General features: G+C 44.0%; 2 protein-coding genes across 3 annotated transcripts in view; both read left to right on the top strand.

The window, feature by feature from the left end:
• The first annotated feature begins 6,398 nt into the window (after positions 1-6,398).
• LOC138758564 (TLC domain-containing protein 4-B-like) lies at positions 6,399-40,700 on the top strand. 2 transcript variants are annotated; one of them, XM_069927662.1, is made up of 7 exons: positions 6,399-6,470; positions 21,998-22,155; positions 23,253-23,342; positions 25,793-25,851; positions 30,614-30,708; positions 30,828-30,901; positions 32,097-40,700. In XM_069927662.1, the coding sequence occupies exons 2-7, from the start codon at positions 22,013-22,015 to the stop codon at positions 32,437-32,439; spliced, it is 804 nt and encodes a 267-aa protein (XP_069783763.1). In that variant the 5' UTR covers positions 6,399-6,470; positions 21,998-22,012; the 3' UTR covers positions 32,440-40,700. The 2 variants fall into 2 exon arrangements, with proteins under 2 accessions (XP_069783763.1, XP_069783764.1); XM_069927663.1 differs by lacking the exon at positions 6,399-6,470 and adding an exon at positions 21,565-21,658.
• A 10,306-nt stretch (positions 40,701-51,006) lies between these two features.
• cnn1b (calponin 1, basic, smooth muscle, b) overlaps positions 51,007-67,047 on the top strand; it is a 19,941-nt gene continuing 3,900 nt past the window's right edge. The window contains exons 1-5 of the mRNA XM_069922947.1: positions 51,007-51,170; positions 56,141-56,262; positions 57,855-57,921; positions 66,019-66,156; positions 66,260-66,376. Coding sequence (XP_069779048.1) covers positions 51,111-51,170; positions 56,141-56,262; positions 57,855-57,921; positions 66,019-66,156; positions 66,260-66,376 — 504 coding nt within the window. The 5' untranslated portion in view covers positions 51,007-51,110. The remainder of the gene's footprint in view (positions 51,171-56,140; positions 56,263-57,854; positions 57,922-66,018; positions 66,157-66,259; positions 66,377-67,047) is intronic.

Below are 67,047 nucleotides of genomic sequence, written 5' to 3'. Positions count from 1 at the left end.
CTGGTGTCTTCCATGTTCCATCAGGCAGCTGGCTTGCGCCCAGCTGAGCCATGTCCTTTTCTTCCTTAGCAGTGAAAATGGGAGCCTTCTTTATGCCTTGTCTTATTGGGATTAAGGTCAGCAAACGGACTTCTTGTTGCATGGCTGCCCTTTTAGCTTCTTCATCAGCCAGTCTGTTTCCAATTGCTGTCGGGGTATCTCCCCTCTGATGGCCTGGTATGTAGACCACTGCTATTTCCTGGGGTAATGTCAAGGCTTCTAAAGTCAGAGTAATCATCTGTTCGTGTGCCAATTCCTTTCCTCTTGATGTAATTAGACCACGCTCCTTCCAGATCTTACCAAAGGTATGCACTACCCCGTATGCGTATTTGGAATCAGTGTAAATCGTTCCAGTTTTCTCTGCCAGTATTCTGAGGGCTCTCTGCAAGGCATATAGTTCACAGGACTGTGCTGACCAGCTTCCGGGTAGTCTCGTGGATTCTACTACTTTCCAAGTATTTCCTTCTATTATAGCATACCCACTTCTTCTCATTCCGTCAACACATCTGGCGGAGCCGTCAATGTAGAATTCATATCCTTCTCCCAGAGGAGTATCGCAAAGGTCTTCTCGGGTCTTGGTCTGAAGATCCGTCAACTCGACATAGTCGTGCTCCACCTCTCTCTCTGTTTCACTGCCGTATAAAAACTGAGCTGGGTTGCAGCTATTAATCTTTGCAAACTGTAGATCTTCTCCGACCATTAAAATGGTTTCATATTTTAATATGCGAGAATCAGTCAGCCATCGATGGGCAGTTTGTGTTAATAAAACACTCACAGAATGGGAGGTGTACACAGTCATCTTTCCTCCAAAAGTAAGTTTACGTGCTTCCTCTACCAACAGAGCAGCAGCCGCTACTCCCTGGATACACGTCGGCCATCCGCGAGACACTGGGTCCATCATTTTGGAAAGGAAAGCCACTGGGTGTCGCTGACCACCTTTTTCCTGTGTTAAAACTCCCACAGCTGTTCCTTGGTTATGAGTGACAAATAGCTGGAAGGGCTGTTTTAAAGAGGGCAGAGTGAGTACTGGGGCTCGTGTCAGGCGATGCTTCAAGTCCTCGAACCATCCCTCCTCCTCCTGGGTCCATTTCAATGGATATTCATTTTCATTTGTCAGTTTTTCATACATAAACTTCACCAAAGCTGAGTAGTCCTCTATCCATAACCTACAGTAACCTAAGAGTCCCAGGAATTGTCTTATTTCCTTCTTATTACGGGGTAACGCCATTCTAGTGATTCCCGCAATCCGTTCAGGGGTAATCCGTTTCTGTCCTTTACTTATCTGGTGTCCCAGATATACCACAGTTCTCTCAACGAACTGTAACTTGTTCCTGGACACCCGTAGACCCTTTTTCCCCAGATAATTCAAGAGTCTAATTGTATCTCCCCTCATTTCTTGTTCCTTGGGTCCTGATAATAGTAAATCGTCCACATACTGCATTAGTTGGGAATCATCAGATTGTGGATAGTCCGCCAGGATTTGTTCTAGTATTTGTCCAAACAGGTTCGGAGATTCAGTGAACCCTTGGGGCAATACAGTCCACCGAAGCTGTCTCCGTCTACCTGTCCATGGATTTTCCCATTCAAATGCGAACATATCTCTACTTTCCTCTTCTAATGGACACGTCCAGAAGGGATCCTTCAAGTCGATAACACTAAACCACTCATGGTCTGGGGGAATCCGACTCATAATAGTTTCGGGATTAGGCACCACTGGGTGGCGGGTCTGAACAATAGCATTCAAACTTCTTAGATCCTGAACTAGGCGATAGGATCCATCTGACTTTTTCACTGGGAGTATAGGGGTGTTATAAGGTGACATGCATTCTTCTAATAGTCCGTCTCGTATTAGAGTCTCAATTACCGGCTGTAGCCCATTTCTCCCTTCCAAAGAAATAGGATACTGACGTTTCCTTACCGGCTGATGACCTGGTATTAATGTGACATGTAAAGGTGGGATGTCCAGACCTCCTCGATTTCCCTCCTTATACCAGACTCTCTCGTCAATCTGCCATTCATCCTCTTCCTTTAGAGCACAGAGGTGGACTCGCACTTCTCCGTCCACAGGGAGAGCACCCAAACCTAGGAGAGCCTGTAAGTCCCTTCCTAGGAGGTTAAATCCAGCCGACGGTAACAACAAGAGGTCTTGTACCCCTTCTCTTTCTTCCAGTTTCACTGTTACTTGGGGAATTATTGATACCATTCTGGGAGCCCCTTCTATCCCAGAAATTTTCAAATTACTTTTTACAGGTTCAGTCCCGATTGGCACAGTTATTACACTACTTCGTTCCGCTCCTGTGTCCACCATAAACACCACCTCTTCTCCCTTGGGACCAATTTTTAGTTTTACCAGGGGTTCCCTCTTATACTTGGTCCCCAACATTTGGAACCCCTGACCCCCCTAATCTTCTTCCATAAGTTCGAGGGCACGCAATTCCCTCTTGTATCGGGGGCATTCCCTCTTAAAGTGTCCTTCCTCATTGCAGTAATAGCACTTAACGAACCTCCGGGGTCTTCCCTCTCTTGGATATCTTGGATTGTTTAGAGGAAGGTTTTGTTTTCTTTCCCCTCTGGATTCAGCATTCATCTGTCGGATAGTCTGTACCATAACCTTTGTCGCCCTCTTTTGATCTTCTTCTTCTCTCTGCACATATACTTTTTGCGCCTTTTTTAACAGGTCGCTTAGGGGTTTTTCGCTCCAGTCCTCCTCCTTTTCTAGTTTCTTTCTAATGTCCTGCCATGATTTGGAAACAAATTCAATTCGAATAAGCTGTTCACCCATTGGTGTACTAGGGTCCACGCCCGCATACTGTTGGACATTCTTTCTCACCCTCTCCAAGAAATCAGTAGGGGACTCGTCTTTCCCCTGGTGGTTCCCAAATGCCTTGGTGAAATTGTGACCCTTTGGCACAGCCTCCCGTATCCCTTTAATTGTCCACTCTCTATATTGTCTCATACTTGCCAATCCCTCGGGTGTTCGTTTGTCCCACCTGGGTTCATTTAAGGGATATTTTTGTTCATGGGGTCTGGGGTCCCCAGGTAGTTCATATTCCCACATGAGGAGGGCAGCCCGTCGAATCATCTGCCTCTCCTGGGGTGAGAATAATGTTCCCATTATTGCCTGCATCTCTTCCCACGTATATGTGTTTGGTCCCAGGAATTGGTCGAGCTGTTCGGCCAGTCCTATAGGATCTTCCAATAACTTTTTCATTTCTTTCTTAAATCCCCGCACCTCTGTACTAGTTAGGGGAACATTCACATATCCCGTTCCCCCTCCCGGTCCTCCCATAGGAACTTCCCTCAGGGGATTTAGGCTTATTGAAAACTTTGATGGTCCTGGACCAGTCTGGGATCTTGTCCAGGGTCGGTTTACCGGTGGAAGTTTAGGGTCCGACTCCCTTAATTCATCCTTTTTTTCCCGGCCCCTTTCGGGGCAATCAGATTCATCACCTTTCCCCTCCGGTAATGAGCTTTCCTCGGGCGCAGTAGGCACCGGGGGAATATAAGGAGGGGGAAGGTTGTCCAGAGGTTCCCATTTCTTTTCTCCCGCTACCCTCAATTTAAAACATTTTGTTAAGGATCCTGGCCAGGGAACCCAACAAAATCATATGCTGACTCTTCTTGATTCACCTTTGGTCTCGAATTTACATATATGTTTAATGCTTGTCTAACCCAATCCTCATCAGATCCAAATTTCGGCCACCAGACCGAGGAACCTTTAATAGGTTGTTTCGACCAAAGGAGACAATATTGAACCATCTTTTTCTTGTTTTTGTCTCGATATCTTTTACTATCCCAATTTTCAAACATTCTCCCCAAAGGGCTGTCAAGGGGAACTCCCAGGAATTGTCCTGAATTTTCAGACGAGCCCTTAGATTTTGATCCTCCCATTTTCCCACCTAGATCCGTTTATCGTTGCTGAGGACCCTTTCGTTCTGGACCCTACTCCCTTCTTCTCAGACGCCTCGTCGGAGGTACTGTCCCTCCTTCGGTTACCGCTGAGGTTTCCCTGGGGTCTATCCTAGAGTCCCACGACAGGGTCCTCACGCCACGACAAAAGCTCTATACCTGATCTATTACGTTAGGTTTTTTTTTATCCAAACAGGTGTATCCCGTTACACCTGTTACCCAATCCCCACACCACAATCGTAAGTCGTCACTTACCGGTGTCTTCTCGGGGATTGAACCGTCACCCTTCTCCTCTCCGTCTTGTCGTGTCACCTTGTCCGGATACCACTCGCTCAAGCCGCCCGAAGCGACGAGCAAGGGACTAGGAGCCGCTGAACTCAGCGGGGTGCACCACCTCCGATGTCCCTCTTCTCGCCTCCCCTCACGGCCGGAGTGTAGATCCCGGACGAGTCCCCATTTGTCAGAAATAAAACTTCTCACACATGAGTCTCTTTAAAACTGATGACACGACAAGCTTTATTTACAAGTCTGCAGAGTTGGACTCAACTGGCTTCTCACCAGTTAAGCCCCGATACATACAGTGCATTGATTTTTATACCCTTGTTGTTTGCCCTTCCCCTTCTTATTAATATTGTTTTAATTGGTTAGTATTGCAAAAGCATTCTAAGTACAACTGCATTTTTAATTATCACGTTCGTTACGTACGCTGCGAACTCTACATACACTAAATTCTGTTTCTCACCCTTCTTATCAATCTTTTGTCTCCTGCATGTCTCTCACTATGACCATGAAAAGATATGTTTAAAAAAACATATCCAGCTGAACTTTTTGTCCTTGGCTGCTAGTAAGCTCCCTGTCCGTTCTGGCTTCCCTTTTTATGATTAATCATCACATTTTAACTTAAGCCATTTTAACCTAAGTTCTCTATCTATAACACAGATGTTAACCTCTTTCTTTCAGGTCACCACAGAGTTCCATTCTGTTCTTTTATTCCAAGAGAAACATCAGACAGAGACCATTTCCAGCTATCCATTGCTCTAGAACTTTCTTTCCAACCAGCTCTTCCTGGCTTGCACTATTCAGCTGCTTTAGTGTCACACACACTAGCTGACTGAGAGACCTTCTCTTCTCTCTCTCTCTCTCCAACTGAAACTTCCAGCAAACCCATGTGACTCATTCACTTGCCCCCACCTTCCTCAGCAAACAACAGGTGTTCTTTTTGTTGTTAGATAAACAAAACCCAGTGGTGACCTTCCTGTAAGCACCCTGCAGAAAGTTACTTGTAGCCATCCTGGCTCCAGTTCCAAACAATGGTCATTCATTTTATGACGTCGGTTGAATTAACACCTACTTGTGAATGTGCATAACATTCTCCAGAGATCTTCAATATTTCTTCAGTCTTTCAAATAAGATCTATTTTAAAATGTGTGTATGTAAGTAATCTATTCTAACTCTTACCAAATTCTCCCAAAATATTTATCCATTACAATACCTGAACTAACCTCCCACATGGGAGCTTGTTGAAGGCCTTACTAAAGTCCATGTAGACAACATCCACAGCCTTTCCTTCATCTACTTTCTTGGCAATCTCCTCAAAAATCTCTACAAAATTCATTAAACATGAGCTACAATTAAAAACCAGTTGCAAAACATTTTTTTACATCAGTTTGAACTAATGCAATGCATCAATTAAAACATGCTAAATTCAATAAAAGTTAATGTAATGTTTCTCCAACTTCCTACGTGATACATCGAATCTCAAATTATCATTGCATTCATCTTAAAGTTGTCTATCGTAATCCTCAATTTGTTTTGAGAAAGCAACCGATTTGTAAAAATTGTGTCTTGTGTTGCCAACCTGTGCTCTATATGTCCCAATGCCCTTCCCTTTACAGGAACTCATGAACTATGGCTCCACCGTGCCCTGTTGGTGACTAGGAGTTACTGCACCACTCAGGCGACTCACCCGGCTTTTCCCTCCGCTGCACCCCCTGCTGGTGCTCTGAGGTGCCCTTATCTTATTGAGGACCTGAATTTGCTCCACTGTTACTGCTGGTGACTAGAGGGTACTGCATCTCCTTGGTGACTCGCATGGCGCAGCGTCCCTCCCATTCTCCCCCTGCTGGTTACGCGCGGTTACTACTGCCTTTCGCTCGCTGATGACGTGGCTTTGCTCTAACACGCTACTGCTGGTGACTAGCGGTTACTGCATCTCTCGGGTGACTCGCATGGCGCAGCATCTCTCCGCTTCTCCCCCTACTGGTTACGCGCGGTTACTACTGCCCTTCACTCGCTGCTGACGTGGCTTTGCACTCCCGCGCCGCCGCTGCCGACTAGGCATTACTGCACCTCTCCGGAGAACTCCGAGCCCGGGGCCGCTGCTCCCTTGCTGGTGGCGCGGGGGTACTGCAGCGCCTGGTGAGCAGCGCGGGGAGTCCGGAAACGCATGTCACGGCTTCCGGGTGACTGTCAGTTTGATGATGAGGCGGCGCTGAGTGTGTGGGAATCTGTCACATCTGAGTGTAAGTGGAAGGTGGAGCCGGTATGTGGAGGAGAGGAGTTGGGGAGGCAGGAGACAGCAGCTTCTGGCTGCGGACAAGGAGATTCTATGGGGAAAAGGCAGGGAAATTAATCAGTTCAGGACTGCAGGAAACAAGGGCTGAAATAGGGTCAACAGTAAATAAGGCGAACACATACGTTATGTATAGGTGTGTATATATATGTGTGTATATATGTGAGTTTATACATATGTGTGTGTATGTGTGTATACATAAGTGTGTGTGTGTATACATGTATGTGTGTATATGTGTGTATACATATGTGTGTATACATGTGTATATATATATATATGTGTATAGACATGTGTGTATATACATGTGTATAGACATGTGTGTACATGTGTGTATGTATACGTGTGTGTATATATATATATGTGTGTGTGTGTATGCATAGATTTATACATAAAAAAATTTTCTGGCTATCCATCCTATAGGATGATGATGGTTCCTTTCAGTCAATTTGTGGGGTTTGAGATGAGGATACCCCACTCCACAGAAAGGAACAGTGTGCACGTGAATGGGGCTGCACAGTTCTAGACCCACCCTCTTAACATCCCCTCCCAGATCCAGTGGCATGGTGAGGCCCAAGAAGGCCGGGTGACGTTCTGTTGTACTGGATGGCCAGACTCTGCTTCGATGCAAGGGATGACATTTCCACACTTGATGGCACATGTTTGCTAGATGGCCATTGACCCTACGAGAGGGTTCTTCTGCCCTTTGATAGATAGATAGATTTAAATAGATCACGTCAAGTCACCTTTATTTATCGTTCATATCGTGCTCGCACAGTTAAGACAAGATAGCATTTCTCCAGGACCACGGAGCTTATTTACATAATACAAGTTAGAATAGAAGTTTAAACACATTAAGATATTAAGATGTAAACTGTAAAATCCGTGGTACCCTATCCCCAAATGTCCTGGGAATTCAAAAGCCTGATGATGTGAGAGGGGAAAAATGCTGTTGCCCAATCTGGATGTTAGGGCCTGAGTGCTACGGTACCTCTATCAGATGACAAAAGGGAGAACAGTTTACATAAGGGATGTGTGGAGTCCTTCACAATGTTTGTTGCCTTTTGCCTGCATGAAGTGTTGTAATGTCCGTCGTGGTTTGAAGAAAGCCCCCAATAATCTTTTCTGCTGATTTCACTATCCTCTGCTGGGTCTTTCAGTCCAAGGAGGTATAGATAGATAGAGATATAGATAGATATATATACACACATTGTGTACATGTGTGTGATTGTAAAGAGCTTTTGGCATATTTCATAAATAGATGTATTGGGTAATGAGTTGAATTGTCATGGTGAAGCTGCATCAGTCATTGGTAAGGCTAAATTTGGAGAATTTAGTATCATTTTGGTCACCTACCTGCAGGAAATATATCAATATGATTGAAAGACTGCACAGATAATTTACAAGGATGTCTCCTGCTAGAACTTGAGCTGAGTTATAGGGAAAGGTCGAATGGGTTAGTGCTTTATTCTCTGGAGTATCAGTGATTTGTCCAATATTCTGAGGGTTACAGATAGGATCAATGCAAGCAGGGTTTTTCCACTAAGGTTGTTGGAGACAAGAACGTGGGTTGAGGGTGAATGGTGAAAAAATGAATCTTGTCAAGGGCTGTGAGAACAAGAGGCAAAGCGAGCAGTTTCCAAGCAATTAATTAGTGGTAAGTGCTCCTGAATCTCTCCATTGGCCAATGAGCTCTAGCCAAAAAGAAGCCCAAGCCAGTGAGTGAGTAGCCCTGTAAGAAGTTCGTCCTCAGCCTCTCAAGCCAAAGGATCAAGAGGCTGAGGACCAGCTTCTTGCAGGTAAGCTAAGATCAGGTAAGATCCTTGCATTTAAACAAAGAATAGTTAATGGAGACAGCAGATCGGGCAGTGGAATCCTCTGAATGTCGGATGTGAGAAATTTGGGACAGCACAATTGTCCCTGATGATTACATCTGCAAGAGGTACATCCAGCTCCTGGGAAACCCAGTTAGGGAACTGGAGACAGTGATAGACAGAAGCTTCAGGGAGACATTCGTCCCCAAAGGTCAGGAGGCAAGTAACTGGGTGACTGTAAGGAGAAGGATGGGGAATAGGCAGGCAGTGCAGAGCACCCCTGTGGCCGATTCCCTCAACAATAAGTATACCATTTTGGAAACTGTTGGGGGAGATGATCTACCAGGTAAAGTTGTGGTGGTCTCATCTCTGGCGCAGAGTCTGGCCATTCAGCTGAGAACGGAAGGGCTGGGGGAGGGGAGAGTGGTGGTGATTGGGAATTTGTTGGTTAGGCAAACAGGAAGTTCTGTGAATGAAATCGAGGCACCCGGTTGGTATGTTGCCTCTCAGGTGCCAGGGTCAGGGACGTCTCTGATCGAGTCCACTGCATTCTCAAGCGGGAGGGGGAGCAGCTGGATATCGTGATCCATGTGAGGGCCAATGACATAGATCAAAGAAGGAAGTATAGGGCATTAGGAAAGAAACTGAAAAGCAGGACCTCAAGGCTAGTAATCTCGGGATTGCTGCCTATGCCACGTGCCAGTGAGGGTAGGAACAGGGAATTGTGCCGATGAATGCATGACTGAAGAATTGGTGCAGGGGGGCAGTGGTTTGTATTTGTGGGTCATTGCTGGGGAAGGTCTAACCTGTACAACAAGGATGGGCTGGACCTGAACTGGAAAGGGACCAATATCCTGGCATACAGGTTTGCTAGAGCTGTTGGGGAGAGTTTAAACTAATTTGGCAGGGGGTTGGGAGCCAGAATGTGAGTGCAGAGATTAGGATAGATGGTCCAAAGCATGATCTGAGTTTGTGAATAAGAACAGACAGGGGAAGGAGCATAAATGTCATCAGAAGGTTTGAAATGTGTTCTATTTCAAAGCAAGGAGTAATAGGAATAATACTTAGAACGTGGATCAGTACGTGGAACTACGATGTTGTGGCCATAACAGAGACTTGGCTGGCAGAAGGGCAGGATAAGTGTTTTAAAAGGAATAGGATGGGAGGTAAAGGTGGGGGGGTTCATGGATAGTATCACGACTATAGAAAGGGAGGACACTGCAAAGAGTCTAATGGGTTGGCGTGGCTGGAAGTCAGAAATAGGAAGAGAGAAATCATTTTACTGGGAGTAGTATATAGGCCCCCAAATAGCCCTTGGGACACTGAGGAAAATAAAAACCGGCAGATTTTGGAATGGTGCAGAAATTACAGGTTGTTGTTATGGGAGATTTCAGCTTCCCTAATGTTGACTGGCACTTCCTGACTGCAAGAGAAATAGATGGTGTTAGGTGTCTCCTGACACAGTGTACGGACCAACCGACGAGAGGAGAGGCCTTACTGGATCTAATACTGGGTAATAAATCTGGTTAGGTGGCAGATCTATCGGTGAGGGGGGGGGGGCGGAATTTTGGTGAAGAGTGACCATAACTCCCTGAGCTCTAGCATAGCTATGGACAAGGACAAACGCATACAAAATGGGAAAGTGTTTAATTGGTGGAGGGCTAATTATGATGGGATGAGGCAGGATCGTGCAAGATAAAATTGGAAACCTCTTCACAGGAGAAAGCACAGGTTAAAGTGGAGGAGGTTTAGGGACTATTTATGCTGTGTTCGGTATAGGTTTGTCCCACTGGGACAGGGAAAAGGTAAGAAAAGGTAACTGTGGTTAAGAAAACAAATAGAGCAGCTACTTAAGAGGAAGAAGGAAGCATTCGTTAGATATAGGAAGCAGGAAAGAGGAAGGGCTCATGAGAAGTATATGGTAGCCAGGAAGGAGCTTAAGAAAGGACTTGGGAGACCTCAAAGGGGTCATGAGAAAGCCTTGGCAAGTAGGATTAAGGAGAACCCCAAGGCGTTCTATGTGCACGTGAAGAACAGAAGGATGATGAGGATGAAGGTGGGGCCGCTAAAGGATAAGGGAGGCAACATGTGCATGGAAGCAGAGGTTGAGGGGGGTCCTAAATTAATACTTTGCTTCAGTGTTCACCAGAAAAAAGGACCTTCATCATGGTTAAGTCAGAATAGAACAAGTTTGTGCGTTGGACCTCATTGAGATTGGGAAAGAGGAAATGCTGTATCTTCTTAGAAAAAAAATAGGATTGATAAACCCCATGCTGCTGCGGGAAGGGAGGAAAGAGATAGCTGGGGCTCAGCTATTAATCTTTGTGTCCTCCTTGGGCACAGGGGAGGTGCCGGAGGATTGAAGAATGGTCCTTGTTTATAAAAAGGTAATAGTGAGAATCCTGGGAATTATAGACCAGTGAGTTTTATGTTAGTGGTGTGCAAACTAGTGGAGAGGATTCTTAAAGGCAGAATTTATAAGCATTTGGAGAAGTACAGTCTACACCGGGATAGTCAGCATCGGTCATGCCTCATGAGCCTAATTGACGTTTTTGAGGAGGTAACAAAGAAAATTGATGAGGGTAAGGTGGTAGATGTGGTCTATGTGGATTTTGGTAAGGCATTTGACAAGGTCCGCCTTCAGAAAGTCATGAGCCATAGGATTACTTAAAGTGATATGTGAGTGGAAAGAAAAATGTTGAGAACCTCTGACCTAGATGAAGAGGCAGAAGGATGGGTTAGTGTTTGTGGATTATATGAAGGTTGGCGGAGTTGTGTATCATGTTGAAGGTTGTCGTAGATTACAAAAGGATATGGACAGGATGCAGAGTTGGGCAGAAATGAGGAAGGTGGAGTTCAATCCGGATAAATGTGAGGTGATGTATTTTGGAAGATGAAGTCTAAAGGCTGAGTACAGGGTTAATGGTTGGACACTCAACAGTGTGGATGGACAGAGGGATCTTGGGTCCAAATCCATATATCTCTCAAGGTTGCTGTACAAATTAATAGGATAGTTGAGAAGGCCTATGGGATGCTGGGCTTCATTCATATAAATCTTTGATGAGACCATACTTAGAGTATTGTGCTCATTTCTAGTCACCTCATTATAGGAAGCTGTGGAGGAGATTTACCAGGATGTTGCCTGGATTGGAAAATAAGACTTATGAGGCAAAGCTGGCAGAGCTAGGACTTTTCTCTTTGGCGCAAAGAAGAATAAGAGGTGACTTAATAGAGGTCTACAAGGTTCTGAGAGGCATAGATGAGGTAGACAGCCAGCATCTTTTTCTCAAATACCAGGGGACATCTGAACAAAGTGAGTGGAGGAAAATTTAGGGGAGACATCAGGGGCGGTTTTTTTTTAAGCACAGAGTTGCGGGGGCCTGGAAAGCCTTTTGTGGTGGAGGACGCGAATCATTAGGGGTATTTAATATATAGGTCCATGCAACATTGAGGGCTGAAGGGCCCATTTGTACTATTATGTTATATGTTTAAATGGAACATTAAGGGGGAACTTCTTCACTCAGCGGCGGTGGTGGATCCGGGTTGTACTTAATCATTTAAGAGAAACTGGGATAGGTGCATGGATGGAATGGGAGGGAACATAGAACAATACTGCACAGTACAGGCCCTTTGGCCCTCGATCTTGTGCCAACCTGTATATTACTTCATCAAAAGTATTAAACCCTCCCTATCCCATTAACCTCAATTTTTATTTCATTCGTGTGTCTAAGAGTCTCTTAAATGCCCCCAGTGTTTCAGCCCCCACCACCACTCCTGGCAAGGCATTCCAGACACCCACATCTCTGATCAACCTTTAGAGGCATCCTTGTTTTAATCCTTCTGATGAGTAGCCCTGTTAGGGGCCATTGTAGCCATTGCGAATAAGGGACTTGGGATGCATTTCCAAGTCAGGAGGGTGTGCAGTTTGGAGTAGAGCCTGTAGGTAGAATCCTGTGTTCATCTTGGTATGATGTCAGAGTAGCTCTTTTTTTTGTACATGTTGCACACTCCAGCTACTGTGCACTGTTGGCTGAGGGGAGTGTTTGTTCACTGAGGTGTTTTGCATTGAATGATGTCAGGCTTCTTGAGAGATATTGCCTGGGTACTCATCCAGGCAAGTTGAAAGCATTCCATCAAGCACCTTAATATGTGCCTAATGGATGGTGGAGAAGCCTTAGTGTTAGGAGATGAGTCACTTGCCATAGGATGCCTAACCTCTGAGCTACTCTTGTCACTGTGGTATATACTGTATGTATCAAGCTCTTGAACCTTCCCCTACTAGCCTTACCAGAAGCTTCTGACACCTCAAAAGGACATATCTGCACTATTGAAACACCACTTTTTTTCCTGACTCGACTGTAACTGTGAATACCTATTATCTATCTTTTATTGTTCTCCACAGTAATTAGTGTAATGCTTTTTTTTAACTGAGAATTTTGGGGCATCTGTACATTGTACTTCTGTGGATGACAATAAACTTATTCTCGTTAGGTGCCAGTTTTCTAACTATACAGGAAATTCTCAGGGGAAGGCACAGTTCATTCTGGATCTTCAGTTCCATTGTGAGGATCTTGTCTGATTCCCTGATTCGTGACAGCAAGCTATTGAGGGCTTTTGTGGCTGTAGGAACCACACGTGTGGCTGTTGGTGACTCGAGGCGAGGAACACACACGGACTGCAGACTGCTGGAGACTGGCTGAAGGAGTACCAGGTATCAGGTCCGAGATGCGAGAGGGTGTCGAGGGCGCTGAAGGGTTCTTAATTGTATTGGAAGTTCAGATTGTGACCTTGGGTTGCGGATGGTTTGATCTAGACTCTGTGTTGCTGTGGAGGCTGTGGGGTGCTGAAAGTGAATTGGTGGGGGGGGGGGATTTCTCTTTTTGACTGTAAGAGGCACTTCAGGCAATTTCTGCTGATGGCAAATCTGCCTGCCTTACCGCAGACTAAAGCAATTTCATGTAATATTGTAGCTCACTGCTACAAGCTATGTCTCTGCAAAGCCTATAGTGCAGGAGAAGTTATATCTGCAGGCAGGTTAGCTCCAGAAAGAACACACTGTTCCCAAAAAGAACAACACGAACCCAGTTGAGTGGAGTTAACACACTGCGCTTTATTGGGCTCACAGCCTTGCTTTTATTCTCAAGCTGAGGGGCGTGGTCAAAACCCTCTCAGCACTGATTAGTGTGTTTGTGATCCGCTTTCCCTGATAGGCCAGTTAAGCTCTTTTGGTTATGGCCAATTGGAGGGCAGCGCTGCTGGATCGTGGCGTTTGTCCTTCATTTTGGAAGGTCCCGTGGGGGAGCTGCGAATGGCTGTTACAATGTGATGCTTTTTAATTACATGACAATAAATTGAATCTTGGATTGAGTTCAGGAGTTGAGAGTTCATGTTGAAACTCCACAAATCTCTGGTGAGACCACACCAGCAGTATTCTGTTCAGTTCTGATTGGGAAACGCTCATCCTGAAGTACAGAGAGCTCTCATAGGAAAAGATGCTTGAAACTAGCAGATGCCGTAGATGCAGCTGGGGCCTTTGAGGTCATTAGGAGGCAAATGCAATCCCTCTCCATGCAGGCCAACATGTAGCACAATGATAAAAGGGTCAATGACACAGAGAAAGCTGCAGACATCTGAGAACTCTTAGTGGTGCGGCAGGCTACACCCCTTCAATGACCACAGGAAATGCCTTGCGTGTGGTTCGAAGTGCAGGACCTGTGGGAAGGCAAATCACTGGGAAAAGAAGATCTGTAGGTCTGACACTAAAAGAGAGAGAAAACAAGAATACAGAAGGAAAGTACACCACGTCGAGGGATGTGACAGCAGTGACTCCGACACACTGATACTCGATATCAAAACAATACTCCTCCATGAGACATCCAAGAAAGGGAAGGGAGAAAAAAGTGAATTGCACACCACGATCCAAGTGAAAAGAAAGATTGTAAACAAGCCAACAATATTTAACTTGAAAATAAAGTTGGATACTGGATCACAAAGCAACGTCCTCCCACTCAGACGGTCCCGTCAGATAATCTCTGTAACAATGAGATCGGGGAGAAGAAAATATCCAAGAGGATCAGTAGCAACATCCTGCTTGAGCAACGCCCTCTAATCACAAACAAGGGAGGGCATGTACCCTGAATGCTTTGATGACACAGTTGGTGCTTTGAATACCACAAAACCATAGACCCAGAATGCAAACCAATAGTCCATGCTCCACGGAAGGTGTCAACAGAGTTGAAACAAAGGCGCTCCTGAAACAGGAGCTCGAAGATATGAAAGAAAAACGAATGATAGTGAAGGTGGTTGAGCCAACTGACTGGATTAATTCCATTGTAATGAAGCAAAAACCGAATGGCCACCTGGGGATATGCCTGGATCCCAAAGACTTAAACCAAGCAATCAAAAGAGGTCACTATCCAACATCAACGCTGGAAGACATCACTTCTGAACTAGCAGGATCCAAAATCTTTAGCAAGCTAGATGCAAAGAATTGGTATTGGAACGTGAAACTGGATGAAGCATGGACACTGCTCCCAACGTTCAAAACTCCATTCGACCAGTACAAGTTCCTTCGACTACCTTTTGGCCTAAAGGTGAGCCAAGGTATCTTCCTGCAAGAGATGGATGAGACCTACAGGGGATGCAAGGGCACTGTTGGCATCGTAGACGACATTCAGGTCTTCAGTGGAGACGAGAAAACCCACGATCTTCACCTACACGAAGGCATGAAGAGAACAAGAGGGGCCGGCATCAAACTCAATGCAGACAAATGCATCATTAAGGAGAAGGAGAGCCAATTCTTCAGAATGTTGTACACACCTCATGGAGCCAGGCCAAGCCCAGAGAAGTAACAGCTATTGCTGAAATGGGACACCCAAAGGACAAAAAGGAACTAAGAAGCTTCCTTGACCTGGTGCAATACATGAGTTCCTTCACCCCACACATGTCAGACCACACAGCCAACCTCAGAGAGTTGCTGAAAGAGGATGTGGAGTTTCAGTGGTTATCATTGCATCAACAACATTTCGACAAGCTTAAGGAAGTGGTCTTTAGAGAAATAGAACTGAGCTACCATGACAGAATAAAAGCTGTCACATTACAAGTAGACGCTTCCATCAGAGGCCTTTGGGGATCATTGGTTCAGGAAGGAAAACTGATAGCCTTTGCTTCAAAAGCCCTGAGAACATACGCCAATATCGAAAGGGAGCTGTTGGCAGTTGTATATGGATGTGAAAAATTCCACAAATTCCTCTATGGGAGACAGTTTGTGGTAGAGAGTGATCATTGCCCACTGCAACACATCTAGAAAAAGAACCTAAGCAAGGCACCAGCCAGGTTACAGAGGCTATACCTCCAACTCCAATGAAGTACAGGCCAGGGAAGGGAGTGGTGCTCGCCGATTCCTTGTCACGTCTTTCCCCAAAATAAAATTACGAAATGAAAGACATGGAGATCAAGGTACATCACCTCATCAGTATGACCCGTAACAAACTAAACCCGATTAAAGGAGAAACTACAAAGGACAAGGTGCTGCAGCTACTCTTGCAGCAGATGATACAGGGATGGCCAGAAAGGATAGAACAGGTGCAGCCTACAATACATATCCCTGGACAACGGTGTACTGCTGGCAGAGTCTCAGCTGATAATACCAGAGACAATGCAAAAAAAAATCTTCAGAAAATACACCAAGGCCACATGGGAATGGAGAAATGCAAAGTCAGCAGTTTTCTGGATAGGCATGTGTAAGGACATTGAAAAAATGGTGGCTACATGTCCAGCATGCCAGAAATACACAACAAAAGGTAGAGATGATTCCCGCTGAAATACCCGCCAAGCCATGGCACACTGTGGGAGCAGACCTATTCATAGAAAACCAAGAGTAGTATCTCATTAGATCCTGCTACTACTCCAAATTCCCCTTCATCAGGAAAGTGAAAGGCTTGAAAGCACCGACCATCACTGTTGCAGTACGAGCGCTTTTCACGGAACAGGGGAGACCCGAACAAGTCATATGTTACGATGGGACCCAATTTACATTGCATAAGTTCAGAGAAACAGCTGCAGAATATGGGTTCACCATCACTATATCATCACCACATTACCCCAAGGGCCATGGATTAATTGAGAGGCATGTACAGACAATTAAATCCACTCTCAGTAAGTGTCGAGAGTCAAAGGAAGACTCTTACATTGCTCTTCTGTCACTGTGAGCAACACCCTTGAGGACCAACATGAAGTCCCTGACAGAGCTTCTGAATGGCAGAAAGTACAAAACAACCCTGCCAAGCAAAATTTAACCACCAGACGACCAAGAGGAAATAAGAGGAAAGTTGTCAACATTATAACAAACATATATAAACATTACAAAGTCTTCACAGGCCAGCATGTGCATGTTCAAGAGCCAGTGATTAAAAACCTGGAGTCCAGCAAAGATTGTTAGAGAAGCTGAGACACCAAGGTCATACATCATGGAGACAGAATCTGGCAGGCAGCTGAGATGAAGCAGGGCCCATATTCGCCCAGAACACGAGGTGAAATCCCAACCAACAACATCGCAAGGACTGCACAGCAAGAAGCAGGAGAACCGCAGAACCACAGTTAGAACAAGGTCTATGAGGCGGAGAAGCAATATCCTACCACCAGTGTAATTATGCTGAAGAGAATATAGAACCACAAATGTGTAAATAGAATAGTTAATTCTTAATTGCAGATAAAGAAGCAGTAATGATAAAATTTTAATAATTTTTTTTCTTAAGAAGGAGGGATGTTGTATACTGAGGAAACCTGGGACTATTTTATACTAGAGCAGGAACACTAACACTGTAAGAGCCACATCACACTTGAGAGTCGTGCGTGTGCAGTAAGACACATCATATCAATATGTGACCCAGTAGCTGAATGTGAGTAAAGAAATGTGCTGTTAAACTATAGTGTTTATTAAGACCTCCAATGGTACAACCCAACTGTATTTTAGCCCTTAGGAAGTCATTGGGAGTTCCCTTAGGGGCCAATTTCTGTTTTACGGCATCTTCTATGGTCCGGCAATGGCCTGGTCCCAATGCCGGATTAAAGCGGTACAACCTGCTCTTTTATGGAGCAGTCTGTTTGAATGTTCTCGAATCCTCGGGGTCTGAAGGCATTAAAATATATGATTTATAAGCCACAAGGAGTCTCTTGGGGTGTGATTAGCTACTAATAGCAGCGCTTCTTGCTGTAATGGAGTTCTCACGCTTTGCAAAGTGTTTAAAAGTTTGTGCGGCTGTATTTGTGTTTGTTTTCAAACAACCAAAGGCCATTTTACACCCCCACTCTGTTTCCCGGCTCTGATCCACTGATTCTTCGGCATCTGTAGCCCTCCACATCTGGCAACAAAGGTAGACACCATAGACTTGAATACAGATTGACAAGGGTCTTCAATTTTTTTTAAATGCTGCCGCCTCTGTTCTACAGGCCTTTAAACCTACCCAAGAAAGTCAAGCGGGCGGCCAGACAGTAGGACCCTGCGTAGATGCACTGATGGTCTGTGGCCACATTGCAGTAGTAACAGTAGCACTGCCATCTGCAGGATAGTGTAGGACCTGAGGGCATATCCTCAGAATAAAAGGACATCCTTTAGAACAGAGATGAGGAGACATTTCTTCAGCCAGAGGAGGGTGATTCCTGCTCTGTTAGAGTTCAAAGGGAACTAGGTATCCTTGAGCAGCAATCACTTAAAGTTAGTGTGTGATTACAGCAAGTAGTTGGGTAGTCTTTTATCGCAAGTAGATTTGAATGCAAGAGTAAAAATTGGTGAGCTGACAGCTGGAATATTGATCTAAGGAATGTCATACTTGCAGCAAAGTTTCACAGGATTAATTCCTGGGATGGTTGTTCTCCAGAGAAGAGATAAAGCGGCCTGATGCACAACAGAATGAGAGGGGGGACATTGAAATGGCGGCACAGTTTAGCATTGTGATGAGGGTGATGCTATTACAGCGCTAATGACCTGGGTTTAAATCTGGTGTTACCTGTAAGGAATTTGTGTGTTCTCCCGTGACTGCTCGGGCTACCTCCCACTCATCCAGGGATTGTTGGTTAATTGGTGTATTTGGGGAGCACTGGCTTGTGGGCCAGAAGGGCCTGTTATTGCATTGCATGTCTAAATTTTTTAAAACATTAAAAAACTGGTTGGGATGTCTGGAACTGGCGGGATAAGGACTGAGATGAGGAAAAGAGCAGCAGCCCAATCAATTATATTCAAAGCAGCACTGCAGGATGTGTACTTGAATGTTCAGGGTATCAAGGAAATTTGGTCGGCGCAAGGAACTATTGCGGAGGTAAAGGTTAATAACCTTATAGAGTGTGAGGCAAGAATCAGAGGTCAAATGGCCTCTCGTGTTTACATGCGTGTGTTCATGTGTTTCTCAGAGTGTAAATTAATAATATCAGTGTGTAAAAGAATGAATATCTCTTTGCATCCTTCGTGTTGTATCTATACATCCCCATCACTGTACATTGTTACAGTCACTTTTTAAATGTAAATTTTTTAATTTAAACATACAGCATGGTAACAGGCCATTTCGGCCCATGAGTCTGTGCAGCTCAATTTACATCCCATTAACCAACACACCCCCAGTGGGAGGAAACCCACACAGTCACAGGGAAAATGTACATACTCACAGGCAGCGTGGGATTCGAACCCGACTCCAGTCCTGATTGTAAAGGTGTTGCGCTAACCGCTACATCAACCATGCCGCCCTATTTAAGCCATTGCCACCACTGTTCCACCTTGTCGATAGTCCTCCCTCCACTGCTTGAGGAGCTTCTTCTCAGTCTCAGGCCCTCAGTTCCCGGTAATAGGAAGTCTCTAGATCGTGGTCTTTCCCCACAGCGTCCTCACATTGGCTGCATCAAGCCTCAGTGTGTCCTACAGCCTGGAATGTGCCACTCGGCAACATTTTCTCACTGACAACTCTGTGTGCTGGAAGACCAACAAGTTCCAGGCAGTCAAAAGTGCATTTTTTGCAGAATTGATGGTCTTTCAGCGGTTCTGGATGTCTAATTCTGTGTGTGACCCCGGGAAAAACCAGTAATTCATCTCCTGTCACACTGCTGCTGGGAATGCAAGTACCCTTGCATCCTTTACCCAGGGGATGATGGTTTGAATGTGCAAATGCCCAGTCTTTGAAGAATTTGATGTAATGTGCTGAGAATGACTTTTGTTTTTGCAAGTTGACATAATATTCCCTAGGACCTTAATGGAGGTTAATGAACATAGAGTGGGAGCATTGACAGAAATATTTAAAATGACCTGGCCATGGGGGAAGTGACATGGGACTGGAGGGTGGCTCATGTTGTTCTGCTGTTCAAAAAAGGACCCAAAAGTAAACCTGGTAATTATAGACCTGTAAGTCTGCGTCGGTGGTAGGTAAATTAATGGAAAGTGTTCCTAGTTGTATATACAACTATTTGGAAAGACTGGGATTGATTCCGAGTAGTTAGCGTGGTTTTGAACGTGGTAGATCATCTTAAACAAATCTTATAGATTTTTTCAAAGACGTTACTAAAAAGGTCGATGAAGAGAAGGCAGTGGATGTTGTCTATTTGGACTTTAGTAAGGCTTTTGACAAGGTTCCCCATAAGAGGTTAAAGGTGGAAGCATTAGGTATTAATGATGAAGTAATGAAATGGTTAGATGTGAGATGCTAGAGAGTTGTGGTGGAAAATTGTTTGTCGAATTGGAGTCTGGTGACGAGTGGAGTGCCTCAGGGATCGGTACTGGGTCCAGTGCTGTTTGTCATATATTAACGATTTAGATGATAGGGTGGCAAATTGGATAAGTAAAGTTGCAGATGATACAAAGTTGGCAGTATTGTGGACAGCGAGGAAGATTATCAAAGCTTACGGGGTGATATAGGACAGTTAGAGAAGTGGGCTGAAAGATGGCAGATGGAATTTAATACTGATAAATGTGAGATGCTACATTTTGGTTGGACTTATCAAAATAGATTATACACATTAAATTGAAGACAATTGAGGAGTGCAGAAGAACAAAGGGATTTAGGAGTCATGGTACATAATTCCCTGAAAGTGGTAAAGAAGACATTCAGTATGTGGGCTTTCATAAATCAGAGTATAGAATACAGGAGTTGGGATGTTATGTTGAAATTGTATAAGACACTGGTGAGGCCAAATTTGTAATACTGTGTGCAGTTTTGGTTGCCGAATTACAGGAAGGATATAAACAGAATAGAGAGAGTGCAGAGGAGGTTTACAAGAATGTTACCGGGGTTTCAGGGTTTGAGTTACATGGAAAGGTTGAGCAGGCTGGGACTTTATTCCCTGGAGCGTGGAAGATTCAGGGGTAATTTGATAGAGGTATTCAAAATTATGGGGGGAAAGATAGTCAATGTGGATAGCCTTTTTCCATTGAGAGTGGGGGAGATTCAAACAAGAGGACATGGATTGAGAGTAAAAGGGGAAACATAAGGGGGTATTTCTTCACACAGAGGGTGGTGGGGGTATGGAATGAACTTCCGGCAGAGGTGGTAGAAGCGAGATCAATGTTAATGTTCAAGGAAAGATTGGATAGGTATGTGGACAGGGGAGGTGCTGAGGGTTATGGACCAAATGCGGGTCGGTGGGACTAGGTGGGAGAAGATGGTCAGCATGGACTAGTAGGGCCGAACTGGCTTGTTTCTGTACTGTAAATGGTTATATGATTGTTGGATTGGGCACTGTGGGATTTTGGAAGAGGTCAGTGTTTTCAGTGGCTCTCGGGATCTCTGAGCTATCATATTTACTCGTGTAATAGTTGAGCTTTTTAGGCCAATTTTTCGGGTCAAATTGGGAGGGTGTTGACTTTTAAGTAAATCATACATCTGAGGGGAAAATATTCATAAAAAATTCAAAAGTATTGTCGAGTTTTGGGACCAATTTTTCAGGTCAAATTTGGGGGGCTGGGGTGTACTACTTTTGACCACAGTAAGTACCTACGTCATTCAAAGTGTCAGGAGCTAAGATGACTGGGTGAGTCCGCTTTGGAGTGTCGGGAGCTCGGATGGGCATGGGTCATACACAAAACACGCAATTCTTTTGCCAAAATGGGAGGGGGCAGAGTCGACTGTTATACCAGAATATACGGTAGTAATCTGAGGCTAGGCTGGACAAGGCTTATGCTTCAGTTTTCAAACAGAAATCAGGATTAATTTTAAAACTGTGGGAACAAAACTTTTCTATTTAATGCAGTGATCAGGTGGGGTTAGTATTATCATCCTCCCAGAGTTCCAGTGCAGCAGCTGAGGCTGAAGAGCACGGACCTTCAACATCGTCAACATCTCTCCGAATTGTGAGTAGGCCATGTGGAGTGCTTGGCATATTGTTTATTGCCGGTCTCGCAGTGTCCATAGGAGGTAAAGATATATTACTAATGTTTTAGGCCTGACCCCTTCAGCAAAAACAAAGGAAGGTATCTGAATAAAGGCAGGACCAGTTTTATTTTTCAGATGACTTCCTGTTTTTTTTCGCTGATATCTTTACCTCCTTTAAAGGATAATGTACCTTTACCTCCTCTGGACGCTGCGAGACCAGCTGAGTTCCTCCAGCATTTACTGTGTGTTTTTACCACAATCCCAGCATCTGCAGACTTCCCCTGTTTCATTGCTCTGAGTTGTGCCTCTTCCCTCAGGAGTGTCCTGCAGGAATGGACGGATCCTATTTGGTGGTTGTTGGCAGTTTCTTCCTCTTCCAGATTCTCTTTCACCTGATTACTCCGCGCCTCTCGGCTCTCCTCAGCCGGGGATACAGAAACCTGCAGCAGGCACAGAAAACGGAATGGCACTCCAGGTACTTGATCCCTGCACTCTGCGAGGCAATGCAAAGGTCCAGATAGATTATCAAGGGTCCATCTTCTCTGGCTGATTTTGTTAGTCCTTATTTGTCTGCGACAGCTACTCCAGGTCTCCAGGTGAACTCCCACATGTCTGCGAATGTAAATGCACATGACCTGCAAGATCTGGATTTTTTTTTCAATTCTGGACTTGCTCCTTCCCAGTTAATAACCATGGGTTAATTTGGCTGTCTGCATTTAACACTATCCCATATCCAGGGAGGACTAGTAGATTGTGGCTAGAAATCCCCATAATTTCTGTTCTTCCTTCAGTCATCTGGAATGTAAAGCTAACAATGAGAAGATGCAGGAACTCAGCAGATCAAGATTATTTTTATTGTCATGTAATAAAACAAAAACTATAATATCACACGAAATTTCCTCTCATCTACCATAAGGCAAAGTTTCGCCATCAGCAGAAATTGCTCAATGTCCCTTATAGTCAGAGAAAGAGAAGCAAAAGAGAGTCCCTTTGGAGTCACTGAGTGTCCATGGATTAGCCTCCAGAGCTCCCGCAACCATACAGACTTTAGTGCAAACTATCGGCAACCCGAGCTCCAGATCTGATCCTCCGACACAATTAGGAAGTCCTCGGCACCCTCTTACATCCTGATCCTGATGCATGGTACCCCTTCAGCCGATCTCCGGCTGTCCGCAGCCTGGTGCTAGTCCCTCCCTCCCTCCCTCCTCAACCCTTCCTGTTTCTTCTTTAGGACGTTCATTCAGTCCCTCAGTTGGCTACCCTAGCCTCCACAGGATGATCTCTCCTCCAATCACCTCCAGCTTCCTCTTATCATTGAGCATACCCAGAGAAGGTAAACATTTGTGAATGCAGCTGAGTAGATCCATTATCAATGTGCAGAGGAAAATCATTCTGAGCCAGGGTTGCTAAAGTCACAGGATCATTATCCTCTCAATAACAGACCTGCCAGAAAGAAGAGAGAACTGGCACCTTCAGCATACACACTTATCCAGTCCGCATGTCACAATCTAACCCAAGATCTCCTGGAATGATTACCCACTATTGCACTCCATTTTCACCGTTTCTCTGCAGGTGCGTTTCCACGGTCCATGCTCTTATAGTCGGAGGTCTGGCTATGTACATCCTTTGGTTCGATGACAATGTTAACAGAGACCGGATCTGGTAAGAAGCGAAAGTCAAGGCATGGACCTTGAAGTAAAATCTGCAACATCTAAAGTGTGGGGGCCCATGGAATTGGATCCCTTGGCAAGCACCAAAGTCAGGCAGCTGGTATAAAGGTGGCAAAAAACAAGGCCTCTGGTAGGTGCTTGGTCCACCAATGCTGGGTAGAGTTGGGGTGGGGGATGTGGAACAGCCCTGGTTCAAGATGGTGGAACAAGTGTAATGCAATATGTCCCCTGTCAAAGATTCAAAATTCCTTTTATTGTTCTGCCAAAGTAGAGAGCATGTAATATTACTCAAACTTGTCTTCTGCCTGAAGTAAGGCAGACAAAGAGTTTCCATTAATGTTGCCTGGCAACCCTTACAGTAAGAGAGAAAGAAAAGCAATGAGAGCTCTTTCAGAGTCACTGATTGTCCATGGATGTGCTGGGTATTGCTGGTAGTTTTCCCTCTATAATTTTCTCTCTCTATGATGCCATGTTTAGTATCCTTCCCTGCCATATCCCTTTTGATGCAATATTTTTAAAATTTAATTTATAATTTAGACATACAACAAGGTAATTAGCCCTTCTGGCCCACAAGCCCATGCCGCCCAATTGAACCCAATTGACCTAGAACCCCTAGAACATTTTGAATGGTGGTAAGAAAAACGGAGCCCCTGGGGAAAAACCCACGCAGACAAAGGGAGAACATACATGCTCCTTATAAACAGCACGGAATTTGAACCCCAGTCCCGATTGCTGGCACTGTAATAGCATTGCGCTAATTATACCGCCCAATTTCTCCTCCTCCATGACATTTCGAGGCTAATATGGTCAAAATTTAATCCTTGGTGTATAATTGTTGTTTTAGCCACATCTTGTAATGTATTTGATTAATTTCAAATCTGAGGTTGATAATGTAGTAGAGTTGCTATTTTGGAAAAGACTTACAAATATTTATTGTGTCTGACCATTCCTGACAGGCTGAGAACAGTTTTTCTCTTTTCTATTTGCAGTTACGAGTTGGTTTCAGCTGTCACTCAAAGAATGGAGTTTTAAACCAATGCCAGGGTGGTAGTTCTGGAATTGAAACTATTGAGGTCCCACATGCCTTTTGTCTACCTGTGCTCTTTGGTTCAGTTTTCCCTCTGCTCCACTGGTTCAGATCTCTCACTCTCTCTCACTCTCCCCACCCACCTCCCCCTCTCTATGTCTCTCTCTCTTTGTCTGTCTCTCTATGTATGTCACTCATCTCTGCCGTGCTCTCACGCCCTCACCCTCTCTCTCTCTCTTTGTCCTGTCACTCTCTCTCTCCTGTCACTCACTCACTCACTCTCTCTCTGTCTCACTCTCTCTCTGTCCTGTCACACACTCTCTCTGTCCTGTCACTCTCTCTCCTGTCACTCTCTCTCCTGTCATTTTCTCTCTCTGTCCTGTCACTCACTCACTCACTCTCTCTCTCTCTCTGTCTGTCCTGTCACTCTCACTCTCTCTCTGTCCTGTCACACACTCTCTCTGTCCTGTCACTCTCTTTCTCCTGTCACTCACTCCCTCTCTCTCTCTCTCTCTCTCTCTTTCTCTCTCTCTCTCTCTTTCTCTCTCTCTGTCTGTCTTGTCGCTCTCTCTTGGCTTGTGAGGATATCATGTCCCCATGTCTTGAATCCCAGATGCTGCCCACACCTCACAAGAAATTATTAGTTTCCCCCTACCCTTCGGTGGGTTTCTATGGATCAACGGCTCCTAGAATCCGAGCTCATAGACAAGCTAGCTTTGAGCAAAGCTCCTAGTCTGCGAGTTGCCATTTAATCTGCCTTGGATCACATGATATCTTAGCTCTCTTTTGAGAACCTTGGTCTTGTGATTGTAGATTATCTCAAAATTTTACATTGATTAATACAGCAACTGGCTGCACAGTTCACCCGAGTTCAGCACTTGAAATGTTAATCATCCGTTCCTTTAAGTGAATGCTAGAAATTGAAGGAGCAGGGATTTTCCCCGGAGCACTCATTATTTAATGCATTGCCACTTCTTTTCCAGGGAAGCCTACCTTGAGGTCGTTCTGTTCTCTCAGGCAGGATTTCTCATTGCTTCATTTTACTTGTTTGCCTTCATTGCTTTCTGTTTTCCTTCTTGTGTTTGACCAACTCTGTTGTTACGTGCTTTGTCACTTACTTCCAGTCTAGTCCCTGAAATTATACCCGATGGTCACTATTCCCATGAGATTCGGGTTTTCTCAAGCTCTTACTCCCGCCATCATCGCATGCTGTAAGCCACTCCACTTGTTCACTCACTCCACATTTAGTTGTCTTCACTAAGCATATACTCAATGAGAAGTATATATGCTCTGAGGATCTCCCCTGCTGAATTCTTCTGTGACATTGCTGATATCTAGATACGACTCTTGGTGATAAGGGGGCAACAAGCACAGGAGCCTTTGAAAACTGAAGCCTTTGCTCTTGTGTTTTACAGGGGGGATCCCAGGCTAGTGAAGGTTAACATAGCAATCGCTTCAGGCTACTTGATCAATGGTGAGCATTGGGCAAACTCCCAGCAAGTCTTTAGATCTGAATTTTTATTCCAGACATTTCTCCCTTTCAGGGTAGAGGCAGAATGAAACTCCTCCTTCACCATCCCATCATGCACTTCTGAGGTCGCCACATCATTGCATCAAGGTCACTGTTTGACCTGCTGAATTTCTCCAGCATTGTGTTTTTAAATTTTTCTCTAAACTGTTTCACCAAATACCCTGAGGGGACAAGAATAACACATTAAAAAAAGTTCTCTATGGGGTCACACACACACGAGACTGTAGATGCTGGAATCTGAAGCTGAACACAATCTGCTGGAGAAACTCAGTGGCTTAAGCAGCATCAGGGGAGAAAAAGAATGGTAGATGTTTTGAGGCAAAATTGTTTATCAAGATTTTATCAGTGTTGATGAAGAGTTTCAGCTTGATACACTGAGCATTCTAGTTCTCCCACTGATGCTGCTAGCCCTGTTGACTTCCTACAGCAGATACAGTAATGCTGTCTCTACATTGTCCCATCAAACACTCCCAAGTTAATGGTAGTACAGATAGATACATGCTAAAATTCACCAAAACACAGCCAAGGCAAGTAAACATAGATGCACAATCATACTAGAATTCAGAAGAATTAGAGGGGATCTTCTAGAAACATGTACAATTATGAGAAGCATAGATAAAATAGAGCAGGGATGGCCAAACCACAGCTTGTGAGCCACATGCGGCTCTTTATCATATACTATGCAGCTCATGGAAATATCTTGACTGAGACAGGAATCATACGAGCCGGTACTCAAATGGTAGTGTTAGTGGGCGTGGCTTGAGATTGAAATATTTGGTATGTATTCCGTATGTATGCGTGTAAAACTCGAGCCCCCTATATTTGGTCTCAGCTACCCACCTATTCGAGTTCCTGATGCCTCAACCACCATCTCACGCCCGGGCCCCATCTGCTTGATTTCTGCAGCTCCAGATGCCCCAACTGTGGACTTTCACCTAGGCCCAGCCGCCTGCCCACCTGGGTCCTGATGCCCCGACCACAGTCTCTCACCTACGTCCCAGCCATCCACCCACTCATCCGAACTCCCATATTGAACTCTGACTTAACAGTCAGTTCCAGCCACCTGTCCATCCAAGCTCCTGACAGCTCGAACACGGATCCTCCCCTCGTTCACCCACCCGTCTGAGTTCCCAACCCCCTGACTGCCAGGTCACGCGAGCTCCTGATGCCCCGATCAGGGACTTACCACACAGTCCCGGCTACCCGCCCGCCCCTCTGGGGTTACGACACCCTGACCATGGACTAACCGCATGGTCCCACCCATCTGAGCTCCTGATGCCCTGGACAACACAGATACTTACCATAGCAAAAAGTAGTATTCGTGTAATAGTCGACCCCCAAAAATTGGTGCACAAAATTTGACTATTACACATGTATATACAGAATCTCTCCTTTTTGGTAATTGAAACATACAAATTAGCTGTTTAAAAACTGCATACATGAATAAATATTATGTACATTCAATATTTATATACAATTTTTGTAACAAAATGTGGATTTAAGAGTAAAAACGTGTACGTAATATTTTTTCATGTCTTGCGGCTCTCAAACAACTGAAGCTTATCGAATGTGACTCTAAGTAAGTTTGGCCACCCCTGAGATAATGGTAGGTAAGTTGTTTCCACTTGAAGGTGAGACTAGAACTAGAGGATAGAGCCTCAAATTCAGGTTTGTAGATTTATAACAGAAATGAGGAGGAACTGCTTTTGCCAGAGGGTGGTGAATCTATGGAATTCGCTGCCCATTGAAGCAGTGGAGGCAAACTCAGTAAATGTATTTAAGACAAGGTTGGATAGATTTTTACATCATAGGGGAATTAAGGGATATGTGGAGATGAGCCTATCATCAGATCAGCCATGATCTCATTGAATGGCTCGACAGGCCAGATGGCTGACTCCTGCTCCTGTTCCCTACATTATGTTCTCTAAACTATCCCATTTAATATTCCTGGGGTAGATACAGCATGGGTCAGAAAGGTAGACATTCACAGATCCAGGCAATGGACTACCAGGTCTTCTATTGTCTCACCTCCTACCCTTCTTGCATCTGTGCCAAAGTGTCCTTGGGAAGAGAGTAATCGGTATCTACTGACTTTCTGGAAGCCTCTGGGATGAGTGGGAACTGCAGGAGTTAACTGTTGAATGCAAGGTGATCATTTTAATTTAAGTGTAGTTGAATATCCTAATTGGCATTTAAAATATGGAAAAAAAAACCATCAGAAATAAGAACAGAAATAAGCTGGCCCGTCAAGCCTGCTCCACCATTCAATGAGATCATGAGATGGGCTCATCTCCACCTCCCTGCCTTTCCCCCTTAATTCCTTTATTATGTAAAGATCTATCCAACCTTGTCTTAAATCTATTCACTGAAGTCACATCCACTGCTTCATTGGGCAGCGAATTCCATAGATTCACCACCCTCTAGGAAAAGCAGTTTCTCCCTATCTCTGACCTAATCTGTGTCCCCTAGTTCTAGTCTCCACCACCAATAGAAACAACTTACCTACCTCGATCTTATCTAAGCCTTTTTAATTTTGTATGTTTCTACAAGGTCTCATTCTTCTAAATTCCAGCAAGTACAGTCCCAGATGACTCAATCTTTCCTCATTGGCTAAAGCCCTCATCTCTAGAATCAACTTGGTGAACCTCTTCTGCACTGCCTGCAAAGCCAGTATATCTTCCTCAAGTAAGGAAACCAGAACTGCACGCAGTACACCAGATGCAGCCTCCCCAATACCTTATATAGTTGCAGCATAACCTCCCTGATAATAAGTTCAATCTCTCTGGCAATGAAGGCCAACATTCCTTTTGCCTTCTAAATAGCCTGCAAACCAACCTTTTGAGATTCATGCACAAGTACTTCCAAGTCCTTCTGCTCGGTGGCATGCTACAATCACTTGCCATTTAAATAATATTCTGATCTTCCATTTTTCCTTCCAAAGTGCATAACCTCACATTTACCATCATTGTGCTCCATCTGCCAGTCCCTTGCCCGCTCACTAAACCAATCTATATCTCTCTGCAGACTCTCAATATCCTCTACGCAATTTGCTTTTCCACCCAATTTAGTATCATTAGAAAACATAGATACACTGCACTCTGTCCTTTATTCTAGATCGCTAATGTGTGTCGTGAATAGTCCCCATTTGAGGGAAAATGTCCCCATAGGATACAGGCCAAAATTAAAACAGATACAGGGTAATGTTCCCTCTACATTGTCCATCAAACAATCCCAAGGTTCGAGCACAGAGAGTTCAGGGCTGAATAAGGCACTTGTTTCATCAGATGTTTACAGGAGGCCACATCTTGTCTAGCTATCTCTACACTGTCCCTTCAAATATATCTGGAGTAGCTGAGGCAGATTTTAAAGTACCATATTTGATGGCATACAAGATCCGTAGATCCATTTCAGCAGGGAATGTTAAAAATTTTCTTTAGTGTATTTACGGGTATGCATTTAAGCATTTAATGTTATTTAAATATGTAGCTACAATATAGCAGAAAAAAAACTTGGACAAAACTTGCAACTTGGACAACGGAAAAATCTCTTTAATAATAACATTGCTGTAATTTACAAGAGAAAACCAAAGCAACTTAGCTTTACCAGAAAACATTTTGCAAAAACATGCTGCTGTTGTCAGTCCTTGCACTTGTCCCGCTGTCCTGCTTTCTCCTGGTAGTCCGCTGTCGGTCCCCGCACTAGTCCCACTGCCCTGCTCTCTTCCAGTGGCCCACTGTCGGTCCCCACGCTGGTTCCACTGCCTTCTCTCTCCCAGTGGCCTGCTGTTGGTGTCTGCACTGGTCCCCACTGCCCTGCTCTCTCCTGGGATGATGTGTGCGGTGGTGGGCTGTCAGGGGGTAGTTGAGCGGTGGGACCAGTGGGCCACTGGGCAGGAGCGGGACAGTGGGACCAGTGCTGGGAATGACATCAGGCTGCTGGGAGAGTATCCTGACAGCCCACTACCAGCCCCCACATTGATTCCACCCACCCTGCTCTCGCCCCTGCCGCCGCCGACAGCCCCCAACGATAGATAGCAGTGATGCTAGTGAGTCACACAGTGGTGACGATGACCACTGTTGGCGTTACTCACCATTATCACCTTAATTTCAACTTCATATGTAAGACCCAGGGGATATCTTTGAGCTAATTTTTTGGAAAAAAAACTGGGTCTTGTATGCCATCTAATATGGTAACTCCTAACTTGAATATTGGCCAATACATAATCAGAGATTGTTCAAAATCTATTTTACCAAGTCTCATCGTGGTCTTTAACTTGCCTCGTTCTTATGGGTTGCTGGCTCTGTCCATGTTTCTAACATCCCCTGGCTCCCCACCTTACTTTCACTCTGGTCTCTCGCAGTGCCCACCTCCCACAGCTGCTCTGCTTGATGGCTGCAACCAGATCAAACCCCTGCTCTGATTGGCTGCTGGCTTTGCTTGCTTCACACTCCTGTTCTCATTCGTCATTTGCTTTGCTCACATAGTACTCTCATTTGTTGATGGCTTTCCTCACCTTTCATTGGTTGGTGGCTTTTGCACTTCACTTTCTCTCTGCCATGGATTGTTGGTGCTGCCTGCTTCATTCTCTTGCTCTCATTGGCTTTGTGCACTTGCTCTCATTGGTTGGCAGTGTGGCCCACATTTCACACACTTGCTTTCATTGGTTGCTGGCTTTCCCTGGCTTACACTCTCACTCTTATTGCAGATTTAGTGCTTCTCCTGTGGCACTGGAAGACATTAGGAGACAGGTATTTCATCAGCCATCACCTGGCAGCGCTCTATGCCTACCAGTACGTGCTGGTAAGTTGAGGGGCATACAGCTTTCCTCATCGATCTTCGGTGGGTTGCAGGAACAACCCCAATATTCTGACCTTGTCCCCATCTCGGATCATTTTTATCACCTCAGTTCTCCTTCACAGGCTCGAGGTCTTCTACCTTACTTTGCTAATTTCCGATTGATTGCAGAACTCTCCACCCCCTTTGTAAATCAGCGGTAAGTTGCCTTTCACTTTTGGACCATCTTTGGGTTTACGGGACAGGCCAGATTGCAGGAGCTCAGGGAAGCACGGGTTCAGAGAAACCTAGTGTGTGGAAAAACAAGTTTGACACGTTCCAAGAGCAGCAAGTCTGAACGCAGGTTAGTTAAACGGTGATCTTTATTTACACATGTAGGGGAGTTGCATCAGGGATAAAAGACGCCCATACTCTTGTCTCTTTCTCTCTCGCCAGATTGTATGACACACTCGCATCAAATGTAGCAACTACCCGATACTCACAAAAATATGATGCCCACCATCCCTTGATTCAGCGCAGACATGGCTCTAAACAAAAGTAAACTAGGGACAGCGATTTCTAGACACAATACTACAGCTGTCAACCCTTTGTCTGCGCACATCTGACCAATGACTCTCCAGCATTGCCCATGGTTCTCTACCTGGAGTGGAGCTAGGATTTGTCCCAGGGGAAGAAGAGACTGACGGTCCACACGTGGTGGGCTTTAAAGTGCCATTGGCTGAGAGTCAGGACCAGGTATGGGTTAGGTAATTAAAGGGGCCAGTGTCTAGGTGTGCACTAACCTGTGGATGAGGCTTGACCATGAGGTGGCCAGGTGAGGTGTCTTCTTACTAAGTACTCGCTGGTAGGGTCACATGATATACGTAATCCTCCATAATACCTATGCCTTTCCTTTTCTGACTGAGATTTCAATTAAAACCTAAAGAACTTTTTAATATTGCTGTTAGAATATGCTCCAGCTCATATTGAATAGAATGTTAATCGCCATGATCTATTCCACTCACACAAGGATTCTCCAACAACTTGCACTCAAACAGCTCCTGCAATCTGTTAAACTGCCAGTCTATGGAGTTGGGGAGGGGATTCTATTGTATCTCGGAGAAAAACCAATACAGCATATACTGCCAGGCATTTTCCTACAGTTAGATAAGAACAGAACCAGATGGGGGAATGGTCCACTCAGATGGGTAATAAAGGGTAGCCATCAAGACGAAGGATGGGCAAAAAGGTGCATCCTGGTCACGGAGATAACATGTTGAAGATTCTGTGCACTCAAAGTTGTCCCTGAAGGCAGGTGGGGTGACAGAGACCGTCGGTGTTTATAGTGGAAGTGAAATGGGTGAGATGGGTAGTGAGATGGAGCACGCAAATGAATACATTGTGTTTCACTGCAGATGGTTCTTTGAGGTTCTGGGCTTTCCGCGGAGTACCAGGCTGGTGCTGCTTAATGGCATGGCCATGTCTGTCAGCTTCTTCCTTGTCCGCATCGCTGTTATTCCATCCTACTACCAGCAGGTGGCTTCCAGCTTCGGCACAGCTGCCTTCTACCGTCTTGGCTTTGGACCACAATGTGCATGGATCACATCTAGTGTTGCCCTAGATATTCTCAACACAATCTGGATGTACAAAATTGCCAGGGGCTGCTGGAAGATTCTCTTCACATCCCAAAAACATCGGAAAACTGAACACAGTACAAGTTTCCAGCCACATTGCCCAGGCTTAAAAAAGCAAGACTGACCTGCTTATACATTGATCACTCATTTAATCAGTGGCAAATCAGCACTAGTTAAAAATTAATTCAAGAGTCTCAACTATAATATTTAAATCCCGCAAATCTGTAAATGTTGGTATTCCCAAACATGGACACCAGGGCAACTAGAGATGACATTGATTCTGTGATTACTCTCACATTTTCATTCTAGAATACTCAGATTCCGCCTGTTCCTTGACTTACTGAGCCTCCGGATGAGAAGTACCTCATTTACCAACAGGACCGTACTGTAGACCTTGCTCCCCTACCACCCCACCAAGTGCCAAGGGCTTAGCACCCCAAGCCTAGCACTCAAGACTTTGTGCTCCTTCATCAGCCCAGCTGTGCCAACCAGGACAGGGGATAGATATATTTGCAGACCAGGAAATATTGCTTTGCCCGTGGGCCTTATCTCTCTCCTAAACACATAGATTGAGCTCTGCTCCAGGACACAATCTAAAGTCAGATTTTATCTGAATGATATATTATCACAACTTGGGGCAATAACCCTGTCCCCTTGCCCATCTGATGGATATTTTTTGACCATCTCGTAGTGCAGTGCCTCCCCTTCACATTTCCAGAACTCCCGCCATTATTGTTTCAAGCACTATTTAAAGCTTGTGAGGTTTTTGCTTCCCTCATTGTTTCAGGGAGAGACTCCATTTTTGGCCTTTCAGTGGTGAATGATATCAAGGCATCATTGCCCTAACCACCAATCCATTCGCAGCTGACATGTTGAGCTGCGCACGCATACTGATTGTGTGTCCTCAGTGACCAATGTTGCTTTATGACCAGCTTTTGCAGATTTTCCATTTTCAACTTGGTTGGTGAAATGTAAGGGATGAACTGAATCAGTCTCTCGCATTCAGAAGAGCACTAACTATCTTCTGATGCAATATAATTTAATCGGGGTCAACACGGTCAAGTAATTTATACATCATATCCATTGAATTTTTAAGCAGGTAGCTAACATGATTGGTAAAGGAATGCCTATAGGTGTTATTTTCTTTATAATGGATTTCTGGAAAACATCAGTGAAGGTTTAACAGAAGAAATTGTTCAGTAGGGTGGCACGGTTAGCACAGTGCTGTTACAGTGTCAGCGACCCGGGTTCAAATCTGGCACTGTCTGTAAGTTTATAAGTTCTCCCTGTGTCTCCGTGGGTTTACTCCGAGTGTTCCGGTTTCCTCCCACCTTCTAAAACTTATTGGGATTGTAGGTCAATTGGGTGTAGTTGGGTAGCACGGGCTCATGGGCTAAAAGGACCTATTACCGTGCTGTATGTCTAAATTTAAAAATAAAAATGTAAGTGGATGGAATTAGAGGTGGGGTAAAAATGAAGGAGTAGGAACTCAGTGATGTAACTTGTGTAGGTTCTGTGCTATGGCTCCAGGAAAAGGAGTTAAGACTAGAACAGAAAGTTGCAAAGAAAATTGGTCAATTAATTGAAATGGGAAATCCTGTGGCAGATCGGTTTCTGTGAGACCATCCAGTCCACACCTGAGGTGGATCAGAAGTAGTTTTTTTTACCCAATACTGAAAGCAAAGTAGATAAGGCAAGGCTGTTGCCCATGGGGGGGGGGGGGGGGATTCTTGGACAAGATGGCATAACTTCAGGATAAAAGGGCATCATTTTCAAACAGAAATGTGGAAACATTTCTTTAGCCAAAGGGTTGTGAGTCTATGGAACTTGTGGCCACGGGCAGCTGTGAAATCAAGGTTGTTGGATGTATTTAAGGCAGAGATTGACACGTATTTGATTAGTCAGGGCGTCAAGGGTTACAGGGAGAAAGCCGGAAGATGGATTAGCTCATGATTAGAATAGAGGAGCAGATCTGATGGGCCGGCTTCTACTCTTGTATCTTGTGATCAAAGACCTGTGAGAGAACAAAAATCACTAAAAGTTAGTAGACAGGAACCGAATTAGATAAACACTAAAGGAGCATTGGTCTTTAACTCCGGAGGGAAGCTATGCTCCAGATTTGTTGTTTTTGGGGGGGAGGGGGAGTGGGTGTAGTATTCACTTCTTCAAACTACAAATTAGCATGGGAATGTTCCCTTTCTCCGTGAATAACCTCCCACTCCTTCCAAAATTCCACCCCATCCTAAAAACCTTCATGTTGACTAGTTCATGTGACAAACTTTCTCCTCCAAGTTCCTTGAATCTGTTGTTCTGTTCTCCATTCTTTGCTCATATCACATGGAGATCCCCATTATTCCTTTGGCTTCTGTAACCAGTATCATACGACTTTGAAACCAGGGACACTCAAGAAAGAATAGGTGGCATGTTTAGCACAGCACAGCCACAGCACTAGTGTTTGAACTGTACGTTCTCCCCATGTCTGCAAGGGTTCCCTCCGAGAGCTCTGGTTTCCTCCCACCATTCAATAACATATCGGGGGTTGCAGGTCACTTGGGTGTAGCACAGACCCGTGGGCTGAAAGGGCCTGTTACCCTGATGTATGTCTAAATCAGTGGTTCTCAACCTTTTTTTCCACTCATAGGTGCTCTGTGGTTAGTCAGGGATGACTTAAGCTAGTTTGTGAGTGGGAGAAAAAAAAGTTGAGAACCACTGCACTAAAATTAAAATTTAATGTAAATTTAAGTGCCTTTGTAACAGGCAAACAATTTGCCCTGACAAAGCTGAATTTCAGCACCTTCTGCATTCCCTGCCTCATATAGAAACATAGAAGATAGGAGCAGGAGTAGGTCATTCGACCCTTCGAGCCTGCTCCGCCATTCAACGAGATCATGACTGATCTTAAAGTTCAGTACCCCGTCCCCGCCTTCTCTCCGTAACCTTTAATACCCTTATACTGAAGAAATAGATCTAATTCCCTCTTAAATAGATTTAATGAACCTGCCTCTACTGCCCTCTGTGGCAATGAATTCCACAGATTAACCCCCCTCTGGGTAAAGAAATTCCTCCTCATCTCGGTCCTAAATTGTTTGCCTATTATCCTCAAACCATGGCCCCGGGTTCTGGATTTTCCCATCATTGGAAACATCCCATCTGCATCCATTCTGTCCAGTCCTGCCAGAATTTTATATGTCTCTATGAGATCCCCTCTCAATCTTCTAAACTCCAGGGAGTACAATCCCAATTTGCGCAATCTTTCCTCATATGTCAGGCCACCTTCTTCTCATGACCACTTGATGCATTTGCCTTGTGTGATTTAATCCTCGATGACTTCACGTTTTCAACACTTCCTTAACAATATCATTATTCTCAGAACAATCTGGAAGTGACCCCATGATGATATCTTTAGGTCAGTTTCCAAAGTTGTTCTGACCACAGGTGCTGCCACCTCTGCACCATCTCCCTCCATCTTGTTTACTTGTCTATCATGCAGTCATAGGTAAGATCCAACTTTGTCCAGCACACTGTACAGTGCCCCCCCCAAAAAACTGCCAGCCCAAGTCACCCTCCTGCACACAAACCTACTGTTTCCACCTACAGTAAAAACGCACAGATGCTGAAGGAACTCCGCCGGTCTCGCAGCATCCATAGGAGGTAAAGATATATTACTGGTGGTTCGGGTCTGAACCCTTCTTCAAGGTAGAACAAAAAAAGGAAGACGTCAGGATAAGGACTGAAGAATGACAGAGGGAGGATTCCAGAACATCAGAAAGTGTTAACTGGATATGATCTGAAGAGAGGTGAGAATTGATTTTGGCTCTGTGGAAGGAAAAGGGGAGAGGGAGAGAGAGAGAGAGAGCTAGGAAAAGGTGAACAGGGTAAAGAAGGGGGATGGGTGGTTTAATGGAAACCGGAGAAGTCGATGTTAATGCCATCCAGTTGGAGGGATCCAGAGGGAAAATTAGGTACTCATTCTGGCAGTGCATGAGACCATGGAGGCATATCAGAAAGGGAATAGGATGGGAAACAACTGCATGCACAAGCAGTATTTTACATGCACAAAAGACCAGCAGCACTGAAGAGGCAATGCACCCAAGATGAACAACATTGTGACCAGAATAGGTATTGATTCGGGAGCGAGAAATAAGAGCTGGAGTTGGCTACCTAGCCCATCGATTCTACTCCGCCATGTCTGATCTTGCTGAGGACTCAGCTTCACCTACCTGCCTTTTCCCCAGAATTCCCCTACTAGGTCAAAAAAGACATAGCAATACATTTAATGAGGCAGTCCCTGCGGCTTCATGGGCGGAGGATTCCACAGATTCACTACTCTCTGGAGAGAACAGTTCCTTCATGTATCTGTCCTAAATCTACTCCACCAAATCTTGAGGCTCTGCCCTTTAGTTCTCGTCTCACCTGTGATCTTATTGAATGGCGGAGCAGGCTCGATGGGCCATTTTTGGCCTACTCCTGTTCCTACTTCCTATGTTCCTAGTAGAATCAGCTTTCCTGCCTCTATCTTGTCTATCTCTTTCATAATGGTATATCAATTCTAGCAGGTATTGTCCCAGGCAAGTTAATTATTCCTCGTAGGCTAATGCCTTCATCTCTGGAATCAACCTGCTGAACCTCCTCTGCACTGCCTCCAAAGCCAGTACATCCTTCTTCATGTAAGGAGACCAGAACTGCACACAATACGACAACAGTCAGCATTGGCCAGGAAAGAGTGGGCAAAGGAGTTAAGGGTTATGGGGATAAGGCTCGAAAGGGGTACTGATGGTAGTGATCAGCCATGATCTGTAAAATGGCAGTGCTGGCTCAACGGGCCGAAGGGCCTACTCCAGCTCCTATTGTCTATTGTCTATTATCTTTCCCACTTGAACCCTGACCAAGTTTGTTCCTCCCTACCAAGAGCTTTCAACTTACTTTTTAATCAAAAATGTACTTCATTCACAGTAAATCATTTAAAGAAAACCATTCAAAGTCTCTTTCCACCCTCAGTCTTTTATCTACATTCCCATCACTGTTCATTGTTACACTGTGACACCTCATCGGATTCCCCCCTCTTGCTTGAGGGGATTTCCCCTCAGTCTCGGCCCCTCAATGCTTGGTGACAGAAGGACTCTAAACTGTGGTCCTTCTCACATTGCCCTTGCATTGGCTGTGCCAAGCCTCAGTTCGTCCCTCAGCATGTGCTCCTGCAGCCTGGTATGTGCCATTCAGCAGCTGAAAGATTAATATGGTTTGGGCATCACCAAGTTGATGGTCTTCCAACAGTTCTGGATGTTTGTCTGTGTGTGTGTGTGTGTGTGCGTGTCCCCAGGAACAGCACGTAAAAGCACAGTCCTCTGCTGGAGATGAACCATCACAAGGCCCCTTCATAATCTTTGTGAATCTGCCTTCTGCAGAGAGGTGGGCGACAGTCCCCACTCCACCACAGCCATCTCAGGGACAATGTGTGTTGTGGGTGATGTTCCAGTTGTAAAGGAAAGGTCTGAGTGGGAGGACCAGGCCAATTCCTAGTGCTTATTCATGAGCACTGGAGATGAGGTGTTCTGCCAGTTGAAGAAGACCATTCTCAACCTTTTGTTTTTTTGGCTCTGGACCCCCTCCTTTCTCTTCTTAAAGTTTGTGGGCCCTCTTCCCTTTTAAACATTCATTTTTTTTCTGTACTTTCGACTGCATTTAAAAAATTGTTTCATGAGGAAAAAATAAGATTTTTACTTGAATGTGTGGTGGCCCCCACTGAGAATGACTAATCCAGACGATAAGCTCTGAGAACCACTGGACTCATCTCTCAGTGCCTGATGGACTGTGGTCAAAGGTGTTTGTCTGGAAAAACTTTTCCAACCGGATAGGAAGTTCTTGCAACTGTTATATTGATAGTGACTTCTGTTCTTTACGGAACTTTCTCATACTTCTACCCTGACAGTCACATTTAGTTCTTTGGACTGTACTTGGTTAATTTATTAAAAAGCTTTACGGATCTTTATCTCTAAAAGTCCCGTTGAGAAAAGTAAACAGCCCACCCTTTTTAATCAATCTTCAAAAATAACGCAAGATGGTTCCTTGAGTTCAGTTCATCAGCTCATCAAGCTCCGGGAATAAGTCTTTCTCTTGCATTCTGTCCTACATGCACCATGCAGCAAGAGCTAATTTACCTCAGGCAAATGGTTTGAATTTGTGTAAAACGAGAAATTCTGCAGATGCTGGTATCATGTGCAAGACCCAGTAGGGCTGGATAAAGTTAGCCCAATGGTTTTCCACCTTTTTTTTTCCATCCACATATGTAAGTATTCCCTATTGCCATCGGTGCTCTGTGATTAGTAAGGGATTGCTTAAGGTGGTATGTGGATGGAAAGAAAAAGTTTGAAAACCAGTTTTAATTGTCCCTAATTGACTCATTATGTGCACGGATTCATTTTTAAAAATATTTTATTTAAAATTTTAAAATCACATAACATTAGTTACTACATATTAATACAGATTAGTCATTTATATATTAAAAAATCCCAACCTCCCTCCTCCCTTCCCCACCTACAAAGAAAGTAAGGAGATTATCATCTACTACAATCACATTTAAACTTCTTGGCTGCAGGAACAGTGGCACCTATCAGAGTGGACAGAGAGATCAAATTTTAACACCAATAGTTTTCAAATAGGGGCTCTAAACTTTCGTAAAGAAAAAATATTTATCTCTTAAATTATCTGTATTTTTTTCGAAAGGAATTCAGGCTTTAATTTCATTATGCCATCTTTTCGAACCTTAAGCCGAGTCAGATTTCCATGTAATAGCTAAACACTAAACAGCCAGGGACAAATGCAAAAATTCAATTTGATACATAGTCAATCTCAATCTTAAAGCTATCGACTTAATACCTCCTAATAAAAGCAACAATGGGTCAAAAGGTAAATTCATTTTTAATACCCATTCCAAAAATGATTTAATTTTCAACCAAAAACTTTTAACCTTAGGACAGATCCACGTGCACGGTTTCAGAACTCCAAAGAAAATGGGCCTCCCCCCTCCCACCATTTAATTCCAGTGCCTGAATATTTTCTCAAGCAAAATATTTCAGTAACAATTGGGTCTAGAGCAATGATTCTCAACCTTCCCTTCCCACTCTCATCCCACCTTAAGTAATCCCTTACAGAGCACCGATGGCATAGGGATTACTTAAAGTGGTATGTGAGTGGAAAGAAACAGGTTGAGAACCACTGAGTTAGCCAGTCATGCAGCATTTATAGGAAGTAAAGGGTTAACCAACATTATTTCAGGCCTGAGCCCTTCATCAAAGTGTGAGCAAAAAAACAGGCAGGCGCCTGAATGAAAAGATGGGGGGTGGAAGAGGGAAGATGGGTCGGGTTTTGAATGTGGAGTGTGTACCAATGAAAGGCAGGCATCATTGTTTTTTGAGTGGCTGTAGACTCTAATTGAGCTGCATGTGGATTGAAGCTGTACATAGATTAGGTATAGGATTCTTGAAACAAATAATTTAATTTGGAGCAATTAGGGGTTTCAAAAAGAAAATGAAGAGGCCCTTGAGAACCATAGAGAAAGAATGGGCAGTTTAGAGAGCAAAGGCCTCAGTGCAGAGAACCAGGTTCAGGCCCTAGCCTCTCGTACGATCGAACTGGAGTTCACACGTTCTTTCTGTGATTGTGTGGGTTTTCTCTGGGTGCTCCAGCTTCTTCCCACATTCCAAAGATGAATTGCCTGCTGTAAATTACTTCTAGTTTGTTCGTAAATAGGTAACAGCCCCATTCTCTCTCTCATCCCTATTCTTTCTCCTCCAGTTCACCACCCCTTTTCCTCTGCATTCACAGAGCCACCCCCCCCCCCCCCCCACTGTTTTCCACTTGTGCCCTCCGTCCCATATCCACTTCTTACCTCCTGGCTGTGGGACTGTGCTCCTCCCCCCTCCCACCATTTAATTCCAGTGCCTGCCAACATTTTGCTCATTTCTTGATGAAGGCCTCAGACCCTAAACATTGGTTATGTATCTTTGTCTTTGTTTTATAAAGTATGCTGTGTGAACTGCTGAGTTTCTCCAGCGTTATGTTTTTACTACAATCACTGTGCTTGCAGACTATCATGTTTCACTCCATAGTTAACAGGGAATGGGTTTGCTCTGTCAGCCAGTGATGGTCAAAATGGTCTCACTAATTAATTAGATGTCATGATGCACCTTAATGATTCCAATATTATAGCAAGATTTCCCATGTTCCTGCCTCAAATGTGTAAGGGTTTAGATATGCATAATGAACCTGGCCATAAGAATTGTTTCATGTTATGGATCATGTATTACACAGAAAGGAAATGCTCCAAGTTGCTGTCTTTTGTACTGGGGTTCTATGATTAATTGAATAAAGTTATTTGAGATTGAATTTTGTTGAGTTCGTTGCTGTTTTAGAAACATTCAGATAGATCAGTGACTGATTCCTGAGGACCAGTGGTTTCTCAGTAACTTGCTCCTGCAGAATTTCTGGGTGTCAACAGCTCTAAAGATCTGTCATGGAGCCTCCATGCTGATGCGCTCACGAAGAAGGCTTGCCAGTGGATATACTTCATGAGGGGGTTTGAGGAGATTTGGCATGACAGCAAAGACTCTTGCAAATTTCAATGCACAGGACAGGCAACTACAGAGAGTTGTGAACGCAGCCAGAGCCATCACGGGCATCAGTCTTCACTCCATCGAGGACATCTACAAGAGTTGGTGTCTTAAAGCAGCCTTTATCCTTGTGACCTCTTCACGCTGTTACCATCAGGAAGGAGGTGCAGGAGCCTGAAGACAAATACCCAACGACACAAGGACAGCATCTTCTCCACTGCCATCAGGGTTCTGAATGGACAATGAATCACCGACACTACCTCACTTTCTCTACTTTTGCACTAATTTATTTATTTTTAATGTAATTTATAGCAATATTTGCCCCTGTGATGCTGCCACAAAACCACAAATTTCATGATAATAAATTCTGATTCTACAGTCTGAATGAGATCATGTGACAGTGGGATATGGCCCTGACATGGATGAAGCTGCAGTGAAGCTACGGTCTGCAGCAGCTAACCTGAGCCTGGGCAGCAATGCACACATGCCAGGATGCATGTGGGATATAACCAAGCTACTGTTCTGAACAGTCTTCACCAATTTGTCTCAATAAGAGTGGAAGGTTAGCGAATGACACATGAAGCACTTCCAGTTGAAAGGAATTATAAACAGAAATTAAATTTCTCCCGCATTAGGAAACATGTCAGAGAAAGTACCAAGGGGAACAAAAACCTTTTAAACACTTACCAAATAGGGTAATAAATGTGATTTGTGGGTCACTCTTGCCCAGTAACATCTAGCAGGGGAAGTTTATCTTGGAATAGAAGAAGGGCAATGATCATTTACTTCTCCACCTTCCTTGACATCCAGGCACCATACCTCCCTCCAATGCAACACTCTGGCCCCTTTCACCCTTGTACCTTAAGGAAAGGCTCGAGCCCAAAATGTCAGCAATATATCTTTACCTCCTATGGACACTGTAAGACCAGCTGAGTACTTCCAGCGTTTCTGTGTGTTTTCACTCTTTCACCCTCTCCCAGTTCACGGTGAGGCCCTTGGTGCAGAAGGTGAGGGTTTAGAGGACGGTCCTATCAATTAGCAGGCCGTTAAGCTTACTCCCCAGTTCAATGAGATTACAACCTTGTTCACTCAAGTTAACCTGTCATCTTGCTTATCAAGAATCTCCCTCCACCTTAAAAGATATTGAAACCCATTAGTTTCTGGGAGATCAGAGAAACTGATGTCAGGCCAGGTTTCATCACATCTCTCAATTTTCTAGATGTTCCATCAGAAGGACTAAATTGAAAACCAATTAATCTGACCTCTGGCTTCAATATAAAAATCATTGTCGACCTGGTCATGCTGCTTTTAAATGTTAATTTCTTCAGGATTTCTGCAGTGCAGCACTCTGTGGAATACGATGGAATGTTGGGATTGTCCAACTCTCCTCCTTAAATAGACACATGGCAGTGATTCAAGCAACATAGCTACTGCCGGATTCCAGGGCCAGGCTCCCCTCGGCTCAATGACAACAGCTCCAGAGAATTAGTGACATCACTGGTAAATCCGAGACTAAAAAAGGAACCATTAAGCTCCCAGCAAGGAGTGAGAGTCAATGATGGTCCATGATTGTTACCCCCACATCCCTACAACAGACAACTTGGCTGTAAATGGCACCAAATAAAGCTTCACAATCAATCTCCCTCACAGCCACACTCTCTCCCCTTGTCGCCTCAGACGTGTGCTCTCCCCTTGTTGCCTCAGCTGCCTGCTCTCCCCTCCACACCACCAGTGCACCATACCAGTGCATTACCTCTGCACCATAAGCTCTTAGACTGCTTTGTTAATTCATTGTGTCAATGAACTGGGAGCCACGAAGGTGGGCTCAGTCAGCTTCTCTGCCCATCTGCTAGACATTATAAAGATGCTGGTCACAAGAGTGTGGGCTAATTCGGATTTCTGCAAAAAGGAAAGCAGTTGAGGTTGTCTCGTGCAGAAGCCACTCCTGTCAGAGGTGTGATCTGTTCTCACTGAGAGCTTTAGCAGCTGGTCTGATATCCATATAAAGTCTGAAATCTTCTAAAGTATGTGTTTATACAACTGTTATTGGCAAGAACGAAGGACAAAGTCTGATCACTCCTGGATTTGTTCTTTCTCGTCTCTGAACTTCAGCAGTGAGATACAAGGACTTATAAGGCTTTGTGTTAGGGGAAACTTTAAAAAAGCACTCTGATTTAAAGTCTAAATCTCACCAGTGACATAATTTCATCTAATTGTAAATTCTGCACAGAACAGTGTAAATGGGTTAACCCTCAAGCTACCAGCTCCTGAATACACCATTCATTGGAATGTGTACAGATCTTAAGCAGATATTTGGACTCAATCACATTGATTAAATTTAGATATCTAGCACAGAAACAGGTCATTTCGGCCAATTTACACCCCATTGACCTATAATCCCTGGTACATTTTGAACAGTGGAAGGAAACCGGAGCCCTGGGAGAAAATTCACGCAGGCACTGTAAAGGTGTTGCGCCAACCATGCCGCCCATGTCTCAGAGATTAATATCTTATTGTCCCATTTCAGGACAGACTCTGTGAAAATGTGGTCAGTGTTGAGAGAAGACTGGGGCAGCATGGTTAGCACAGCACTGTTACAGCACCAGCGATTGGGCCCGGGGTTCAAATCCCATCTGTCTGTAAGGAGTTTGTATATTCTACCCATATTTATGTGGGTTTCTTCCCACCATTCAAAACATACCAAGGGCTGTAGGTCAACTGGATGTAATTGGGCGGCATGGGCTCGTAGGACAAAATGGCCTGTAATTTTTTTTTATTAAAAATAAATTCAAGATCTAGGAGCAGAAGTAAGCCCATCAAGTCCACTCTACCATTCTAATCATGAGATGATCTAGCCTCCCACTCTGTCCCACTCCCTGGCTTTCTCCCTGTGACTTGATGCCCTGACTGATCAAACATCTACCTCAACAAATGCACTTCCATAGTTCCACAGACTCATGATCCCATGATGAAAGATTTTTTTCTGCACTTCTGTTTTAAATTGACAACCTTTTATTCTGAAGTTGTGCCCTCTTGTCCTACCATGCGAAACATCCTTGCCACATCTACTCCATCCAGGTTTTTCAGCATTTGAAATGCCTCTATGAGGTCCACCATCTTCCGACAAATGTTCCTCATGTGGTTTGGGCCAAGGAAGCATGGCAACTATTTTGCACACAGTAATATCACGAAGGCGATAACAAACTGATTCAGTTACATTAATGGAGGGATTAATATTGACCATCTCATTGAGGATGTCACTGTTCTTCCATCGTAATGATGTGGGATCTTTCACATAGCCCAAGAGAGTAGTGTGAAAGATGAATCAGCATGCAAAGTAGTTTTCCCTTGGGATGCCATCAAACGCCTTTTCCAGTCACACTACTTGAACCACTTGATGCAGTAGCACGAGTTCTGCCCTCTGGGCCAAGATTCTCACCCAAAACTATGCTCACTTGCAGAGGAAACTGACACACATTTCCCATAACTCTTCCTCCAGCGTTTCTGAAAGATGTGACAGCAACACCATTTTCAGCTGAATTTATTCAAACACGAGCATTTGGATGTCATTCCCAAGTGATTGTAACTTAATGTGCATTTTGGGATCACTAGCTTTCCCACCAGCCTCATTAAGACATCTTCCGAAATCACCATCGCCTGAATTTCATCCCTTGCCTTAAAAAGTGCACATCAATTTGAAAAAGAAATAAACACAGACCTTCCAGATTCATCACAATGTTCAAAGATCAGATTTCTTGTCAGAGTACACACCTGACATCACATAGAACCCTGAGATTCATTCTCCTGTGGACCAGGCAGAATTTCTACTTCTCAGTAGTGCAAAGAAATCAAATGAAAGAAATGTAAACAAACTGACTGTGCAATACAGAAAATAAATATTCAATAATTAATAATATGTAAAGTAAGAAGCTTTAAATGACCCTCTGATTGAGTTTGTTGTTGAGGAGTCTGATGATGGAGGGGTACCAACTGTTCCTGAATCTGGTTTTACCAGTCTTGTGGCACCTGTACCTCTTTCCAGGTGGCAGTAGCAAGAACAGAGCATGTCCTGGCTGGTTTAGATCCTTGATGATTGTTTCTTCTCTCCGACACCAGCGTTCACTGTAGATTTTCTCAATGGTGGGGAGGCTTTTGACTGTGATGTCCTGGGCAGGGTCCACTATCTTTTGCAGGGCTTTCCGCTCAGGATATTGGTGTCTCCATACCACACTTTCCACCACACCTCTGTAAAAATGTGCCAGGGTCTTCAAAGTCATGCATAACTCCTGAGGAATAGAGGCGCTGGCATGTTTTCTTCATGATCCCTTTAGTGTGTTCGGTTTAGGAAAGATCCTCCAAGATAGTGACTCCCAAGAACTTGCATTTGCTGACCCTCTCCACTTCTGATCCCTCAATGATCCCCGAACTGGATCGTACACCTCTGGTTTTCCCTTCCTGAAATCACCGATCAGCTCCTCGGTTTTGGTGACGTTGAGTGTGAGGTTGTTGTTGGTGCACCATTCAGCCACGTTTTCAACAAAAGGGAAGGAAATAAAAAGAACTGTCCATTGGATAAGAGGATGCAAGCCTTGTATTTATATCACCGTTGAATTAAATGGGATGCGGGCCCATTTAACAGCTTGTCAACCACTTTACTGGGACCTTGGCTGAATAATATTGGCAGATTTCCTTCCCCAAAATGCACTGTCATCCAGAGAATAATTTTTACAACAATCTGACAAGATTGTTAACAACTATTACACATTCATTCCAAATTATTTAAATACCTTTTAAACTATACTAGAGACATGAGATATGCTGGTGTCTTGAGCAACAAACAATCTGCTGGAGGATCCCAGCAGGTTGAGCAGCTTCTGTGGGAGGAAAGGAATGGTCTTGACAAAGGGTACAGATTCAAAGTGTTGACCATTTTTTTTCTCCCACTGATCCTTCTATTATTTGCCCAAGTATACGGCCCCGTTAGTCCAGTAAGATTGGCAAACCCGGGATTCTTTCGCCATGGAGAAGTTCGCTGAGGTGCGAAAAATAAGAAGTGTGGATAAAACGTGACCAATCTAATCATAGTGCCCTAATTAACTAAAGACGTAGTTGGCCGCAATAGCGATGAGTCGCACAACAGCACTACAAAGAACAGGTGGAAATTTTGTCAAGTGGTGCGAGAGTAACAACCTGAGCCTCAACATGGACAAGATGAAGGAGACGATCGCGGACTTCAGGAGGACCAGGAATGACCACCCTCCACTACACATCAACAACTCTATAGTGGACAGAGTGGAGAGCACCAAATTCCTTGGAGTTCACTTAACTAGTGACCTATCATGGATGCACAAGATCTCATCCCTTGTCAGGAAGGTGCAACAGTGACTTCACTTCCTGAGAAGACTGAAGCGGGCAAGGCTACTGGCCACCATTAAGTCAACCTTCTACAGGAGCTCTATGAAGAGCATCCTGCCTGACTACATCACAGTGTGGTCTGGTTGCTGCAGAGAAATGGATCAGAGGATAATCCACAGGACCATAAGAGTGGTAGAGGGAATCACTGGATTTTCCCTCTCCCCACCCCAACTCCATCAACATGATCTACCTAGATTGTTGCCTGAAGAAGTGGAGCAAAATCATTGAGGACCCCTTCCACCCTGTTCACAACATCTTCCAGCTGCTCCTGTCAGGGAAGAGATCCAGGAGTATCAGAGCCAGCACGACCAGGCTGAGGAACAGCTTCTTCCCATGGGCAGTCAGAATGTTGAACGACCAAAGGAACTGCTCACACTCACCCTCCAAGACTCTCATATTCATGAAACAATATTTATTTATATATGTGTATAGATGAAATACTTGTCCTGCATATGTCAGTCTGTATGCATGTTGTGTCTGGTGGTGTGTTTGCATATTTTGCACCGAAAACCAGAGAACACTGTTCCGTCGGGTTGTACTTGTATAATCAGAAGACAATAAACTTGACTTAATATCTTTGCCAGATAGAATGGTCCTCCTGTTCACTTTTATTCACACTTATTTTTCGCACGTCAGTTAGTTTCTCCTTGGCAAAAGAATCACAGAATGGATAATCAAAGCCAATGAAAAAATTGTAATGTAGAAAAGATATAGGATATAGCATGTTGCCACCAGGTTCAAAAGGGCATCAATGACTATCGCCCAATAGCACTCACATCTACTGCAGTGAAAAACTTGGAGACTTTCTCAATAATCCTTGACTTAGAGTTTGGTTGCTCTTTTCGGCACTACTGGTGAGAATGGCATGACTTTAACGCCAACTAACTGTCAAATAATACTTCCCTTATGGCAAGACATGCAATACTTCCTAGGTGGAATTATGCTGTTCTGCCCATTCACGCGCAATGGTTGTGGGCGATTGTGTCTTGCCTTAATCTGGAGAAAATCCAATGCTTTGTAACCGACGAGAATATGAATTTTCAAAATATGTGGGGACTATTTGTGCACTATTTCCAGAATTTCTAACAACAATTTTGAAAATAATTTTCACGCTTTCTTTTTCTGAAGCAGAGTATTAATCTTTTTGCCATACAACTCTGGTTTAGGTAATGGGGATAGATATTATATATCATAATAAAATATTTCATATCATTCTTTAAATCAGTGTGTAGAAGTGATTAGTACTGATTATAATAACATTGTACAAAATGATGTGTTATTTTCTGGACTTATTATGTATTCCTTATACACTATATGTTTACATATATTATAAAATCAATAAAAAGAAATGAGAGGTTGGTCATGGCCAGAATTAACACATACCTAAGAAAAGACTTGGACCCACAGCAATTCTCCTACTACCACAATCTCTCCACAGCAGATGCAATCTCACTAGCATTCAACTCTGCTCCGGATCACCTGTACAACAGCAATATGTGCATCAAGCTGCTTTTCATCGATAACAGCTCAGCTTTCAGCTTCATCATACCCACAGAACTGGTCAGCAAACTTCAAAACCTGGGGCTGTGGACCTCCCTCTGAAACTAGATTGACTTTGTCATCAGAAGACCAGTCAGCGTGGATCGGTAATAACACCTCCTGCTCACTGACAATCCATGTTGTATCAAGGATGCGTGCTTCGCCCACTGCTCTACTCTTTCTACGTCCATGACTGTGTGGCCAAGCACAATTCAAATGTCATCTACAAATTTGACAATGACATCCTGGTTATCGGCAGAATCATAAAACAGAAATCTCCTTGTCCTCACTTCCTAACCCACCAGCCTCCGCATCCAACAATGTTAGCCTCTGCAATTTCTGTCACCTGCAACAAGATCACACCGCCAGACACATATTCCCTCTCCTCTCCACCTTCCATAGGGACTGTTCCCTCCATGACTTATTCCTTCCCACTAATTGCCCCTTGTGACCATTGCAGGGTGCTACACTTGCACCCACACCTCGTCTCTCATCATCATTCGGGGTCCCAAACATTCCTTCCAGGAGAAGAAACACTTCAGTTGTAAATCTGCATCCACTGCACCTGATGGTCCAGATGTGGTCTCCTCTACATCAGAAAGACTGGACGCAGACTGGGAGAGCACCTTCGCTCCATCTGCATCTCCCAGTGGCCCAATGTTTCCATTCTGCACCACCATGGCCTCATGCCCTGCCAAATTAGAGGAGCAACACCTATTAATCAGTCTGGGCCCTTTCCAACCAGATGGCATTCACATTGACTTCTCCAGTTTCTGCTAGACTACTCCCCATTCTCCCTCTCTTCCCTATCCCTCTGTCTTCTCTGCATCCCCTTCCCTCTCTGTTCATAGAGCAATCCCCCCCCTCCTCCTATTTGGTAGTGTACCCTCCCTCATCCACCTATTATCTCCTGCCTGTGGACTGTGCTCCTTTCTCTCTGCCCGCTCCACCCACCATTTTGTTCAGGTGCCTGCCACATTTTGTTGTTCTCCCCCTGCCATTCTTCAGTCTTTATTCTGATGCCTTCCTGTTTTTTGTTTGCTTATACCTTGAAAAAGGCTCAGGCCCGAAATGATGACAATATATCTTTACCTCCTCTGGACGCAGCGAGTCTGGCTGAGTTCCTCCAGCATTTCTGTGTGCTTTTATCACTTCTCTACTTCACCATCACCCACATAGCTCTCACAGAACTCCCCTGTGCAAAAGCAAGAGATGTAATACCTGCACTTTAACTTCTTCCCTTCCACCGTCTGGCCACATTACACCACAGAGGAAGCAGCGACTCCTTATTCCTTCCCACTAAATTCACCAAATCATCTCTGGAGATATGTCTCGGGGTCTTCATGTCGATGACATCACGAAGAAGGCTCGCCTGTAGCCAAACCTTGTGAGGAGTTTGAAGAGATTTGGTATGTCATCAAAGACTCTTGCAGATTTCTACAGGAGAGCATTCTGATTGGTTGTATCACTGCCTGGTATGGAGGCCAATGCACAGGACAGGAAAAGATTACAGAGGTTTCTGAACTCGGCCAGCGCCATCACAGGCACTAGTCTTCACTCCATCAAGGACATCTACAAGAGGCGATGTCTTAAGAAAGCAGCCAAAATCCTCAAGGACCCTCGCCACCCAGGCCATGCCCTCTTCACACTGCTACCATCAGGAAGAGGTACAGGAGCCTGAAGATGAATACCCGATGGTACAAAAACAGCTTGTTCCGACAATGAACCCCAATGCTGCCACAAAACAATGACTTTCATGACATGTGTTGAAAATAAATTCTAATTCTGAAATTAGCAAATTGCATTTAGTACTCACAATGTGGTCTTCTCTGCGTTGGAAAATTTGCAGAACATCTCCATTCAGTCGCCCAACACAAAAATGCTGGAGAAACTCAGCAGGTCACACAGCATCTGTAGGAAGTACATTTTGGTGGGGGTAGGAGAGGTCAGAAAAGAGGAAAGGGGCAGGGGGATGAAGACAGGCCAATAGTCTGGGAGAGCAGGAACAAAAAAAGCAGAGGAGTGATGGAATGGAAAGGGAAGGGGGTGGGGAGCTGGAGGGAAGGAGACGGGAGGGGCCTACCAGAAACTACAGAAATCAATGTTTAATGCCGTCCATTTGGAAAGTGCCCAGACACAATATTGGTGTTGTTCCTCCAAGTTGCAGGTGGCCTCAGTTTGGCCATACATGAGGCCATGGACAGACTTCTCTATTCAGGGCGTCCGGCTGCTTGTTCCTTTATTTTTCATCCAACTCCCCTTCTCCAATTTTGGTTCCAACAAAGCTCAGTCCAAATTACTGGAGCAGCATCTTGTGGTCTTAGAGTAGATACTAAACACGTAATTCCTAGCTTGGATTCAACACTTCAATTTGGATGAACTCAACCACTTGAAGGATATTACCACATCAACACCTTAAAGCCACATGTGATGTGACAAGAGCCACCCATTGCAAGCTGGTGTGATATTACAGATATCGCCCCATGGATCCTGATGGGATTTCACAGGGCACACCCACGAGGGAAATGTGATATTGTACGGAGCACATAATGAGATAATCTAATATTACAGGAAGACAATGTGATTTTACAGGAAGCACACACTGGGATGATATGATATTACAGGGGACACACACTATGACCATGTAATGTTACAGGGAGCACAAACTGGGATGATGTACTATGACAGGGAGCACACACTGGGATGATGTAATATTATAGGGCACACACACTGGGACAATACAATATTACAGGGAGCACACACTGATGATGTAATATAGGCCACACACATTGGGATAATGTAATATTACAGGGAGCTCACTTGGATGATGTAATGTTACAGTGACCACCCAGTTTTGGCCTGATACCTAATATTTCACGGATCCAGGAGCAAAATTCTCTTGCTAATATTTCTGCAAATTACAAATTTTTTTCTACGTATGAAATGCTGCTGTAAAATCAAACCAATCTCTGTTCACATCCAACATAAACAGCCAAGCTGGAAAAACTGACGACAGCTTCTCAAATTCCAATAGGCTGCTGTCACTGGAACCGTCAGCCAAGCTGATTGGCTGCCTTCTGAACCAATTGAGTGGCAGCTTCAGAACCAACTAATTCAAGAGTTTGAAAAGTTTGGGGAATTTTGTGGGACTTCCAGAACTGACAAGACCAAGTGCAGACAGTGGCTCGTGGGGATTTAGAGCCTGCAATAAAATTTACTCCACAGTTCAACTATGTCAGTGCATTTCAACAAGGGACCTGCATATGGACTCTCAGCAGAGGTGAACCGCAAGGTAGGCACTGGCCTTTATTTTGTCATGAGAATGGAAACCACAGGAATACTGATCAAGGGACGTTAGCCAAATGTTGTTTGGCAATCACAATCCCTCCCAGCCTTTTCTTAAGGTGTCTCATTTGATATTTAATAGAGTGATTAGAGAGACTGGTGTGTAGGCAATATCTCCGCTGTTCATTGTCAGCCACCGGCACGATAACGTTGGCAAACATTTCTTTTAAATATTAGCCAGATTGTCAATTAATGAAATGAGGGCAGCAGAAGGGAGCAAGGCCAGGACAAGTCAAACTGCCGGAATTTAACCTCCTGAAGTATTGACTCGACAGCAACCATCAGGTAGCATTTAAAGCATAGCTTCTGAAGACTTGTGCTCGAGGAAGAAAAACCTTTAGTGACTTGATTAAATAAAATCTGTTTGTTATTACAGAGCTGGGCAGCTGTGAGCTCTTAAACTGAAACAGTCTTGAGGTGTACGTGCAAATGGTGTGCTTCTGACAGTAATATGATTTAACTGGTCACTGACACTTGTAGTGCAGGGGCAGAGGTAGGTGGAAGTGGAGGACTGGTAGCTGGTAGCAAACACCACAGAATGAGGTGCACAATCAGAATTTATTAGAACCATAGAACACTATAGCACGGAAACAGGCCCCTTCGGCCCTTCTAGCCTGTGCCAAACCATTTTTTCCCTAGTCCCACTGACCAGCACCCAGACCATAGCCCTCTGTACCTCTCCCATCCATGTACCGGTCCAAATTCTCCTCTTAAATGTTAAAATTCACCACCTCCCTGAGCAATACCCCTGAGTGTAAAGACCTCCAAAAGGTAGTGGACACAGTCCAGGGCATCACAGGCAAAACCCTCCCCACTCTCGAGAATATCTACAGGGAACGCTGCCGACGGAGGGCAGCAGCAATCATCAAGGATCCACACCATCCAGCACACACTCTGTTCTGCCATCAGGAAAGGGGTATAGGTGCCACAAGACTCTCACCACCAGGTGTGCACTTTATTGATTTTCTTTTTGTTCTTGCTGTATTGCACAGTTTGTTTATATTCATTATGCATTTACAGTTCTTTATTTGTTTACATGTTCAGTTTATTTTTTGCTCTACCCATTCTGTTGTCCCCACAGGAAAAAAAGAATCTCAGGGTTGTATGTGATGTCATGCATCTACTCTGGCAATAAATCTGAAATCTCAGCTGGCAGCTCATTCCATACTTCCACCATTCTGTGTGAAGATATTCCCCCTCACCTTCCCTCTACAGTTTTCCCCTTTCACTCTTAACCCATGTCCTCTACCCACAGTGGAAAAAACCTATCTACATTTACTCTGTCAATCCCTCTCATAATTTTAAATACCTTGATCAAATCTCCCCTCATTCTTCTACACTCCAGGGAATAAAGTCCTCACCTATTTAACCTTTCCCTGTAACTTAGGTTCTGAAGTCCGGGCAACATCCTAGTAAACATTTTCTGCCCTCTATCTTATTGATACATTTCCTGTAAGTCGTTGACCAAAAATGCACACACAATACTCCAAATTTGGCCTCACCGATGTCTTAAACAACTTTACCATAACATCCCAGCTCCCATACTCAATACTTTGATTTATGAAGGCCAATATGCCAAAAGCTCTTTTTACAACGTTATCTACCTGTGACACCACTTTCAGGAAGTTATATATCTTGTTATGAACATGTCATGAAATTTGTTGTTTTGCAGCAGCCTTACAAAAATAAATAAAATTAATGCAAGAAAAAGATAAAGACATAGTGAGGAAGTGTGTTTGGTTCATTGATCATTCAGGAATCTGATGGCAGCGGGGAAGAAGCTGTCCTTGTGCCATTGAGTGCTCATCTTCAGGCTCCTGTACCTTTTCCTCAATTTTAGCAGAGTAAAGAGGGTATGGCCTGGGTGGTGGAGGTCCTTGATGATAGAGGCTGCTTTTTTAAGATAATCCCTCTTGTGAAGACTGGTGCCCATGATGTCGCAGGCTGAGTTAATAAAGGTGAAATGTTGGCTTATCAATCTCGGACTAGGTATGCTACAAGCTCATTACAACAACATCCATTTATATAGTGCCTTCAAGGTAGCTACATTTCAAAGCACTTCACAAAAATTGATGCAAAGCCACCTGAGCTATGGTGAAGTGACTAAAACTGGTCATGTCCACAGACCAGACTTGGAGGACCTGGGAGGAATGTAGGGCAAATATGGAGTTAGAGAGAGAGAGGCAAGGCCTTGGAGAGATTTTTGAGAATTTTAAATCAAGGCTTGCTTAATCAGGAAAAACACACTATAAATGCTGAAAGAACTCACCCAATCTCACAGCGTCCACGTGAGGTAAAGATATATCACTGATGTTTTGGGCCTGAGTCCTTCCTCAAGGGGTATAAGCTAAAAGCAGGCAGGCATCTGAATAATGACTGGGAGAGAAAGGGGGAAGAATGGGAGGGGGCAGGAGTCCAGACCAACAGACGAAAGTTGTTAATTGGATATGATAAGATGGGAATTGATTTTGCCTCTGTGAGCGGAGACAGGGAAAGAAAGGGGAAGAGAGAGAACTAAAGGAAAGAAGATGGGGATGAAGATTGGGGGTGGGGTTAACAGAAATGGGAGAAGTCAATGTTTATGCCATCCGGTTGAAGGGTTCCCAGACAGAAGGGTTGTTCCTCCAATTTGTAGGTGGTCACTGTCTGGCAGTGCATGAGACCACAGATACACAGGATCTGGTGCAGATCAGCAAATATGTGGATAGCGAGTGAGGTGGAGGTGGGTGGGATGGGGAGTGGGACCAAGGTTGAGAAAGGTAAATAAAATGCTAGGCTAGGCAGGATTGTTGTGTTACAGTCAAGGTGAGAGGAAGCAAAGATTTTGGATGTGGTTCACCAAAGGCATCCAGGAAGGGATACTGTCAGGCGGTACCGTGAGAGATGGAAATAGGCAGTCTTGGGAATGTGATCGAGAGCTCAACGTTGTTAAATATGACTGAAATTTCAGGGCTGGGCCTAGGCCTCCCTCCCCAGGCCTGGACCTCACCTCACCTGTTTCTGTTGGAGAAAGCAAGAACTCATTGGACCTGACAACTTTCTTAATCACATTGTCTATCAAGTCCCAACTCATCTCACAAGAGCAAAATACAGTTCAAAATGGAAAGGATCCAATGGAAATTGGAGATGAGACTAAAGGCATCAACGGGTTGAAGAAGAAAAGAAACAAGACTGATGTCCCTTCCCCATTCCTTACACAAATATTATACTTAAGAGGTTTTCCAATAGATGTTACAGGGGGTGCCTGATGGTGCCAAGGAAGGAGGCACAGCAACAGGCCCAAGGTCAGGCATTTAGGCTCTCAGAACCTTTGGAGATGGAGATCTTAAGGCCAGCTCAGGAGTGGAGGAAAACGAAGGAGCATTAGGACAAGAGGAAAATGCAGCAATAGGGAGAGGCAAGGCCGTGGAGAAATTTGAAGAGTAATCATTTTAAAAATCAAGTTTTATAAACAATGTTTCTGAATTTGGTTAACGTCAAAGTAGTAAGTCGAGATGATGATACTCAGACAAAAGGCTACAGCCTCTATCCTCAAAGACCCCCGCCACCCAGGCCCTGCCCTCTTCACTCTGCTACCATCTGGAAAACAGGAGCCCGAAGATGAGCACTCAGCGGCACAAGGACAGCTTCTTCCCTGATGCCATCAGATTCCTGAATGATCGATGAACCAAAGACACGGCCTGACTTTTTCTGCACTATTATTTGTGTTTTTTTAATATAATAATGTCGTAACAGAAGATGGTTACAATATGAATGTTTACACAGTGACGCTGCTGCAAAACACCAAATTCATGCCTTGTTCATGACTATAAATCCTGATTCTGATCATTGCCGACATCACTGCCTGTTTCTCCATATTGCTCCATTCACTCTGAGAATCAATTAATTTTTCTGTATTAGCACCAACCTTCACCTTGCACTCACTTTCTCTTACCCACTCAATCTTGGAACCTTTTCTTCAATCAAAATCAGTAGGAAGCCAGAGGGCCCACAAAACCTTGGAGGACTGAAAAGTATAGTTTGAACACAATGGTGGAGAAACTCAACAGGTCAAACAGTGGACTTTATGCAGCAAAGATAACCAACTTTTCAGGCTTGAGGCCTTCATCAAGATATGGCAAAATGTAGGCAGGTACCTGTACAAAATGGTGAGGGGGGGTGGTGCAGGGGGAGGAGCACAGGCAGTTGGTGGCTAAGGGAGGGAGAGCACAACAGCAAGCAGAGGGAGGGGGGACAGCTCTGTGAATGGAGAAGGAAGGGGATGAAGAGTTGGAGGAAAGGAGACAGAGGGATGGGGCAGGGAGGGAGAATAGCAGAAACCGGAGATGTTAATGCCGTCCAGTGGAGAGTGTCTGGACAGGAAATTAAGTGTTGGTCCTCAATGTACAGATGGTCTTTGTCGTCACTCTCCTCCCTTCTCTACCTATTACCTTCTTTCCCCCTGCCCTTCCTCTCCCACCATTTTGTTCAGGCACCTGCCTATGTTTTGTCATACCTTGATGAAGGGGTCAGGTCCGAAACTTGGGTTCTGCATCTTTATCGTTGCTATATAAAGTGCACTGTTTGCCCCACTGAGTTACTCCAGTGTTGTGTTTCCACTTCAACTATGGTGTCTGAAGACTTTGGTGCTTTACATCTCGGAAAAAGTATGGATATGGATGGTTGAAAGTTTGATGAACAAGACTTCTGGCCAAGATACAAAGGGATCACAGGGCTGAATGTTGGGGGCCATGGAGAGATGGTACATGGCTGAGGAGAGTTTGTCAGCTGATGCAAGAAGTATGGGTTAACTAGTTGGACTGCTTGCAAAATGAACTTTCTCACTGTGCCAGTAAACTAATTTGGAGAGGCCAGGGATATTTCAGGCCAGCCAAAGGTTCCAAGTTCAAGAAAATTTGTTTCCTCTGTCACCTCCAGATTGCCCAGAAATATGACCCACAAAAAGATGAGGATATTCGGAGATGGATTGAAGATGTTACTGGTGTCACTCTTACTGAAAACCTAATGGATGGGCTGAAGAGCGGAGTGGTACTGTGCAAGTAAGTAAATTCGAAGCATTTTTCCAGGAACAGAGCACACAAGGGTAAAATTCAAAAGATGTGACCTGAATTTGCAACAATCACACAGCTTCAGCACACAAGTAAATAACCAACATCAACTCAACCGTCTCACTATAATTCCCATCAATTCTAACATCTAATCGCTGCAAGTGCACCTCTCTCAAGTAAAGCCCCCGCCCGGTATGCTTTTTCCTTATCACGCAACCTATGCACAGTAAAATCCCTGTAATTGAGGCATCCGGCAGCCTTCAGCAACCGGCAAAAAATATGCATAAAATTAAAATAAGGTTAAAAAAAATCTGAAAGTTTAAAATTGGCATGCCTCACTATTAGTTCGCCAATCCATGCAACCTCATCCAACCAGAAAATCTACTTAAATGGCACCTCCCAATTCTCAAAAGGTGCTGGATATTGTTTTTTTTTACTGTATTTCTACCCTGCAAGTAACCCCTCCATTCCATTGCATCTCTACTCAACCTAGTACCCTGACTTGTCTCTAACTAACTGCTCGGCACTCTGCAACTCCACTCCACCAATGAGTTAGCTTCAATAATTACAAGAGAAAATACTTCACAAAAGCTTTGTCAGTAAGTATTTCCTTCTGTTATTCAGTAATCCTTTGATATTCAAATGGAAACACCATGTGAAAATTTTGCAAACTGAAAAGCCAGGTAAAATGAACTATTGGTAGGTAGGGTAAAACCCCTGGTTTTAAATATTTACCCACCCCTATAGGTCCTGGTATCCTGATTTCAAGCAACCGACAGCTTCTCAATAAACCAGAGGAAAAAAAATATATATATATATACAAAAAAAAATACGTTTAAAATTGTAAAAATAAATGTTCTCTAAAGTAACACATAAACCTTTGGTGAAGATGGGAGCAGATATTCAGCCAGCGGAGGGCCTTGGCCATGCTTTGCTCTTAGCAGCTGTTTGAATAAAGTTGTGTTAAACAGCGATGGTGTCACCCGGGATGAAGAGCAGGTTGATGCCGCTCGCCATTGGGGCGACTCCCTTAAAGTGTCTCCTTAGTAAAAGTCGCCCCGGCCAGATGCTTTATCTGTAAACTTGGGGGAGAAGTGGGTATTATTTATAATGTTATTGTTCATCTTTCAGGCGGCTCCATGGAGGGGGAGGAACCTGCAAATGCAGCAATAGTTAAATGTTTTCATAAGAATGTAAATGAAAATAAAGTGAAATTCCTTAAGATTTAAATATTCATGCAAGTGAAGTTTGTTCAGTGCAAGAACAGTTGAGTATTTTGTCTTTTAAACTGTTGCAGGTGTATTAGTTAGGCATTGCAAGTCTCAAGTAACCAGAAAATACACTTCTCTGGCATCTACCAATCCCAATAGGTGCAGGATACCAGGGGTTTTTACTGTATTTTGGTATAGTATATTCCAATATGCAGAGAATGACACGTTATTCTTTAATGAAAAGTAGTTGAAGACGCTTACTCCAGAGAGTCTATACTGTATCGTGAAAATTCTTTAAATTGAGAATTGATAAATTAGAGAATTACTGTTTTCACAGTTAAAATTTTCACTTTGCATTTTCTTCTCTTTAAGGCTAATTAATAAACTCCAGCCTGGCTCAGTGAAGAAGATTAGTGACTCCCCACAGAACTGGCACCAGGTAGGATTAACAGGGGTGTACCTGGGATCTGCGTGGGTCAAGGCCTTCGTGCAGGCAACCAGACACTGTGCAGAGATTGGTGCAATTCCCTTTCATCATTCAGTTCCAGCTACTGATGGGGAAGCAAAATATACACCCACTCCTACAGGTCCCTAGAACCCAACTTTTGTAAACCCCTGCAACTCCTTATCCATTATGATATGATTTCCTTCAACATTTTATGCTACATTCCTTTTCTGGCCTCCTGTGCACCCTGAATTTAATCACTTTCTAGCTCCTGATCATTGCTCAAATGCAAATGTCCTAAGTTTTGGTCACTTAACTACAGGAAAGATATCAATGAGATAGAAAGAATGCAGAGATGATTTACTAGGATGTTGCCTGGACTTTAGAAAGTGAGTTACAGGGAAAGGTTAAACACATTGGGACTTTATTCCTAGGAGCGTAGAAGAATGAGGAGATTTGATCAAATTATTAAAATTATGAGGGGGATAGACAAAGTGTTACAAGCCCAGAGGACCCCAAAAACCCAGCAGTAATAGATATTCACCAAGACAAATGGTTACTTAAACAAAAGTTACTTTTAATTATCTTTAAACATGAAAACAAGATCAAACTTTAATTTATTACTATTAACTAAACTCCCTTCTAATTCTAAGTGCACGTGTATGTAATGTGTATATAACTTCAGAAAAGTTATTTGATTCACAGTCCAATCTCACTTTCCATTCCTCCACATTCACTGGTATCAGGCAATTCTTATACTGTGCACAGAATTTAACATTTATGAAATTCACCAGGCTTTGGTACTTGAAAGGTAAATGGTTACTGCTCAGGAAGATTCTTGTCAGTATTCAGAGAGAGATTTGTTGCTCATTGGACACCCACAACTGATTCCTTCAGATCAGCCACTTAATTGTTTTGCTGAAGAAACCTGCCCCTTCAGGATTTTGCAGATGATAACCTCTTTCTTTCAGGTCACCAGAGTTCCTTTTTGTTTGTCTTATTTCAAGTGAAACATTAGGGAGCCAGTCCACTCCGCTTGCATGAATCACAAGGGCTTTGACCAGGCTGAACTAAGCAATCACAATCCATTTTCCATATGGGGGGTTTTCCACAAGCTTTCCAGCTTGTCCTGTTCCAGTCCCAGCTGCTGCTGCTGCCTTTAACATTGTAAAAATGAATCCTCTCTCTCTCTCTCAGAAAAGGCCTGTTTGACTCTCTCTGCTTGCAAAACCACATGATCCTCTTAGATCAGCAAGTTCCACTGATGAGTTCTTTCATCTGTTGCCTTTTTCTAAGCAACAATCCATAAGACTATTGGGCACTCCCCTAAGCTTTTGCAAAGACTCTTGGAGCCGGCCTGTCTAGCATGAGCAAAGCTCCAGTATTTTAAATAAGATCTGTTTTAATGTGTTTGTATGTGTCCTACACTAAAAAACCTGCCCCAATTTATCTCCCAAAACATATCTATAATCTGTCACAAGAATAAATGTAGATAGGCTTTTTCCACTGAGAGGAGGTGAGATACAACCCATAGGTTAAGGGTGAAAGGGGAAATTTGTAGGGTGAAAGGGGAATTATGTAGGGGGAACTTCTTCACACAGAGGGGTGGGAGTGTGGAATGAGCTGTCAGCTTAATTTTAACATTTAAGAAGAATTTGGATGGGTAAATGGATGGGAGGGGTATGGAGAGCTGTGGCCTGGGTGCAGGTTAGTGGGACTAGGCAGAAAAATAGTTGGCACAGATTAGAAGGGCCAAAGGGCCTGTTTCTGTGTTGTTATGCTCTATGGTTCTATGATTCTGTGGTTGTAGAAACTACTCCAAAAATCTTGCTCCTTTTCTGATCGCCTTTTCTTAGAAGCAACACCTTTAAAACCCACCTCTGACCAATGAATGTATTTCATCATCTGCCTTAATACATTTTGTGACTAGGTTTCAAATATTGTTTGAAAATACAGTAAAATCTCCATTATCCAGGATTCAAGTAACCAGCAAATGGTGGAAAATAAATAGGTTAAAAAAATATTTTAAAATTTAAAATTGGTATCCCCAATCCACACAATCTCAAGCAATCGGCAAATTCACTTATTTGGCATCTAGGTGCCAGATACCTGGGGTGTTACCGTACTGCTACAGAGACCCAAAGTTATATGAATGCAGATTATTGTCCCGTTCATATATGAGCACTTAGCCGATTGACCTTTGCTTGCATTTTACAGGTGTGTATTTTTTTCCATTTTTAAACCATCTTTGCATTTAACTTGCGTTCAAAAAAGATAAGACCTTTTCTTCCATGACATTAATGGGTCATGGGCAGTAGAACATTTTTTACAAATCCTTCAGCCTAGATCAGAACAGCAGTAAATGATGCAAAACAGGCATACTCCCACACAGCATCAGGCAGACAGGCTGAAAGAATGGTGTCCCTGAAAGTAACAGACACGTTCCAGCCTTAGTGTAAAACCTCAGGGAGAATCTGAAGATAAATGATAGACAGAAGCAGATTGCTTTACAGCCAAAAAAGGCAATGCTTTTCTAAGGCTTTAAATGCAGAGAGGCAGCAGTGAGAGGAAACTGCAGGACCTCGGTGATGCAGAAATATTAGAGAGCAACAACCAAGTCCAGCTTGAGCTTCATGGACAGTCTCATGCTCGAGAACATGCACACCCAATTTCAAAACATGGCAAATCATGGAAAATATCTAAAGGCCAAAAAGAGTATATGCAGAGCAATTAGAAAGCTGTGATTGTTAGAATGACTCAAGATTTAAAACCTAACTTTCTAAAGGTAAACTATGGTCTCACAAGTAACAAGTGAAAGGATACACGAAACAGGAACAGGAGCAAGTTGTAAGGCACGAATATCTGCAGACACAGTGATTGAAGAAGAGTAGGGATTACAGTTGGGGGAGGGCAGTGAGAAAGAAACCCAGAGGATTCCCCTCAGAGAGGAAAGGAGGATTCCTTCAGGGTAGGCATCCCTCAAAGTTTCACCTATATTGTGTTTTTACTGGAGAAAGTTCATTCTCTCTGTTATACTGATGCCCCAGACTTCTCAATGTTCTCAGTCCCTTTCAGAATCAAAAACCATTTTTTAGTTTTTCTAAATGCACTGAGTGGAAAGTAATCTTAATCTCTCCTCATATGATAATGCCAAAAAGATTAGACAATTTTTTTTTCCCCCATAAGGTTTGCTTCCTGGAAAAAAAATGGGGATTACAATAGACAACTTCAAGCTGAACACTAAGATAATTTCAGATTTGTTTTGTCACGTAGGAAGTTGAAGAAACATAAAATTAACTTTGATTGAATTTAGCATGTTTAATCGCATAAAGATGCAGACACATTGCATTAGTTCAACTGACCTGGTAATTTTTCTTCGTACTCAGCATCTGATGCCACTTGTATCAGCGTCCAACAATAGTCAGCTGGCATTGATGGATTCCTCAATACCACTTTTCTGCCGTCACAAACCTTTCACCATATTTGTCATTTGACTGCAGGGAAGAAGTGAGGATGCAAAAAATGCCATTACACTTCATGGTTTTGTACGCTTGTTGAAAATATGCCAGGAAATCACAAAAATAGGTTATATCTATAAAATTGGTACTTGATAGGAAAGTAATTGTCATGATCAGCAGCCCAGAATACATAAAATACACCCAAAAATGTTCAGGAAGCAAAATCTTCAGTGTAGTTGGTCTGATTCTGCACTGCCTCCAGAACAGAACATCCTCCTCTGGGTTTGCAGGTGTAGTCTATGAGAGTTTAATCGCCAAAAGCAAGTACATATGGAGAGGTGCACTGAAACACTGGCTTGCTGGAACCACACGGTATGTAATATACAGAGAATGGCACATTAATCTTTAATGAAAAGTGGCTTAGTATTTTGAAGATGCTTACACCAGTCAATGCACTGTAAAAATTCTTTAAGTTAAGCATTCATAATTATTGTTTTCACAGTTAAAGTTTTTTTTTGCTGGAGGCAAGGTGCAAGCCTCTGGTGAGAAGGATTGACAGGAGTGTGGGAGCAATGAAGCTATTGTTGTCTTGTTGGTCATTAATGGTAATGCAAGGCCTACAGGCATCCTTCTCATGATAGACCTCCCCATCAAAGGTGTAAATAGTACACCCATGCAAACATTCAAGATTCCTTTATTCTTATATGATTGTACAGAACATAATATTACACAAAATTTCCTTCTGACTGCCTTAAGGAAGACAGTCTTCATTGGGGTTGCTCCTTGAAGAAAGAGAAGCAAAAGAGAGTCCCTTCAGAGACACTGAATGTCCGTGGATTTGCCTCCAGCGCTCCAGCCGCACAGGATTGTTTGATCCATTGGCCGCCCGAGCTCCAGAACCAAACACCTGACGTGATCAGGAAACCTTCAGCATCTGTGGCCCTTCGGGAACCCTGCTTGCTCTCACCATCCTCTCCCTGACCGCCAGTTGCCGGTGTCTATTCCCCTCGCCGGGACGTTGCCATGGTCGCCATCTTGCAGGATGATCGGTTTCTCCTTCTCCATGGGGGGGAGTTCTACCGATTTCCGGTGTCTGCAATGCCAAGCACAGGCTCCACCATCATGGGCCCAGACCCTGTCCGTGGTTGCAAGAGTTTTGTTTAGAAACATGGTTGGCTATTTCAAACACTGTACGGAACCATTAGGACCTGACGGTTAACCTTTCAGAGCAGCGCTTGTCTCCGCTCTTCCAGGTCTACAGCCATTGCAACTTATTGGAATTTATTATAAAAAAAATCTTTGTACACAAATTTGCTGGAGAAACTCAGGATATGCAGTATCCATGGAAAACAGGAGACGCTCAACATTTCAGGTTTGACCCCTTCTTTAGGTCTGCCTCCTTCTCTCCCAGGGAGGACCACAGTGTGCACCAAACCAAACTGGTTGCCAAAAGGAACCAAAGCACCAACCAGCACTCATGACTGGCCATTGACCACAACAGATCAAATTAGAAAATACTGGAAATTCCCTCTGAAGATGCTGTTTGGCCTGCTGAGTAATTAAGCGTTTTCTGCATTTAAGATTTCTAGCAACTGGAATATTTGGTTTCACTGCATGACGCAGTTCTAATGAATACAGTGCACTCCAGAAATAGCAACAATGACTTAAAATTGGTCAGCCAGATAACAATCAAAGCTATAATCAGAGATATCTACTTCTAAGAAAATGGTCCTATAGGTGGAAGCATGAAGTTTAACCCAACTGGCTGCCTCAATATTTTTTATTCCAGTAAGGGACATTTATTCCATTACCAAAATTTACCCATGGGTATAACCATATAACAATTTACAGTACGGAAACAGGCTATAATCGGCCCTTCTTATCCGTACCGATTTACGTGAAACTCCACTAGTTCCACATACCCACTCCTATGTCCCTCACATCCATGTAGCTTCCTCTTAAATGCCGCGACTGCTTCTTCCGGTAGATCATTCCACTTAGTCACCACACTCTGAGTGAAGAAGCATCCTTTTATATTATTCCTAAAGTTTTTCCCCCTAACCCTCAACTTATGACCCCTTGTTGCAGTCGCCCCTACCCCCAAGGGAAAGAGCTTTCTCTTTTGTTCCAGTTGTTGATCCAACGAGACTGTATCAAACTATTTTAATTTTTTCTCATTAATTTTTTTTAAATTTAGACACAGCACAGTTACAGACTCTTTCAGCCCATGCCGCCCAATTGTCCTACACCCCTGTACATTTTGAAGGGTGGGTGGAAACCAGAGTTTCCCTCCCTCCTCCCCCCCCCCCACCCACCCCCCAGAGGAAGCCCACACAGTCACGGGGAGAATGCACAAACTCCTTACGGTGAATTTTTGGTGTTTTACTGGGTTTTTTTTAAAACTTGGTCATTTTTTTTTTCTGAAATGCACCAGTTCTTCATCTCCAGCAGCACTCAGCGCTACTCAATCAAAATCTATATACCGATTGTACAAGTTACATGGTGAAGCTGTTGAAGGGTTTGAAATCTCCCCACCCCAACGTTATTAAAAAAAGCACATGCCCCACCACTTGTTGAATGGAGCAATAAAGGCCAGCTGCAACCTGCTTTTTTCAAGGATTTTGTTATTCACACTGGGGCTTTACTCCAACAGGCACAGAAAATCAAGCCCCCTAAACAATCAGCAGAGGACAAGTGGGTGGTTTTATTTTGAGGCAGCAGGTTGTTTTGCTCATGCACTCTCCAAGCCAGAAATTTCACAATATTTCTGCTGGTCAATGCAGTCTCCGGAATGAAATCCATCAATGAGTAACTTAAACAACATCAAAAAAAAATCTGAATCTCTTTCGGCAGAGTGGTGAGACGTCTCGGAGTATCGTGGGCAGTTATGTGGACCTCATTTTGGAAAAGATGTGCTGACGTGATTGAGGGTTAAAAAGGAAGTTCACAAGGATGGTTCTGGGAATGAAATGGTCATCATATGAGGACACCCCGAAATGCTGGAGGAACTCAGGTGGTCTTTTCCGCGAACAAAGGAGACAAGGATATATTGCCGACGTTTCGGGGCCTAAGCCCTCCTCCAAAGAATAAGAAGAATGAGAGCAAAAAGTAGGAAATCTCAGAATCGAGACAGTGCCAGCTGGGGGAGGAGCCCAGACCAACACAAGGTCTGATAGATATGATAAGGGGAGAGGTGAGAATTGATGATGTCTGTGCGAAAAAAGACAGGGAGAGAGACCTGGGTGAAGACAATGAGGGAAGAAGTTGGGGGGGGGGTTGTTTAATGAAAGCTAGAGAAGTCTATATTAATGCCATCCTGTTGGAGGGTGCCCAGCTGGAAGATGAGGTGCTGTTCCTCCAATTTGCAGGTGGTCTCAGTGTGGCAGTGCATGAGACCATGGACAGACATGTTGGCAAGGAAATGGGATGGAGAATTGAAATGGGGTGCCACTGTGAGTTCCACACTATTGCGACAGACAGAGCTGAGGTGCTCAAGAAAGTGAACTGTGCCCAGTCTCCCTGATGTAGAGGAGATAACGAGGAGCATTGGACAGCTCTTGGCCTGTATTCGTTGGAACTTAGGACAATGAGCAGGCATCTCATTTAAACATTTTGAATGTTGAAAGGCGTGGAAGAGTACATGCATGGTGGGAGAGTCTGGGACAAGAAGGCACAACTTCAGGATTGAAAGCCGTCTGGAACAGATGTATCAGAATCTGTGGAATTTGTTGCCGCAGGCAGATGTGGAGGCCAGGTCATTGGGTGTAGTTAAGACAGATTAGGCCGGGCAGTGGGACTGCGTTGAAAAATGGATTAGCTACTGATTCAATGGTGGAACAGACTTGATAGGCTGAATGGCCTATCTCTACTCTTGTGTCTTATGATCACCTGTATTTTTATTTTTATAATTGTACTTACCATCAAACCACCGACCAGGCTACCTAAAAGATACAGTGAATCGGTTTTCCACTTGAACCTTTTTTGTCGTTTCGAGACCCAGTAACAGGCCCTTCTGGCCCACGAACCCGCGCCGCCCACATACACCTGATTAACCCGTACATCTTTAGAATGTGAGAGGGAACTGGAGCACCCGGAGGAAACCCATGTGTTCATGGGGAGAACGTACAAACTCCTTATAGACAGTGCTGGATTTTAACCCAGGTCACAGGCACTGTAATATTAAATACATTTCCTGAGGCGCTTACCGTCCACCAAAAGCAAAATTAAAATCTATTGCCGTAAATTTTATGAATGCATGGTAAAACCCCAGCACCTATTGGTATTGGTAGATGCCAGATACTGATTGCTTGAAATTGTGTGTTGCATGGATTGACGAACTAACAGCGAGGTGTGCCAACTTTTACCTATTTTCCTCAATTTTTTTTTGCCGGTTGCTTGAGGCTGTCAGTTGCTTGAATTCTGGATAACAGGGTTTTTTTTAAATGGTGTACATATATAAATATACCTATCTATTTATTTTAAAAATAGCAAGACTCAGGCTCTGCTCATAATCTTTCCAAACTTAGGGTTGAACAGGTAATACACCCCCTACGCTGATGGTTCAGCCAATGCGTCGGAGTGGAGCCATTTGTGAAAAAGTGGCTTGCTCATGAAATTTGCTTTAATTCCTCAGCTGGAGAACATTGGAAACTTCTTGAAAGCAATCGCAAGATACGGCGTGAAGCTTCATGACATCTTTGAAGCAAACGACTTGTATGAGAATTGTAACTTGACCCAGGTGCAGACCACACTCATGGCCCTGGCTAGTTTGGTGAGTGCATCTGCAGTGACCACCCGAATCAAAATTATCTGGAATTATGAAATATCTGACCCTCTCACCACTAGAGACTAAGCTAACCTCTTATTTCACGCAGGCAAAGACAAAAGGGTACCACACAAAATCAGACATTGGTGTGAGATATGCAGAAAAGCAGCAGCGCATATTTAATACGGAGACTTTGAAAGCAGGAAAGAACATCATTGGACTTCAGGTATGGGCAGACCTGGATTACATACTCATTCAGGAGGACGAGGACAGAAAATACGGATTCAGAATCAGAATTTATTTGTCATGAACATGTCACGAAATTTGTTGTTTTACACAGCTTCACAGAGCGAACTAACTCACAAAATAAATATAGTGCAGGAAAAGGCCGTGTCTGTGATTCAGTTTTCATTCATGGATCTGGTAGCAGCAGGGAAGAAGCTGTCCCTGTGCCACTGAGTGCTCGTCCTCAGGCTCCTGTACCTTTTCCCCAAAGGTAGCAGAGTGAAGAGGGCATGGCCTGGGTGCTGGGGTCCTTGAGGATGGAGGCTGCTTTTTTAAGACACCGCCTCTTGTAGAGGTCCTCAATGGAGTGGTCTGGTGCCCGTGATGTCACAGGCCAAGTTAACCCTCTGGAGATTTTCCGTGCTGAGTGTTGGCACCTCCAGACCAGACAGTGATGGTGCCAGACTGAATGCTGTCCACAGGGCACCTGTAGAGGTTTGAGTCTGGTGACATACCAAATCTCCTCACATTCCCTCTCCAGATTGCGATTTCATTTCTGAACACAACAATTTTCACAATACTGTTATAGCGGCAGTGATTGGGGCTAGGGTTTGAATCCTGCACCGTCTGTAAGGAGTTTGTACATTCTCCCAGTGTCTGTGTGAATTTCCT

This window comes from Narcine bancroftii, chromosome 3 (assembly GCF_036971445.1).
Source record: "Narcine bancroftii isolate sNarBan1 chromosome 3, sNarBan1.hap1, whole genome shotgun sequence".
Classification (NCBI taxonomy): domain Eukaryota; kingdom Metazoa; phylum Chordata; class Chondrichthyes; order Torpediniformes; family Narcinidae; genus Narcine; species Narcine bancroftii.
Note: the sequence above shows the minus strand (reverse complement) of the source record. Positions and strands in the feature narration are given on the sequence as shown.

Excerpts from the sequence above, each read along its gene's own strand:
- LOC138758564 (XM_069927662.1), top strand. The coding sequence starts at position 22,013 with ATGGACGGATCCTATTTGGTGGTTGTTGGCAGTTTCTTCCTCTTCCAG. Across the intron at positions 22,156-23,252 it reads AAAACGGAATGGCACTCCAG|GTGCGTTTCCACGGTCCATG; the intron begins GTACTTGATCCC and ends GTTTCTCTGCAG. Across the intron at positions 23,343-25,792 it reads GTTAACAGAGACCGGATCTG|GGGGGATCCCAGGCTAGTGA; the intron begins GTAAGAAGCGAA and ends TGTGTTTTACAG.